This window comes from Triticum urartu, chromosome 4A, assembly GCF_056163025.1.
Source record: "Triticum urartu cultivar PI428250 chromosome 4A, HENAU_Tu73, whole genome shotgun sequence".
NCBI lineage: Eukaryota > Viridiplantae > Streptophyta > Magnoliopsida > Poales > Poaceae > Triticum > Triticum urartu.
Window position 1 is genome coordinate 68,225,088 of NC_141876.1, and position 72,089 is coordinate 68,297,176.

At 47.8% G+C, this 72,089-nt stretch overlaps 1 pseudogene; it reads left to right on the plus strand.

The window, feature by feature from the left end:
• The first annotated feature begins 28,403 nt into the window (after positions 1-28,403).
• Positions 28,404-55,306, plus strand: LOC125554608 (subtilisin-like protease SBT3.4; annotated as a pseudogene).
• Positions 55,307-72,089: the final 16,783 nt, after the last annotated feature.

Below are 72,089 nucleotides of genomic sequence, written 5' to 3' on the forward strand. Positions count from 1 at the left end.
GGGCAAAATTAACCAAACCAACTAATAATGATGTGTTTATAGATGACCTCTAAAAATAAGAACATATCGTACACGGCTTTGGTTTGGGAGCTCTGTATTTTTTAGGTATTCCAAGAATACTTTGGTTTCCAGAAATATTGAAGTATCAAATACTTTGAGATGTTTGGCTTTAGTCAAAAGTGTAGTTTTATATACTTTAATATGTAGAAAACTACACTATTTTGAAGTATATAAAAAAGAGGGCTGGACCTCTTTTTCCAATATTGAAGTATCGGTTCACTAGGCATAATAATACTGCGGTTTGCAAATACTTTGATTCTAAAATTACTTCACCACCAAACTAAGCCAGGTTGTGGGCAAGCAAAACAAAAGCACATACGGTGAAGAAAAATCAAATCAAAAAAAATGAAGGGACCCATAAAGGGAAACCAAAAAAATTCCTCAATGAAATAGAAGAGATTGGGCAATCAAATTAATGAAAAAATCAATCAGAAACAAAAAAGAAAAAAGCAATCGTTCCTAAACAAAAAAGAAACATCGCTTGTTTCTGGGCCTCATTTATCCTTTGTGGACCTATTGCAGCTTGATTCTCTTTGGGCCCGCGACTAGGTTTTTTTTCTAGCAGAACTGACGAACTTGAGGACAAAAGTTTGGCAAGTGCGAGAGAGAAGAGATGAACTTGATGTATATCCCTTGTGCTGCTCAAGTACTGCTTACTATCATCTGACGAGCTAGGGTATGATCCAACACTCGAGGTTATTAGCTAACAAAATAATCCTATCACTGAACTGGTAGCTGTCTTCTGCCGAAACTGAAAGTGTCGAAACATAACAGTAAACTGCATACATTCAGAGATCGACAGTTGCACTAAACAGAGTTGCATTTGAGATAAACAGACTTGGATTGCTAAACAGTGGCAACAACAGTAGACAAACATCTCTAACGAGAGATGGCCATCAAGTAAAAAATTCCTAGAGCAAGTATTCCTAAAGCTATCAGATTGGATTGCTTCTTCAACTCAATCAACTGCTTGAAGTTCTTGTTCATCTTCTTCAATTCCATCTTCAGTTTGACATCTACCACCATCGGGTATTCCGGACGTGCTATGCCGGAGCGGCACTGTCATGGGGCAGATTGAACTCGAGGATTGCATCCCCCCTCTAATCCAGCAAGCCAAACCCTTGAAGCCTCTGGATGTAATAATCCATCCACTCGAAATGGTGGCATTTCTTCATGATCTGAAAACGAAATCACGTAACCTAAATCCCAAATCTGACAGTTTTTTGAGAAATTAGGATGCGAGGAAAACTTAGATCTAACCTACCCCTCCGGCTTGCTCTCGCATTTGACGAACTCGCGCCCAAAGTTCCCATTCTTCTCCTCCTTCGAAGTCAACCGCTTCAGTGGCACAGTCCATGGGCAGTCAGTGCATCGAGTCATCGGCACTGGACCACACACCGGCCATGTGGAATGGGGGGCTGACGAGGAGGTCGACATATCGCCGGAGAGGAAGAAACAGAGGGATTGCTTGAGAGGAAGAAGAACGAGAAGATGGGGAAATAAACAGAGGAACTGCTCGAGATCTGCTCGATGCCTTTGTCTGTCAGATGGAGAAGAGGAGAAGGGGAATCTACATTGATGATTTGCCACATTGTATTTTGCAGTTTGAATATTTGAACCAACTCTTCACACTGACATGTGGTGGTCATGTGCAAAAAATACAATTTCATATGTAAAGTGGGGCAGATCGTAAAAACCCGAGAAGGACGGTGCAGTAGCTAATCAGGATGCAAAACCAGCGTCACGCGGATTGTGCACGCCTGCCCCCACATCTGACGGGTGGTGCTTGGCGCTTGGTAGGATCTGATGGCGGACATTCGACGCTAGGGTTTGGAGCATTTCTGTGGGGTTATGAGCCAGTCAACGGGGTTATTAGGGTTTGACCGGGTTTTCAAATGGCCATAACTAAATTAGAAAAAATCACAAAAATATAAAAAAATGTAGTTCGTCCATTTATGAGACCTAGTTACCATAAAAAATATAAACTCGGTATAGGGGCGTTTTTCTGAAAAATCATTTTTTGAAGTGATGTGTCGAAATCAAGTTCAAATGTTTTTAAAAAATTCAAAAAAACTCAAAATGTTGTAATTCTTGCGCACATAGCCGTCATATGTGACAAGGTGATGAGAAAAAAAATATAAACTTGGTGTAGGTCATTTTCATGAAAAAAGGCTTCACACAAATGAGCTATCACCTATGAACATGTTCAGAGTTCGTAGAATAGGGAGAGAGGGTTTAGGGTTTGAAAAAAAATCAAAATAATTCAAAAAAAATCAGAAAAATCTCCATAGCTTCATTTTGGAGTGAATAAGAAGGATGTGAACTTACTTTTTCATTTTCATATCTAAAACGTGTTATTTGGTGGTTTTGAATTAAAAGCATATTTTTTCAAAAAAAATGTAGTAATATGAATATTAATCAATAAATAGTGAGACTTCGTTTTTACCCTATATATATGGAACAAGTGTTAATAAAAATATACATGCCTTATTTAGACAAGGTAAAAAAACTTGATTTCAAATAGGGTTGTTTACCCTAGCTTTCGAGATCGTTTTTAGCACATTTCTCATTCGGACTGTTCACCTACGAATATTGGACTTCAAATGCTCGATCAAATACACCGCACAGAGCAATGAACCTCTAATGTTCAACTTCAACTTTGGCTTGAATCCAAATTTTGGCCCAAATTCAAATATTGATTTAAATTCAAAGTTTGATGGAAATTTGAATTCTGACTCAAATAAGAAACCAAAGTAGAAGCAACATTATTACAACTGATAAGTTTTCGCAGTAGCTCAAATCTACCAAGTTTTAAGATGCCAACATCTTAATACAAATCTACCAAGTTTTAAGTGATCGACTCGCCCTCAAATTGACAACACAAACATTTCCCAACAACTTAATTCAAATTTTTGACTTGCTCCTTGTGTTTGCAGCTGGCTTCACCGTCTTGTTCCTGGTTTCCCTAGTTAAGATGCTCTTTTCTTTCAGACTCTTGTTCCTTTTGATCTTTACTTGGGGTTTTCGCTGTGGAGTTGCTGATGGAGTAGTTCCACTCGCCGAGCACTTGACAACCATTTGACGGTCATCTATGGGTTCAGTAATCTTTAAAGCCATAATTAAAAAAATTACCGCCTCCTCTTCCTCTCTTATAGCTTCAAAACCATCAAAGGCCATGGTTTCAAAATCTTCTGCTTCTTCATCTCTTGGCCTTTTCTCCCTTGAGCTGGTAAATAAAATTATAAGCCATAGGCAAAAAAGAGAACAAATGCAAACAAAAGGGTAGCTGCATTCTACAAATGCAAACACATACCAATATGCTTCATTTGCTGCCGCATTCTCCATTGCTTCATTTGCTGCTGCATTCTCCACTGCATCTTTAGTCTCCATTGCTGCTGCATTCTCCTCTGCATCTTCAGTCTCCATTGCTGCTGCATTCTCCTCAGCATTGGCTGTTGTCCATCTTTCCTCCTCTCCAAATGATGCATCCACTGCATTGGTACAAAGCCTAGCAATATGCCCCAGAACTCCACATTTTTTGCAAGCACGCTTCTTTGGTAGACGACCCTCCTCACCTGCTCTAATCCTCTGGTTCCTTGGTCTTCCTGGTGGTCTAGTAATGACAAGAGCGTGGAGTTTGAACACTGGATCTACTATGTTCCATTGATCTTTCCAGAAGAGTGCAGGCACATTGTCATCATAAGCAGCCATAAATTTGGCAACAGAGAAATACTCAGAGCAATATTGATCAACTTCACCATCTGCACCCCCGATAACGGTCATCAGATGTAGGGCATGTATGCATGGCTTCCCATGGATCTGCCATTGCCTACAAGTACATTCTCTAGTACTTAGGTTCACATGATACCTCCATACCCTATTTTTAGTGTCAGTATAGGTAACCTCTCCCTCATATGTACCAGATCGAATACATTTCATCTTCAGTCCTCTTGCCTTCAAGTGCAATGCCTTAATCAGTGATGGGAGCATTTGATGACCAACATATTGTGTTTCTGCAATTCTTTTGTGAAGATCCATATTTATCATGACCATCTGCCTCATCTTGTCAAATGCTTTCCACAACAAGAGCCCTTTCACTGACTTGAACTTTGAATTGAAGCATTCTGCAAGGTTACTGGTCACATAATCTACTTTGCAGATTTCGTTGAATTTGCTTCTTGACCGCACCTTGCCATGATGTGCATCCATCTACTCCTTCACAAGAGGATTTTGAGCATACAACACTCTCAAATGGTGTTCATGCTTCCTTTTGTTGCATGTGTATGATGCTGGCCATAAGTTCTCATCATAAACTTTACCTTTGAACTTCTTTTTGAAATTATGCGCTAGGTGTCGCATACATTCCCTATGATTCACTCCAGGGAATACAATTTCTAATGCACTCTCTAAACCCTTGCAAGCATATGTGTGTATAGCTAAACCTGGGGGTGTGCCTATAATGTTGCGCAACTGCTGCAGAAACCAGACCCAACTTTCCTCAAACTCTGCCTCCACCACACCAAATGCAACTGGGAATAGCCAGTTGTGTCCATCAACTGCAGAAGCTGCTACTAGTTGTCCTCTCCATCTTCCAGTCAAATGTGTAGCATCTACAGCCAAATAGGCCTTGCAACCATCTAGAAACCCCTGCCAGCAAGCCTTGAAACAAACAAAAGCCCTTCTGAAGCACTCCTTCTCAAATGACTTCCCTTTTATTTTGAATGGAACTGTATGCTTGTCAATCTCTACAACACTCCCTGGACTTGCCATCTCCACTTCATCTTTGAAAGTGTAAAGCAGCTGAAAACTGTCATTCCATTGACCATTAATTCTATCAAGAGCCTTTTCCCTAGCATTGAAAATTCTCATGTAAGGAATTTCTATATTGTACTTCTCAAAAAGCTTCCCATGGAGTGTTGTTGGACCAAGTCCAGGTTCTTCTCTCAGCCAATCCAATATAGCATCTGCCACCCACCTAGTTTTTGCTAGCTTGGTTTTGGCCTTGCCCCCTCCCCCTCCAGGTGGACAGGTGTGCTTGTGTTGGTTTTTCTTTATCTGAAACAAAATAAAAGGGTAAAAACAGCTAAGAAACCTTACTCAATGATCTAAAACTAAATTACTAACTGAACTTGGATTACCTGAATATATTTGCTATTTCTCATACGAGATGCATGCAACTTCCACCTACACCTGGGATATGGATAAAAAACTATGAACATTGCTGGCTCACTCCTTTTAATCTTATAGGTGTTCTCAGATATAATGCACCATGTTGTCACTGCATTCCGACAGTCCACCATTGATTGGAAAATGGTACCTACACTAAGCTCATGTTTTTCCTTGTTCCACTCAATTGTTGGCATGTCATCACCATCGTATTCATCCTCGATTAAGCTGTCCATGTTCTCCACCTTCTCTTCATCGTCAGTGTCATCAAACCTAGCTTGGCTGATGGGCTCCTACGTATATTCATCATCCACTGCTTGCTGACTGGTTACACCGACCAGTTCAGGAAACATCATCTCGTCTTCATCATCATTTGTAGGCACTGCCTCGTCAGGTTCTGCATCTTCTTCTACACCAACTGCAGAAGGTACATGAGAAGCAGCAGCTGAATCGGAACCAGAATTGGCAACAGGCATGTTGTGGCTCCATGAACCACTTGCTTTACTTGGTGTCGACCTATAAGGAGTGCCGGGGTGCTGGCTATTAGCACAGACAGATGATGTCTGAACTCCCTTCCCCTTCGCCTATTCTGCGCGTGGCTGAAGCACATCGATTCGGAGTTTACCGAATCGGTAGCCAGCAATCCCAGCAAACAGCAACGGCATATGATCGTCGCAAGTTAGTGCGAGAAATCTTTGCTCGTCACTGCTGAAGTAATTCAGTTCAACAGCATCGGCATCACTCCAGGGATAGGTGTTTCAGAGCTCAGCTCGCAAATCTTTGAAAGATATGCTGGTTTCTACCACTTTGGGATAGAAAAATGATGAAATCAAATGCGGTTTAGTACCACGCAACACGCTAGTTTCCGTTCTAATCGCCAGCGGAAAGCCAACGCGGGATCAATCCTACAAAGGCTTCAGTTAGCCAGGTAAAATCAAGCACAAATTCGAACGATTCAAGCAAATAAAAGTCAAATACGGCCTACAATACGACTTAGAACGTCAATTCGAGAGGAAATGATGCTTACCCAGGTTTAATCCATGAATTATCTGCCACGGATTCGAACCAATCCTCTCCACGGTCAACTGCCTTCCGGGCGTCCTCACTCAACATCGCTATGTAATCCCAGATGGGGAGGTGGGCTATATCTGGCGGAGACACGGCGTCGCTGATGAATGGAATAGGGGCATAGGGTGGAGGAAACAACTGCGGTGGATGCGGCACGACGCCGGCGGTGGGGGCGGGGCGGCGCGGTGCGGTGCGGCCTGTCTAGATCTGTTTCAGATTCAGACAAGCTGCCCAATACGTGTCTCCTTGCAGTCCCACCCTTCAGCAAGCAACGGTCAGACGAAGACTCGGCCCCACTCGTCAGCAATTAATGGTCAATGGACGGTCAAGACGCCAAACGCCCGCTATGAGCATTTGTGAGAGTTTCATCTAAGGAAGAGGGGAAAAGTGAGCAAAAGTTTGGAGCGTGGGGAAAAGTGAGCACAACTAAGGAACCAGGGGCACTAATTTAAATATTCCTTTTTGAAATTACTATGTTCCCCAACAGTGGTATCAGAGCCAGGTTTATGCGTAGATGTTATATGCACTAGTAGATGACGTCTAACTTGTTTTTGCAGGGCATGTTGTGATGTGATATGGTCAAGACATGATGCTAAATTTTATTATATGAGATGATCATGTTTTGTAACACAGTTATCGGCAACTGGCAGGAGCCATATGGTTGTCGCTTTATTGTATGAAATGCAATCGCCATGTAATTGCTTTACTTTATCACTAAGCGGTAGCGATAGTAGTAGAAGCAATAGTTGGCGAGACGAAACAATGCTTTGATGGAGATCAAGGTGTCAAGCCGGTGACGATGGTGATCATGACGGTGCTTTGGAGATGGAGATCAAAGGCACAAGATGATGATGGCCATATCATATCACTTATATTGATTGCATGTGATGTTTATCCTTTATGCATCTTATTTTGCTAGTTCGGCGGTAGCATTATAAGATGATCTCTCACTAAATTTCAAGGTATAAGTGTTCTCCCTGAGTATGCACCGTTGCTACAGTTTGTCGTGCTGAGACACCACGTGATGATTGGGTGTGATAAGCTCTACGTTCACATACAACGGGTAAAGCCAGTTTTGCACATGCATAATACTCGGGTTAAACTTGACGAGCCTAGCATATGCAGATATGGCCTCAGAACACTGAGACCGAAAGGTCAAGCGTGAATCATATAGTAGATATGATCAACATAGTGATGTTCACCATTGAAAACTACTCCATCTCACGTGATGATCGGACATGGTTTAGTTGATATGGATCATGTGATCACTTAGATGATTAGAGGGATGCCTATCTAAGTGGGAGTTCTTAAGTAATATGATTAATTGAACTTAAATTTATCATGAACTTAGTCCTAATAGTATTTGCATATCTATGTTGTAGATCAATTGCTCGCATATAGCTCCCTCATTTTATTTATGATATGTTCCTAGAGAAAACTATGTTGAAAGATGATAGTAGCAATGATGCGGATTGGATCCGTGGTCTGAAGATTATCCTCGTTGCTGCACACAAGAATTATGTCCTTGATGCACCGCTAGGTGACATAACTATTGCAGGAGCAAATGCAGACGTTATGAACGTTTGACAAAGCTCGGTATGAGGACTACTTAATAGTTTAGTGCACCATGCTTTACGGCTTAGAACTGGGACATCAAAAATGTTTTTGAACGCCACAGAGCATATATATATATATAAAAGATGCTCTAAGAGTTGAAATTGATATTTCATACTCATGCCCGTGTCAAGAGGTAGGAGACCTCTGACAGTACTTTGCCTATAAGATGGAGGAGAATAGCTCAACCAGTGAGCATGTGCTCAGATTGTCTGGGTACTACAATTGCTTGAATCAAGTGGGAGTTAATCTTCCAGATAAGATAGTAATTGACAAAGTTCTCTAGTTACTATCACCAAGTTACTAGAACTTAGTGATGAACTATAATATGCAAGGGATGACGAAAGTAATTCCCAAACTCTTCGCGGCGCTGAAATCGGCGAAGGTAGAAATCAAGAAATAGCATCAAGTGTTGATGGTTAGCAAGACCACTAGTTTCAAGAAAAGGGCAAAGGGAAATAAAGAGGAACTTCGAAGAAGAATAACAAGCAAGTTGTTGCTCCCATGAAGAAGCCCAAAGCTAGACCCAAGCCTGGAACTGAGTGCTTCTACTGCAAAGGAAATGGTCACTGGAAGTGGAACTGCCCTAGGTACTTGGCGGATAAGAAGGATGGCAAAGTGAACAAAAGTATATTTGATATACATGTTATTGATGTGTACTTTACTAGTGTTTATAACAACCCCTCAGTATTTGATACTGGTTCAGTTGCTAAGAGTAGTAACTCGAAACGGGAGTTGGAAAATAAACAAAGACTAGTTAAGGGTGAGGTGATAATGTGAGCTGGAAGTGATTCCAAGGTTGATAAGATCACCATCGCACACTCCCTTTACCTTCGGGATTAGTGTTGAACCTAAAATAAATGTTATTTGGTGTTTGCATTGAGCATAATATGATTGGATCATGTTTATTGCAATACGATTATTCATTTAAGTCAAAGAATAATTGTTATTCTGTTTACATGAATAAAACCTTCTGAGGTCATACACCCAAGGTGAATGGTTTATTGAATCTCGATCGTAGTGATACACATATTCATAATATTGAAGCCAAAAGATGCAAAGTTAATAATGATAGTGCAACTTATATGTGGCACTGCCGTTTAGGTCATATTGGTGTAAAGCGCATGAAGAAACTCCATGCTGATGGGCTTTTGGAATCACTTGATTATGAATCATTTGATGCCCGCGAATCATGCCTCGTGGGCAAGATGACTAAAACTCCGTTCTCTGGAACAATGGAGCAAGCAACCAACTCATTGGAAATAATACATACTGATGTATGCAATCCGATGAGTGTTGATGCTCGTGGCAGATATCGTTATTTTCTTACCTTCATAGATGATTTGAGCAGATATGGGTATATCTACTTGATGAAACATAAGTCTGAAACATTTGAAAAGTTCAAAGAATTTTAGAGTGGAGTGGAAAATCATCATGACAAGAAAATTAAGTATCTACAATCTGATCGTGGAGGAGAATATTTGAGTTACGAGTTTGGTCTTCATTTGAAACAATGCGGAATAGTTTCACAACTCACACCACCTAGAACACCACAGCATAATGGTGTGTCCGAACGTCATAACTGTACTTTATTAGATATGGTGCGATCTATGATGTCTCTTACCGATTTATCATATCGTTTTGGGGTTATGCATTAGAGACAGCTGCATTCACGTTAAATAGGGCACCATCTAAATCCATTGAGATGACACCGTATGAACTATGGTTTGGCAAGAAACCAATGTTGTCGTTTATTCAAGTTTGAGGTTGTGATGCTTATGTGAAAAAGTTTCAAACTGATAAGCTCAAACCCAAATCGGAGAAGTGCGTCTTCATAGGATACCCAAAGGAAACTGTTGGGTACACCTCCTATCACAGATTCGAAGGCAAGATATTTGTTGCTAAGAATGGATCCTTTCTGGAGGAGTTTCTCTCGAAAGAAGTGAGTAGTAGGAAAGTAGAACTTGATGGGTTAATTGTACCTTCTCCCGAATTGGAAAGTAGTTCATCACAGAAATCAGTTCCAGTGATTCCTACACCAATTAGTGAGGAAGCTAATGATGATGATCATGAAACTTGAGACCAAGTTACTACGGAACCTCGTAGGTAAACCAGACTATGGTCCGCACCAGAGTGGTACGGTAATCCTGTTCTGGAAGCCATGTTACTAGACCATGACGAACCTACGAACTATGAGGAAGCGATGATGAGCCAAGATTCCGCGAAATGGCTTGAGGCCATGAAATCTGAGATGGGATCCATGTATTAGAACAAAGTATGGACTTTGATTGACTTGCCCGATGATCGGTGAGCCATTAAGAATAAATGGATTTTCAAGAGGAAGACGGACGCTGATAGTAGTGTTACTATCTACAAAGCTCGAATTGTCGCAAAAGGCTTTTGACAAGTTCAAGATGTTGACTACGATGAGATTTTCTCACTCGTAGCGATGCTTAAGTCTGTCCGAATCATGTTAGCAATTGCCACATTTTATGAAATCTAGCAAATGGATGTCAAAACTGCATTCCTTAATGGATTTCTTAAAGAAGAGTTGTATATGATGCAACAAGAAGGTTTTGTCAATCCTAAAGGTGCTAACAAAGTGTGCAAGCTCCAGTGATCCATCTATGGACTGGTGCAAGCATCTCGGAGTTGGAATATATGCTTTGATAAAGTGATCAAAGCATATGGTTTTATACAGACTTGCGGTGAAGCCTGTATTTACAAGAAAGTGAGTGGGAGCACTACCTCCTTTATGATAAGTATATGCGAGTGACATATTGTTGATCGGAAATGATGTAGAATTTTCTGGAAAGCATAAAGGAGTGTTTGAAAGGAGTTTTTCAAAGAAATACCTCGGTGAAGCTGCTTACACATTGAGCATCAACATCTATAGAGATAGATCAAGGCGCTTGATAAGATTTTTCAATGAGTACATACCTTGACAAGATTTTGAAGTAGTTCAAAATGGAATAGTCAAAGAAGGAGTTCTTGCCTGTGTTGCAAGGTGTGAAGTTGAGTAAAGACTCAAAACCCGACCACTATAGAAAATAGAAAGAGAATGAAAAGTTATTCCCTATGCCTCACTCATAGGTTCTATAAAGTATGCCGTGCTGTGTACCAGTCCTATTGTATACCTTAGTGTGATTTTGGCAAGGGAGTACAATAGTGATATAGTAGTAGATCACTGGACAGCGGTCAACATTATCCTTAGAGGACTAAGGAAATATTTCTCGGTTATGGACGTGATAAAAGAGTTCATCGTAAAGAGTTACGTCGATGCAAGCTTTTGACACCGATCTAGATGACTCTAAGTCTCGATCTAGATACATATTGAAAGTGGGTGCAATTAGCTAGAGTAGCTCTGTGCAGAGTATTGTAGACATAGAAATTTTCTAAATACATACGGATCTGAATGTTGCAGACCCGTAGACTAAACTTCTCTCACAGGCAAAACATGATCACTCTTTGGGTGTTAATCACATAGCAATGTGAACTACATTATTGACTCTAGTAAATCCTTTGGGTATTAGTCACATGAAGATGTGAACTAATCACATGACGATGTGAACTAGATTATTGACTCTAGTGCAAGTGGGAGACTAAAGGAAATATGCCCTAGAGGCAATAATAAAGTTGTTATTTATATTTCCTTATATCATGATAAATGTTTATCATTCATGCTAGAATTGTATTTACCGGAAACTTAGTACATGTGTGAATACATAGAAAAATAGAATGTCACTAGTATGCCTCTACTTGACTAGCTCGTTGAATCAATGATGTATATGTTTCCTAACCACAGACATGAGTTGCCATTTGATTAACGGGATCATATCATTATAGAATGATGTGATTGACTTGACCCATCCGTTAGCTTAGCACGATGATCGTTTAGTTTGTTGCTATTGCTTTCTCCATAACTTATACATGTTCCTATGACTATGAGATCATGCAACTCCCGAATACCGGAGGAACACTTTGTGTGCTACCAAACGTCACAACGTAATTGTGTGATTATAAAGGTGCTCCACAGGTGTCTCCGATGGTGTTTGTTGAGTTGGCATAGATCGAGATTAGGATTTCTCACTCCGATTGTCGGAGAGGTATCTCTGGGCCCTCTCGATAATGCACATCAATATAAGCCTTGCAAGCAATGTGACTAATGAGTTAGTTACGGGATGATGCATTACGGAACGAGTAAAGAGACTTGCCGATAACGATATTGAACTAGGTATTGAGATACCGACGATCGAATCTCGGGCAAGTAACATACCGATGACAAAGGGAACAATGTATATCGTTATGCGGTTTGACCGATAAAGATATTCGTAGAATATGTGGGAGCCAATATGAACATCCAGGTTTCGCTATTGTTTATTGACCGAAGACGTGTCTCGGTCATGTCTACATAGTTCTCGAACCCATAGGGTCCGCACGCTTAACATTCGGTGACGATCGGTATTACGAGTTTATCTGTTTTGACGTACCGAAGATAGTTAGGAGTCCCAGATGTGATCACGGACATGATGAGGAGTCTCGAATTTGTCAAGACATAAATATTGATATATTGGATGACTATATTCGGACACCGGATGAGTTCCGGAGGTCACCGGATAATTATCAGAGTGCCGGGGGTTATCGGAACCCCCGGGGGAACTAATGGGCCAGCATGGGCCTTGTGTGTGAGAGAGGAAGGGCCATAGGGCTGCCCCCACCCCTTGGGAGTCCGAATTGGACGAGGGGGGCCGGCGCCCCCTCTTTCCCTCCCTCTCTCCCTCTCTTTCCTTCCCCCTCCTTCTTCCTAGTTGGACTAGGAAAGGGGGAGTCCTACTCCTACTAGGAGGAGGACTCCTCCCTCTCCTTGGTGTGCCCCAAGGCCGGCCGGCGTCCCCACTTGCTCCTTTATATATGGGGGCAGGGGGGCACCCTAGAACACACAAGTTGATAGTTTCCAGCCGTGTGCGGTGCCCCCTCCACAATAATCCACCTCGGTCATATCATAGCGGTGCTTAGGTGAAGCCCCGTTCTGGTAGCATCATCATCACCGTCATCACGCCATCGTGTTGACGAAGCTCTCCCTCGACACTCTGCTGGGTCGTGAGTTCATGGGACATCACCGAGCTGAACGTGTGCAGATCACGGAGGTGTCGTACTTTCGGTACTAGGATCGGTCAATCATGAAGATGTACGACTACATAAACCGCGTTGTCATAATGCTTCCGCTTACGGTCTACGAGGGTACGTAGACAACACTCTCCCCTCTCGTTGCTATGCATCACCATGATCTTGCGTGTGCGTAGGCAATTTTTGAAATTACTGTGTCCCCCAACAATATCCTCTCTCATGCCTCTCCATACCCCTTCTTCTCTCGCATCGTTGTTGGTGATGGCTCTACTCTTCCCATCACTCACCACGGCGCATCCTCCCTCCCCTTACCATCATCATCTTTACCTCTTAACAATGTTCTTGTGTCTCCGTCCTTAATCAAAAATTTATGTTCCGTTCGTACTCTTACTCATGAACGTCCTATTACAGTTGAGTTTGACAAACATGGTTTTTTTGTTAAGGATGCCCACTCCCGGAAGGTTCTGCACCGATGTGATTCTCCCGGAGATCTCTATACGTGCGGCCCAATGACGAGCCGTGGTCCCGCCGCCCTTCACTCGCCGACGTCTCCCTCTGGCACGCTCGCCTCGGCCATCCCGGTGTCGACGTCCTTCATAAAGTTTTGAGGACTTTTCCGTTTTGATGTAATAAATCGGAGGCACACACTTGTCATGCCTATCGCATAGGAAAACATGTTTGTTTGCCGTTTTCTGCTTCATCATCAATTGCCACTTTTCCCTTTGATGTTATTCACTGTGATGTTTGGACATCTCCCGTGCCTAGCAACTCGGGTTTATCATATTACCTCATGATTTTGGATGATTTTTCTCATTTCACTTGGACCTTTCCGTTACGCCGCAAATCTGCCGCCGCCTTAACACATCATGCTTAAATTGCTTGGCCATTGTAAAGCAAAAAGGCCGTGGAAGAAACGCCGGTTTACAAATCACTCAGGATGACATACAAGATGTAATGATATCAACATATACTGGTACATAAGATTGCGTAAACCGGAGACTGATATAATAGTGAAGGACAAGGTCATATCAAGGATATAAGCATATTGCTAAACCAGAGTTGGCAATTCTATACCAGAATTTATTAAATAAAGGCTATAAGAGGAAGTACATTGGCGGTTCAACAAGGGGACTAATGGTGTATACCGGACTATCATTCTTGCAAAGTTAAACCGCCTATATTGGTGTGAGGAGTATAGATCTAAAAATACCTAAGTAAGGGGAAACAGATTTCACAGAGTTATATGAAAATTTCAGATCTAAAGTATGACAGAAATTGGAATATATTCAGGTTCAAGCTTCAGGTATTTAAACAGTTCAGCAGATTCAGATAAGTTGTTCTTGATATAAAGAGGGAGTCTAATGAGGAGAATGCGATTATGGCTATGGTCACACAAGGATAACAGGTCCAACCTAGCCTGGGATGCTACAGAGAAGAAAAGAGAAGAACATCACTGAGTTTTTTGATGAACTGCGACGAGCAGTGAAACCCTAAAAAACAAGATCTAGGGTGGAAGTAAAAAGGGTTACCAGTGTCACAGGAACGGCGGAGAGATGCCACAGTATTCTGGTGTGTTCAGGGTGATGCAGCGGCCAGGGTTGGAGCAGAGGCGACGGTCAACGGTGGCAGCGGAGCTCTGGAGGTTGAGCAGCGCAAGGAAGACGACGTGAAGAGGCACGAGGGGGAAAAAGTGAAAATGACCCCTCGGTCTTATTTATAAAGGCAAGGGATAGGTGTCAGGTGCAAAAATCGAGGAGCCAAAACTTGGAAGTGAGGCGGCGCTGTCGCCTCGATTGTCGGAGGCCCATTAATGAAGATGTGTCATACACAGTTTTACAGATGACGTCACGACAGTTTACCACGATCCGAGAAGATGACGTCACGGCGGTTTACCAAAGTATGAGAAGATGTGGAAGACGAAGTTTTTACTAAGGATTTACATGAAACCTGTTCAAATCAATCTGGGGCCTAATGTTGGGGATATTATTATTGGGCGTAAACTGGCCAGGAAAGGCCGGGTTAACTTCATCCGTAATGGATTATGCTTGAAGCCCATGTAAACAAAAGAGGAAAGGCCCAGGGCCCAGAAACCGGTTTAAAGCCTGTAGTCATGAACCGGAATTAGTATGTAACTTGCGTTGTAAGATAGAAAGAGTGAAGACCGAACCGGACACGTTTATGAGCCGGTTGCGGGACTCTGTAAACGGACGGGCGCCACCCATGTATATAAGGGGAGGACCCGGCAACGGTTCAAGGGACAGACAACAACTCGAGAGCCAGACAAAGCGGATTCGCTCCCTGGCCCTTGAAACCCAAGCAATACCAATCACAACTAGACGTAGGCTTTTACCTTCATCGAAGGGGCCGAACTAGTATAAACTCCCCGTGTCCCCTTGTCCGGTTTAACCCCTTTAAGCTAACCTGTTGCGATGGCTCCACGACTAAGTCCTTTCACGAGGACATCTACCGTGACAAACGCACGACAATGACGAACCTATGAACTATGAGGAAGCGATGATGAGCCCAGATTCCGCGACATGGCTTAAGGCCATGAAATCTGAGATGGGATCCATGTATGAGAACAAAGTATGGACTTTGATTGACTTGCCCGATGATCGCCGAGCCATTGAGAATAAATGGATCTTCAAGAGGAAAACGGACGCTGATAGTAGTGTTACTATCTACAAAGCTCGAATTGTCGTAAAAGGTTTTCGACAAATTCAAGGTGTTGACTACAAAGAGATTTTCTCACTCGTATCGATGCTTAAAAGTCTATCCGAATCATGTTAGCAGTTGCCGCATTTTATGAAATCTGGCAAATGGATATTGAAACTGTATTCCTAATGGATTTATAAAAGAAGAGTTGTATATGATGCAACTAGAAGGTTTTCTCAATCCTAAAGGTGCTAACAAAGTGTGCAAGCTCCATCGATCCATCTATGGACTGGTGCAAGCATCTCGGAGTTGGAATATACGCTTTGATGAGTTGATCAAAGCATATAGTTTTATACAGACTTGCGGTGAAACCTGTATTTAGAAGAAAGTCAGTGGGAGCACTACAACCTTTCTAATAGGTATATGTGAATGACATATTGCTGATCGGAAATGATGTAGAGTTTTATGGAAAGCATAAAGGAGTGTTTGAAAGGATTTTCAAAGTAAGACCTCAGTGAAGCTACTTACATATTGGGCATGAAGATCTATAAAGATAGATCAAAACGCTTGATAAGACTTTCAATGAGTACATACCTTGATAAGATTTTGAAGGAGTTCAAAATGGATCAGTCAAAGAAGGAGTTTTTGCCTGAGTTGTAAGGTATGAAGTTGAGTAAGACTCAAAACCCGACCACGGCAGAAAAATAGAAAGGGAATGAAAGTCATTCCCTATGCCTCAGCCATAGGTTCTATAAAGTATGCTATGTTGTGTACCAGACCTATTGTGTACCTTTCCATGAGTTTGGCAAAGGGGTACGATAGTGATCCATGAGTGGATCACTGAACAGCAGTCAAAGTTATCCATAGTTACCTAAGAGGACTAAGGAAATATTTCTCTGTTATGGAGGTAATAAAGAGTTCGTCATAAAGAGTTACGTCGATGCAAGCTTTTACGCCGATCCGGATGACTCTGAGTCTCAATCTGGATACATATTGAAAGTGGGAGCAATTAGCTAGAGTAGCTTCATGCAGAGCATTGTAGATATAGAAATTTTGCAAAATACATACGGCTCTAAATGTGACAGATTCGTTGACTAAACTTCTCTCACAAGCAAAACATGATCACACCTTAGTACTCTTTAGGTGTTAATCACATAGTGATGTGAACTAGATTATTGACACTAGTAAACCCTTTGGGTGTTAGTCACATGGCAATGTGAACTAATCACATAAAGATGTGAACTATTGGTGTTAAATCACATGATGATGTGAACTAGATTATTGACTCTAGTGCAAGTGGGGGACTAAGGAAATATGCCATAGAGGTAATAATAAAGTTGTTATTTATATTTTCTTACATCATGACAAGTGTCTATTATTCATGCTAGACTTGTATTAACCGAAAACTTAGTACATGTGTGAATATATAGACAAAACAGAGTGTCCCTAGTATGCCTCTACTTGACTAGCTCGTTAATCAAAGATGGTTAAGTTTCCTAACCATAATGTGTTGTCATTTGATGAACGGGATCACATCATTAGAGAACAATGTGATGGACAAGACCCATCCGTTAGCTTAGCATAATGATCGTTAAGTTTTATTGATATTGCTTTATTCATGACTTATACATATTCCTCTGACTATGAGATTATGCAACTCCCGAATACCGGAGGAACACCTTGTGTGCTATCAAACGTCACAACGTAACTGGGTGATTGTAAAGATGCTCCACAGGTGTCTCCGAAGGTGTTTGTTGGGTTGGCATAGATCGAGATTAGGATTTGTCACTCCGAGTATCGGAGAGGTATCTCTAGGCCCTCTCGGTAATGCACATTACTATAAGCCTTGGAAGCAATGTGTCTAATGAGTTACTTACGGGATGATGCATTATGGAACGAGTAAAGAGACTTGCCGGTAACGAGATTGAACCCGGTATGATGATACCGATGATTGAATCTCGGGCAAGTAACATGTTGATGACAACGGGAATGACGTATGTTGTTATGCGGTTTGACCGATAAATATCTTCGTAGAATATGTAGGAGCTAATATGAGCATACAGGTTCCGCTATTGGTTATTGACCGGAGATGTGTCTCGGTCATGTCTACATAGTTCTCGAACCCGTAGGGTCCGCACGCTTAACGTTTGATGACGATTTGTATTATGAGTTATGTGTTTTGGTGAACGAAGTTTGTTCGGAGTCCCGGATGAGATCACGGACATGACAAGGAGTCTCGAAATGGTCGAGAGGTAAATATTGATATATTGGAAGGTTATATATACAGACACTGGAATGGTTCCGATAAGGTTCGGGGAATTTTCAGAGTACCGGGAGGCTACCGGAACTCCCCGGGAAAGTTAATGGGCCTATTGGGGAATAGTGGAGAGAGGGACGCTGCCACAAGAGGTGGGGCGCTGAGGGAGTCCTGGATTAGGGGGTCTCCGGACAGATGGACTATATCCTTTGGCCGGACTATTGGACTATGAAGATACAAGATTGAAGACTTCGTCCCGTGTCCGGATGGGACTCTACTTGGCGTGGAAGGCAAGCTAGGCAATACGGATATGTATATCTCCTCCTTTGTAACCGACCTTGTGTAACCCTAGCCCCCTCCGGTATCGATATAAACCGGAGGGTTTAGTCCGTAGGACAGCAAACAATCATACCATAGGCTAGCTTCTAGGGTTTAGCCTCTCTAATCTTGTGGTAGATCAACTCTTGTAATACCCATATCATCAAGAATAAATCAAGCAGGATGTAGGGTTTTACCTCCATCAAGAGGGCCCGAACCTGGGAAAAACATCGTGTCCCCTGCCTCCTATTACCATCCGCCTTAGACGCACAGTTCGGGACCCCCTACCCGAGATCCACCGGTTTTGACACCGACATTGGTGCTTTCCTTGAGAGTTCCTCTGTGTCGTCGCCGTTAGGCTTGATGGCTCCTACGATCATCGATAGTGATGCAGTCCAGGGTGAGACTTTTCTCCTCTGACAGATCTTTGTGTTCAGCGGCTTCGCACTGCTGGCCAACTCACTTGGCCATCTGGAGCAGATGAAAGTTACGCCCCTGGCCACCAGGCCAGGTTTGGAAGCTTAAACTACACGGACAATATCTGCGGAGACTTGATCTTCGACGGATTCGAGCCTCTGCCTTGTGCGTCACACGGTCACGATGAGTACGATTTAGCTCTACCATCGGACAGTGTTCAGGAGATCGCACCGGCAGCCGCTCCGACCCTCAATTCGGAGCCAATTGCGCCGTCCATGGACGGGTGGATGGACCCCGCCACAGAGGCCTTATCCTCAGCGGCGATCGAGCCGAACATCGACCTTACCCTGCATGAGAGCCGTGTTGTCAAACTACCGAATCCTTCTTCGGCCACGAACTCCGAACCGCCTGCGCCCGTTCCTAGCGAATCCGATTGGGCGCCGATCATGGAGTTTACCTACGCGGATATTTTTCAGCACTCGCCCTTTGGCGACATACTGAACTCATTAAGGCCTCTCTCCTTGTCAGGAGGATCCTGGCCGAACTATGTCCGGCAGGATTGGGATGTGGATGACGAAGAAATTTGCTACCCACCCACCACCCACTTAGTAGCCACTGTCGACGACTTAACCGACATGCTCGAATTCGACTCCGAAGACATCGACGGTATGGACGATGATGCGGGAGACGAAGAGGAACCACTGCCCACAGGGCACTGGACAGCCACCTCATCATACGATATATACATGGTGGACACACCCAAAGAAGGCAATGGCGACGAGACATCGGAGGATGACCCCTCCAAGAAGCAACCCAAGCGTCAACGTCAGCGGCGCCGCTCTAAGTCCTGCCAAAGCAAAAGTGGTGATACCGGCACAGGAGATAATAGCACTCCGGATAGTGCCGAAGATGGCAATAATCCCCTCCAGCATGATTTAGGGCAGGAGGATGGAGAAGCCAGCCCTCCAGAAGGAGCGGCAGACGGAGAGGCGGAGGATGATAATTACATTCCTCCCTCCGAAGACGAGGCAAGCCTCGACGATGACGAATTCGTCGTGCCAGAGGATCCCGTCGAACAAGAGCGCTTCAAGCGCCGGCTTATAGCCACGACAAATAGCCTTCATAAAAAGCAGCAGCTTCAAGCTGATCAAGATCTGCTAGCTGACAGATGGACTGAAGTCCTGGCGGCCGAGGAATATAAACTCGAACGCCCCTCCAAGAGTTACCCAAAATGCAGGTTGCTACCCCGACTGGAGGAAGAAGCGTATGACGTGACTGACCGGCCACCTCGTGGCCGCGACAGAGAGGCATTCCAGCCAAAAGCTCAGCCTGCACCCCGACGCCATTCAAATAAAAAGGCATGGGGAAATACGCCAGACCTGCGAGATGTATTGGAGGACAAAGCAAAACACGCAAGATCGATCTACGGATCGCGGGGGCACGCCATTACGTGAAACGATAATCCTCATGCTGGATACAGTAAAAGTAAATCCGGCCGGGCCAAGCACAGCGGGCAAGAGTCATTGGAGCTGCATCGCGATATAGCCCAGTACAGAGGTGCCGCACACCCCTTATGCTTCACAGACGAAGTAATGGATCATCAAATCCCAGAGGGTTTCAAACCCGTAAATATAGAATCATACGACGGCACATCAGATCCTGCGGTATGGATCGAGGATTTCCTCCTGCATATCCACATGGCACGCGGTGATGATCTAAACGCCATTAAATACCTCCCACTCAAACTCAAAGGACCAGCTCGGCATTGGATCAATAGCTTGCCAGTAGAGTCCACTGGCTGTTGGGAAGATCTGGAAGCCGCATTCCTCGACAAGTTTCAGGGCACTTATGTGCGACCACCAGATGCCGATGACTTGAGCCACATAATTCAGCAGCTAGAGGAATCGGCCAGGCAATTCTGGACACGGTTCCTAACAAAGAAAAATCAAATCATCGACTGTCCGGATGCAGAGGCCCTAGCAGCTTTCAAGCACAACATCCGCGACGAGTGGCTAGCCCGGCACCTTGGTTAGGAAAAGCCGAAATCTATGGCAGCCCTCAGGACACTCATGACCCGCTTTTGTGCGGGAGAAGACAACTGGCTGGCTCGCAGTAATAACATATTAAAGAACCATGGTACTTCGGATACCAAGGACGGCAATAGCAGGTCACGTCGCAACAAACATAAGCGCCGCATTAACAGCGACAATACCGAGGATACGACAGTCAGTGCCGAATTCAAAGGCTCTAAACCCGGTCAGCGGAAAAAACCATTCAAAAGAAGCACTCCGGGCCCGTCCAGTTTGGACCGTATACTTGATCGCTAGTGTCAAATACACGGCACCCCCGACAAGCCAGCCAACCACACCAACAAGGATTGTTGGGTGTTCAAGCAGGTTGGCAAGTTAATTGCCGAAAACAAAGATAAGGGGCCACATAGCGATGACGAGGAGGAGCCTCGGCAGCCGAATATCGGAGGACAGAAGAGGTTCCCCCCACAAGTGCGGATGGTGAACATGATATACGCAACCCACATCCCCGAGAGGGAGCGGAAGCGTGCGCTCAGGGACATATATGCGTTGAAGCCAGTCGCCCCAAAGTTCAACCCATGGTCCTCCTGTCCGATCACCTTCGATCGTAGGGACCACCCCACTAGTATCCGTCATGGAGGATTCGCCGCACTGGTCCTAGACCCAATCATTGACGGATTTCACCTCACTCGAGTCCTTATGGATGGCGGCAGCAGCCCGAACCTGCTTTATCAGGACACAGTGCACAAAATGGGTATAGACCCCTCAAGGATCAAACCCACAAAAACGACCTTTAAAGGCGTCATACCAGGTGTAGAGGCCCATTGCACAGGCTCAGTCACACTGGAAGTGGTCTTCGGATCCCCGGATAACTTCCGAAGCAAAGAGTTAATCTTTGATATAGTCCCGTTCCACAGTGGTTATCATGCACTGCTCGGGCGAACCGCAGTTGCGAGATTCAATGCGGTACCGCATTATGCATACCTGAAGCTCAAGATGCCAGGACCTCGGGGGGTCATTACAGTTAATGGAAACACAGAGCGCTCTCTTCGAACGGAGGAGCACACTGCGGCCCTCGCAGCGGAAGCACAAAGCAGCCTCTTAAGGCAATCCACTAGTTGGGCGTTTAAGGACCCGGACACCTTCAAGCGGGCCCGGAGTAATCGGCAACAGGACCGCCTGGCACGTTCCGAGCTCGCATAGCAATGCGGCCCCCACCCCGGTCCCAGCCAAACGGCGAAATCCGTGCCACGCGTACATAATTATGCATTAAAAATACCATGGGCACAGGCGGGGAGGGGGCACGACGGTGGCACACCCCAAGTAGCGGCTTAAACCACACTAGGGGCTTCCCGCTTTGTTATTTTTCTCTTTCAGGACTTCAATCTCTGGAAACCCTGTCCGGCAGCGTGATTGCCGAACACATGATGCAGCATCCAAGGAGGCAGAAAGCTACGTCACACCACGGAACTCCCAGGTGGATTACGATAACGAGTGAAATATTTGCTTTACTACCATTCCTCATCTTGCCCTTGGAAGGGACATGTAGAACAGTCCTACTTTTTGCTTATCGCACTACTTGTATCATTCTGCATTAACGCACCCTTTTTGATAAAAAATACATAGCATTAAGACTATTATTGCATTCTTCTTTATATATATATATATATGTTCATTTATGACATCCAGCACCCATACACTCTGGTACGGCCAATACGCCAGGGGCTTAAGCATACCCCATAATATGGCGTGAGAAGTCCGAACACTTTCGATAGTGCGGCACCCCGAACTTATAGCATTATATGCATCAGCTCCGAATCATGTCTTGGGTCAATAGTTGAGTTTGCCCGGCTCCCATGTTTTGGTACCTTACATTCCGCTATATCGGCTAGCACTGGGAGAACTACTGCGATTGTGCCCCGGTTCTGCTGGGCTAAGCACCTCAGTAGAGAAAGCTAAAACTGACTGTCATGATAAGGCGAGAGACTGGTCGCTGTTCGAGAGGTTTCGAGTCCCTAAAGGCTTATGCCGCTTAGAGCGAGGAGTCGGCCCTGTCCGGCTTAAGGCGTGTATCGCGCCCCGAATTCGGCCTTCCGAATACTAGGAGCTTCGCCGAAATTTAAAATTATAGAATTCTATGGCTAAGTGAGAGTGATAACGCATTATAGTCTGATTGCCTTGTTCGTTGTGCTGAGCACCTCCCTCGAAGGACCCAACAATGGGAACAAGAGTGCTCAAGTTTATCCCGAACACCCCAACACTCGTGGCGTGGGGGAAGAAGCCGACGACTAGCCATCTCTCAGATTTGATAAACAGTCGAACAGAAGGTAATATTTTAAATTCAAATAAGCGTTGCATAGTGCATATGAACAAGTTTTCATAAATACAGGATTACACGAGCGAATTTACTCGAATATTATATCTTTCGTACACTCGTCCGCTACGAGACGAGCACCCTTCAGGACACCCTCATAGTACATCTCGGGGTGGCGATGCTCCTTGCCCTCCGACAGCCCTTCCTTAATCAGCTTCACGGCGTCCAGTTTGGCCCATTGCACCTTCACACGGGCGAAAGCCCGGCGTGCACCTTCGATGCAGACGGACCGCTTGATGACTTCCAGCCATGGGCAGGCATCTACAAGCTGCCTCACCAGGCCGAAGTAGCTGTTGGGAAGGGCGTCGCCAGGCCACATCTGAACTATAAAGCCCTTCATGGCCTGTTCGGCCGCCTTGTGTAGCTTGACCAGCTGCTTCAGCTGGTCGCTCAGAGGCATCGGGTGTTCGGTCCCAGTATACTGAGACCAGAACAGCTTCTCCGTTGAGCTTCCCTCCTCGGCCTGGTAAAACCGTGCGGCATCCGACACACTGCGGGGCAAATCTGCAAATGCTCCTGGAGAGCTCCGGATTCGGGTAAGTAACAGTCAATTTACTTTCACATGCTTGCTTTGCATATAGAATGCCTTACCCACTGCTATCTTCTTCATCGCATCAATCTCCTAGAGGGCCTTTTGGGCTTCGGCCTTGGCATTCTTTGCGCTCTCAAGGGCCGCGGCAAGCTCGGACTCTCGCGCCTTCAAGTCAAGCTCCAACGCCTCATGCTTCGTCATGAGAGCATGGAGCTCTTGCTACACCTCGCCCACCCGTGCCTCATGCCTTTCCCGCTCGGCGCGCTCCTTGGACGCTTTGTTTTCGGCCTCAGATAGCGCTTGCTTCAGGGTCGCCACCTCGGTCATGGCCCCTGGCAAATTTATGACGATCCTGTCATTTTGCAATCGCATTCTCTTTATACATATCCATAGACTAGGTACTACTTACCTTTGTTCTCCTCGAGCTGCCTCTTGGCAAGGCCGAGCTCGTCCTTGGACCCTTTAAGGTCCTGCTTCAGTGCGGCGACCTCCGCAGTTAGTGCGGCAGAGGCCAGTAGCGAAGCCTGCATACGCATATTGACATACTTATATTAGACTCCTGCGATATTGTTTGATCCTCCGTTCGGCTTTTCTTTGTGAACACCGAACAGAGCATCAGGGGCTACTGTCTATGCGTTAATATTTTTCCCCATATTTCAAAAACTTACCTCAAAGCCCGTTAGAAGGCTGGCACAGGCTTCAGTCAGTCCGCTCTTGGCGGACTGAACCTTCTAGACCACCGCACTCATAATAGTGCGGTGCTCTTCGTTGATGGAAGTAGTGTGAAGCGCTCCCAGCAGATTGTCCGGTGCCTCTGGATGGACAGAGGTCACCGGCACAGGCGTCTTGCCCCTTTTGGAAGGAGGCCGCCTGCCCGAGTCTGGAACCACTGGGGGTTCTGGCGCGGTGTTCGGCTGAGGGCTGAACTCGGAGCCCTCGGGAGCCATGCTCCCGGAGTCCGAAAGGTCGCCTTGAGGCGCCTCCGGGACTGTCTCCCCTCGACCCGGTGCCTCTTGAGACAATAACTCAGCGTTGTCCGTAGGGCAAGGGGAGGTGGCGGTCGGAAGTGGATCGCTATCCATATCCGACGAGCCCAGGGAGCCGTCCGACGATACGTCAATACGGGCTCGTGGCGGTCTGCATAGTCATAATTTGGTGTTAGGAGAGGCAGTGCGACAAAGGTATGCTATGAGTTACTCTAGCATCCGAATACTTACGACTTCGCCAGGGGCTTGTCCCTGAGCAGCCATTCGTCTTCGCCTTCGGCGGCGGTGGTGGAGTAGTCCGGAAGGAGATTCCTTCCCTTCTTGGACCCTTCGCCCCCCAGTTGGGGCGACCTTCCTTTTCTTGTCTCCCCCGACTGGAGGGGGAGCATCTTCATCTTCCTCCTCGTCTTCGGGGGAGGAGTGCGTTGCGGAGTTATCGGATGATGAGTCCGATAACACCTGGCGTCGGGAACTCTTTAGGGTTCCCTTGGCCTTCTTGGTCTTCTCCGGCACCTTGTAAGGAGTCGGAGTCAGCATCTCCGTCAGGAGAGCGTCCGCAGTGTCTTCGGGCAGAGGGGCCGGACAGTTAATCTGCCCCGACGTCTCCACCCAGTCCTGTCAAAGGCATGGAGGTCAGACCCCGCACATGGTTAAGCTAGGGGAAATAAATATCCTACCGGATGTATAGAACTCACCGAATGCGCTTGGCGCTTCGCGCTTAGCCCGCGGTCCTTGGTGAGGGAGGGAGGGACCTCGGCGCCCTTGAACAGCACCTTCCAGACGTTCTTGTGTGTCGTGTCAAAGAGCTCGCTCAGAGTCTGGTGCTGGGCCGGGTCGAACTCCCAAAAGTTGAAGTCCCGTTGTTGGCACGGGAGGATCCAGCGGATGAGCATGACCTGGACTATGTTGACAAGCTTGAGCTTCTTGCCGGCCATATTCCAGATACATTTCTGGAGTCCGTCCAGCTCTACTAACGAACCCCAGGACAGACCCTTCTCTTTCCAGGAGGTGGGCCGTGTGGGGATTCCGGATCGAAACTTGGGGGTAGCCACCCATTTGGCGTCGCGCGGCTCGGTGATGTAGAACCACGCCGATTGCCACCCCTTTATGGTCTCCACGAAGGAGCCTTCAAGCCATATAACATTGCGCATCTTGCCCACCACGGCTCCACCGCATTCTGCTTGTTGGCCTCCCACCACCTTCGGCTTGATATTGAAGGTCTTTAACCACATGCCGAAGTGGGGCCGGATGCGGAGGAAAGCCTCACACACGATGATGAACGCCGAAATGTTGAGGATGAAGTTCAGGGCCAGATCATGGAAGTCCAGCCCATAGTAGAACATGAGACCACGGACGAATGGATGGAGGGGAAACCCCAGTCCGCGGAGGAAGTGCTGGAGGAAGACTACCCTCTCGTGAGGTTTAGGGGTAGGAATGATCTGCCCTGCGGCGGGCAGCCGATGCGCGATGTTCGCAGCTAAGTATCCGGCTCCGCGCAGCTTCTTGATGTGTCCCCCCGTAACAGAGGAAGCCATCCATTTGCCTCCCGCTCTGGACATGATTGGAGAAAGTTGAGGGGAAGGATGTGGACTTTGGCGTTGGAGCTCGAGTGCGCAAGAATGGATGAGCAAGGAGGAAGAAGGCGAGGGTAGAAAAGGTGAGACCTTGTCCCTTTATAAGGGCGGACTAAACTATGCACCTCCACTAGCCTGGTAAAACTTTCTTATCCACCAAGCGCCGTAATTGATGGTGCGGTTGGGTTACCCACGTCCGTATTGATGAGAATCCCGCAATAAGGGGAACACGATCTCTGCTTTGACAAGACGTGTCAAGAAACTGCCTCGCGTTATGTGCGGGGCAAAGACGGTTCGAATAATCGCCGAGCCATGGCATGATGTCATGTTGCCTAAACATGTCAGCAGATTAGATTTGTGGAAATATTATTCTCTCTATGGTGGTATGTGGAACTTATTTTGTAGGGTCGAACACTATCCTTTATTTGAACTCTTCTGTGGTATATCCGGAGGAGGAACCCGCCTTGCAATGCCTAAGACAACACTGCGCGTCGGACTCGTCGTCATTGAAGCCTGGTTCAGGGGCTACTGAGGGAGTCCTGGATTAGGGGGTCTCTGGACAGCCAGACTATATCCTTTGGCCGGACTGTTGGACTATGAAGATACAAGATTGAAGACTTCGTTCCGTGTCCGGATGGGACTCTACTTGGCGTGGAAGGCAAGCTAGGCAATACGGATATGTATATCTCCTCCTTTGTAACCGACCTTGTGTAACCCTAGCCCCCTCCGGTGTCTATATAAACTGGAGGGTTTAGTCCATAGGACAGCAGACAATCATACCATAGGCTAGCTTCTAGGGTTTAGCCTCTCTGATCACGTGGTAGATCAACTCTTGTAATACCCATATCGTCAAGAATAAATCAAGCAGGACGTAGGGTTTTACCTCCATCAAGAGGGCCCGAACCTGGGTAAAACATTGTGTCCCCTTCCTCCTGTTACCATCCGCCTTAGACGCATAGTTCGGGACCCCCTACCCGAGATCCGCCGGTTTTGACACCGACAGCCCCCCAAGCCCAAACCTAATTGGACTAGGGTTGGGGGCACGACCCCCCTTTCCTTCTCCCTCTACCCCCTTTCCCTTCCCGTTAGTTGGAAGGAGGGGGCCCGAATCCTACTTGGACTAGGAGTCCAAGTAGGACTCCCCCCTTGGGGCGCCCCCCTTGGGCTGGCCACCTCCTCCTCCCCCCTTTATATATGGGGGCAGGGGGCACACCAAGATTTCTCTTAGCCATGTGCAATGCCCCCCTCCACAGTTTACCACCCCAGTCATATTGTCGTAGTGCTTAGGCGAAGCCCTGCGCGGATCCATCACGAACACCATCATCACGCTGTCGTGCTAATGAAACTCTCCCTCGCCCTTCTACTGGATCAAGAGCTCGTGGGACATCATCATGCTGAATGTGTGCGGAAGATGGAGGTGCCGTACGTTCGGTACTTGGATCGGTTGGATCGTGAAGACGTTCGACTACATCAACCGCGTTACATGACGCTTCCGCTTTCGGTCTACGAGGGTACGTGGACACACTCTCCCCTCTTGTTGCTATGCATCTCCTAGTTAGATCTTGCGTGATTGTAGGAATTTTTTTGAATTACTATGTTCCCCAACAATAATTTCTGCCATTAAGTATGTAGCTTGGTTCTTGCATGAAACACAGGATTAGCAGCTAAGTATGTAGCACCAAGATTTTCAAGAGAATATTTTATCCGTGCACATTGATGTACACTAGGAAATTAAAAAAATCCTCAGAGGGAATAGGAATTTCTAAATGGTAGGATTATGTAATAGTTATGCACTTTCCAAAGTTGGTTAACAATGGGTGTGGTCACGTCTCAATGCTAAACCAGTGTTGCCTTTAGATTATCATAGATGGTTGGTATTGTTTCTTCTACCCTGAGAATTACAGTATGCAACGCAAACCGGAGCTATGGTTGATTGAGTATGAGATGTTACTAAAGGTTTAGATATTGTACCTTGTGCACTTTAATACATGGCATGTACTATAATTTCACATGTCGTTTCCTTTAGGAGCAAGTCTTTGCAAAGATTCCTAAATTTTCTCGTGGGTTAATCCCTTCTGATGGACAACAATTTTGGGGGTTGGGAATAGGTATGGATTTTTTTGGTGTTCATTTTATTTAAAATCATAAAATGTAGGTTACAGTATCCAAAAGTAAATACATAAACATAAGTTCTAGAGAAAAAATGAAAATATTGGAGAGACACCATGACTAAGAGAGCACGAATAACTTGTGAAATGCTACGCATCCATTACTACTACACATCAGTAAACTGGTAAGACATTTGTGGGGTAGTCCAACCCAGGGTTCAGAAAACTAGACAAAACCTGTTTGACCCTTTTCAAGTAGGTACTACTAATAATCGAACCTACCACGGAGTAGTCGTGTTCCCTAAACAGTAAACATGTTAAGAAACCCTAATCCTACAATGCACAATTGCTAATTGCAGGTATGATTTATCGAAAATATATGTTGGTTAATGGTTAGTCATGCTTGTTCAAAAGTTACCTTGATGTCTATCTTAATGTAATGTTTTTCTATGGGACATTTGTCTTCTAAATAAATTTTGTAACAGCCTATTACCAAACTACATATATAAATACCAATTTCACATAACTATTTAGGGATAACGTGCATCACAAAACTACAAATTTAAAGACTAATTTCACATAAACAGATTTATGTACTATTGACTACAGGAGTGTGATGTATTTTCACAAAACCAAGTCTTACATAAGCACAATCACACAATTCTTATATAAATAGTTATGGGATATGTTTGATCAATAAACCGGTAGAGTATAGACTAATGTTCTATTCTGTGAAATTTGTTCTTCAACCTGTTATTTTGTGATACTTTGTGTTGGGAACGCAGTAATTTCAAAAAAATTCCTACGCACACGCAAGATCCATCTAGGGGATGCATTGCAACGGGAGGGGAGAGTGTAATCCACGTACCCTCATAGACCGTAAGCGGAAGTGTTATGACAACGCGGTTGATGTAGCCGTACGTCTTCACGATCCGACCGATCCTAGCACCGTAGGTACAGCACCTCCGCGGTCTACACACGTTCAGCTCGGTGACGTCCCACAAACTCTAGATCCAGATAAGGTCAAGGGAGAGTTTCATCAGCATGACGGCGTGATGACGGTGATAATGAAGTTACCGACGCAGGGCTTCGCCTAAGCACTACAACGATATGACCGAGGTGGAAATTTGTGGAGGGGGCACCGCACAAGGCTAAACAATCAACTTGTGTGTCTATGGGGTGCCCCACTCCCCTGTATATAAAGGAGTTGAGGAGGGGAGGGTCGGCCCTCTCATGGCGCACCCAAGGGGGGAATCCTAGGGGAGTAGGATTCCCCTTTCCCTAGTTGGAGTAGGAGAGGAAGGAAGGGGGAGAGAGAGGGAAGGAAAGGGGGCCGACCCCCACCCAATTCGGATTGGTCTTGGGGGGCGCGCCCTCCACCTTGGCCGCCTCCTCCTCTCTCCCACTAAGGCCCAATAAGGCCCATTGACTCCCCGGGGGGTTCCGGTAAGCCCCCGGTACTCCGGTAAATGCCCGAACTCATCTGGAACCCTTCCGATGTCCAAACATAGCCTTCCAATATATCGATCTTTATGTCTCGACCATTTCGAGACTCCTCGTCATGTCCGTGATCATATCCGGGACTCGGAACTACCTTCGGTACATCAAAACACATAAACTCATAAAACCGATCGTCATCGAACGTTAAGCGTGTGGACCCTACGGGTTCGAGAACTATGTAGACATGACCGAGACTCATCTCCGGTCAATAACCAATAGCGGAACCTGGATGCTCATATTGGTTCCTACATATTCTATGAAGATCTTTCTCGGTCAAACCGCATAACAACATACGTTGTTCCCCTTGTCATCGGTATGTTACTTGCCCGAGATTCGATCGTTGGTATCTCAATACCTAGTTCAATCTCGTTACCAGTAAGTCTCTTTACTCGTTCCGTAATGCAACATCCCGTAACTAACTCATTAGTCACATTGCTTGCAAGGCTTATAGTGATGTGCATTACCGAGAGGGCCCAGAGATACCTCTCCGATACACGGAGTGACAAATCCTAATCTCGATCTATGCCAACTCAACAAACACCATCGGACACACCTCTAGAGCATTTGTATAGTCACCAAGTTACGTTTTGACGTTTGATAGCACACTAAGTGTTCCTCCAGTATTCGGGAGTTGTATAATCTCATAGTCATAGGAACATGTATAAGTTATGAACAAAGCAATAGCAACAAACTAAACAATCATCGTGCTAAGCTAATGGATGGGTCAAGTGAATCACATCATTCTCTAATGATGTGATCCCGTTAATCAAATGACAACTCATGTCAATGGTTAGGAAACTTAACCATCTTTGATTAACGAGCTAGTCAAGTAGAGGCATACTAGTGACACTCTGTTTGTCTATGTATTCACACATGCAATAAGTTTCTGGTTAATACAATTCTAGCATGAATAATAAACATTTATCATGATATTAGGAAATATAAATAACAACTTTATTATTGCCTCTAGGGCATATTTCCTCCAGTCTCCCACTTGCACTAGAGTCAATAATCTAGATTTACACAGTAATGATTCTAGCACCCATGGAGTCTTAGTGTTGATCATGTTTTGCTCGTGAGAGAGGCTTATTCAATGGGTCTGCAACATTCAGATCCGTATGTATCTTGCAAATCTCTATGTCTCCCTCCTTGACTTGATCGCGGATGGAATTGAAGCATCTCTTGATGTGCTTGGTTCTATTGTGAAATCTGATTCCTTTGCCAAGGCAATTGCACCAGTACTGTCACAAAAGATTTTCATTGGACCCCATGCACTAGGTATGACACCTAGATTGGATATGAACTCCTTCATTTGCTGCTTCTGAAGCAGCTATGTACTCCGCTTGACATGTAGATCCCGCCATGTGGCTCTGCTTGGAACTGCACCAAATGATAGCTCCACCATTCAATAAAAATACGTATCCAGTTTGTGACTTAGAGTCATCCGGATCAATGTCAAAGCTTGCATCGATGTAACCATTTACGATGAGCTCTTTGTCACCTCCATAAACGAGAAACATATCCTTAGTCCTTTTCAGGTATTTCAGGATATTCTTGACCGCTGTCCAGTGATCCACTCCTCGATTACTTTGGTACCTCCCTGCTAAACTAATAGCAAGGCACACATCAGGTCTGGTACACAACATTGCATACATGATAGAACCTATGGCTGAAGCATAGGGAATGACTTTCATTTTCTCGCTATCTTCTGAAGTGGTCAACCATTGAGTCTGACTCAACTTCACACCTTGTAACACACGCAAGAACCCTTTCTTTGCTTGATCCATTTTGAACTTATTCAAAACTTTATCAAGGTATGTGCTTTGTGAAAGTCCAATTAAGCGTCTTGATCTATCTATATAGGTCTTTCATTGAAAAATTCTTATTCGAGTATACTTTTATGCTATTCAGAAATTCAGTATCATTTCCGATCAACAATATGTCATCAACATATAATATCAGAAATGCTACAGAGCTCCCACTCACTTTCTTGTAAATACAGGCTTCTCCAAAAGTCTGTATAAAACCATATGCTTTGATCACACTATCAAAATGCATATTCCAACTCCGAGAGGCTTGCACCAGTCCATAAATGGATCGTTGGAGCTTGCACACTTTGTTAGCACCTTTTGGATCGACAAAACCTTCTGGTTGCATCATATACAACTCTTCTTTAAGATATCCATTAAGGAATGCAGTTTTGACATCCATTTGCCAAATTTCATAATAATAAAATGCGGCAATTGCTAACATGATTCGGACGGACTTAAGCATTGCTACGGGTGAGAAGGTCTCATCGTAGTCAACTCCTTGAACTTGTTGAAAACCTTTCGCAACAAGTCGAGCTTTGTAGACAGTAATATTACCGTCAGCGTCAGTCTTCTTCTTGAAGATCCATTTATTCTCTATGACTTGCCGATCATCGGGCAAGTAACCAAAGTCCACACTTTGTTCTCATACATGGATCCCATCTCAGATTTCATGGACTCAAGCCATTTTGTGGAATCTGGGCTCATCATCACTTCCTCATAGTTCCTAGGTTCATCATGGTCAAGTAACATGACCTCCAGAACGGGATTACCGTACGACTCTGCTGCAGATCTTACTCTGGTTGACCTATGAGGTAGTAACTTGATCAGAAGTTTCATGATCATCATCATTAGCTTCCTCACTTACTGGTGTAGGAATCACTGGAACTGATTTCTGTGATGAACTACTTTCCAATAAGGGAGCAGGTACAGTTACCTCATGAAGTTCTACTTTCCTTCCACTCACTTCTTTCGAGAGAAACTCCTTCTCTAGAAAGGATCCATTCTTAGCAACGAATATCTTGCCTTTGGATCTGTGATCGAAGGTGTACCCAACAGTCTCTTTTGGGTATCCTATGAAGACACATTTCTCCGATTTGGGTTCGAGCTTATTAGGTTGAAGCTTTTTCACATAAGCATCGCAGCCCCAAACTTTAACAAGCGACAACTTGGGTTTCTTGCCAAACCACAGTTCATAAGGTGTCGTCTCAACGGATTTCGATGGTGCCCTATTTAACGTGAATGCAGCCGTCTCTAAAGCATAACCCCAAAACGATAGCGGTAAATCAGTAAGAGACATCATAGATCGCACCATATCTAATAAAGTGCGGTTACGGCGTTTGGACACACCATTACGCTGTGGTGTTCCAGGTGGCGTGAGTTGTGAAACTATTCTGCATTGTTTCAAATGAAGACCAAACTCGTAACTCAAATATTCTCCTCCACGATCAGATAGTAGAAACTTTATTTTCTTGTTATGATGATTTTCCACTTCACTCTAAAATTCTTTGAACTTTTCAAATGTTTCAGACTTATGTTTCATCAAGTAGATATACCCATATCTTCTCAAATCATCTGCGAAGGTTAGAAAATAACGATACCCGCCCGAGCATCAACACTCATCGGACCGCATACATCAATATGTATTATTTCCAATAAGTCTGTTGCTCATTCCATTGTTCCGAAGAACGGAGTCTTAGTCATCTTGCACATGAGATATGGTTCGCAAGCATCAAGTGATTCCAAAAGTCCATCAGCATGGAGTTTCTTCATGCGCTTTACACCAATATGACCTAAACGGCAGTTCCACAAATAATTTGCACTATCATTATTAAACTTTTATCTTTTGGCTTCAATACTATGAATATGTGTATCACTACTATCGAGATTTAGTAAAAATAGACCACTCATCAAGGGTGCATGACCATAAAATATATTACTCACATAAATAGAACAACCATTATTCTCTGATTTAAATGAATAACCGTCTCGCATCAAACAAGATCTAGATATAATGTTCATGCTTAACGCTGGCACCAAATAACAATTATTTAGGTCTAAGACTAATCAGAAGGTAGATGTAGAGGTAGCGTGTCGACGACGATCACATCGACTTTGGAACCATTTCCCACGCCCATCGTCACCTCGTCCTTAGCCAATCTTCGCTTAATCAGTAGCCCCTGTTTCTAGTTGCAAATATTAGCAACAGAACCAGTATAAAATACCCAGGCACTATTGCGAGCATTAGTAAGGTACACATCAATAACATGTATATCAAATATACCTTTCACTTTGCCATCCTTCTTATCCGCCAAATACTTGGGGCAGTTCCGCTTCCAGTGACCAGTCCCTTTGAAGTAGAAGCACTCAGTCTCCGGCTTAGATCCAGACTTGGGCTTCTTCACTTGAGCAGCAACTTGCTTGTTGTTCTTCTTGAAGTTCCCCTTCTTCCCTTTGCCCTTCTTCTTGAAACTGGTGGTTTTGTTGACCATCAACACTTGATGCTCCTTCTTGATTTCTACCTTCGCAACCTTTAGCATTGCGAAGATCTCGGGAATTGTCTTATCCATCCCTTGCGTATTATAGTTCATCATGAAGCTCTTGTAGCTTGGTGGCAGTGATTGAAGAACTCTGTCAATGACACTATCATCAGGAAGATTAACTCCCAACTGAGTCAAGTGGTTGTGGTACCCAGACATTCTGAGTATATGTTCACTGATAGAACTATTCTCCTCCATTTTGCAGCTATAGAACTTTTTGGAGACTTCATATCTCTCAATCTAGGCATTTGCTTGAAATATTAACTTCAACTCCTAGACCATCTCATATGCTCCATGATGTTCAAAACATCGTTGGAGTCCCGGTTCTAAGCCGTAAAGCATGGCACAATGAACTATCGAGTAGTCATCAGCTTTGCTCTGCCAGACATTCTTAATGTTGTCAACAGCATTTGCAGCAGGCTTGTCACCCAGTGGTGCTTCTAGGACGTAATTCTTCTTTGCAACAATGAGGATAATCCTCAAGTTACGGACCTAGTCCGTGTAATTGCTACCATCATCTTTCAACTTAGCTTTCTCTAGGAACGCATTAAAATTCAATGGAACAACAGCGCGGGCTATCTACAACAACATAGACATGCAAAATACTATCAGGTACTAAGTTCATGATAAATTAAAGTTCAATTAATCATATTACTTAAGAACTCCCACTTAGATAGACATCCCTATAATCATCTAAGTGATCACGTGATCCATATCAACTAAACCATGTCCAATCATCACATGAGATGGAGTAGTTTTCAATGGTGAACATCACTATGTTGATCATATCTACTATATGATTCACGCTCGACCTTTCGGTCTCAATGTTCCGAGGCCATATCTACATATGCTAGGCTCATCAAGTTTAACCCGAGTATTTTGCGTGTGCAAAACTGGCTTGCACCCGTTGTATGTGAACATAGAGCTTATCACACCCGATCATCACGTGGTGTCTCGGCACGATGAACTGTAGCAACGATGCATACTCAGGGAGAACACTTGTACCTTGAAATTTAGTGAGAGATCATCTTATAATGCTACCACCGAACTAAGCAAAATAAGATGCATAAAGGATAAACATCACATGCAATCAAATATAAGTGATACGATATGGCCATCATCATCTTGTGCCTTTGATCTCCATCTCCAAAGCACCGTCATGATCACCATCGTCACCGTCTTGAAACCTTGATCTCCATCAAAGCATCGTTGTTGTCTCGCCAACTATTGCTTCTACGACTATCGCTACCGCTTAGTGATAAAGTAAAGCAATTACATGGCGATTACATTTCATACAATAAAGCGACAACAATATGGCTCCTGCCAGTTGCCGATAACTGTGTTACAAAACATGATCATCTCATACAACCGTTTATATAATCACGTCTTGACCATATCACATCACAACATGCCTTGCAAATAGACGTCCTCTACTGTGTTGTTGTAAGTTTTATGTGGCTACTACGGGCTTCTAGCAAGAACCGTTCTTACCTATGCATCAAAAACCACAACGTAGTATAGTGATTTCTTTTTGATCTTCAGAAAGAACCATGTTCATTGAAACCGATTCAACTAAAGTTGGAGAAACAGACACCCACTAGCCACCTGTGTGTGAAGCACGTCAGTAGAACAATTCTCATGTAAGCGTACGCGTCGGTCTGAGCCGCTTCATCCAACAATATCGCTGAATCAAGAATCAACTAGTGACAGCAAGCAATATGTGTATACTCACGCCCACAACTCATTTGTGTTCTACTCGTGCATATAACATCTATGCATAGACCTGGCTCGAATGCCACTGTTGGGGAATGCAGTAATTTCAAAAATTTCCTATGCACATGCAAGATCCATCTAGGTGCATAGCAACGAGAGGGGAGAGTGTAGTCGACGTACCCTCGTAGACCATAAGCGGACAACGTGGTTGATGTATTCGTATGTCTTCATGATCCGACCGATCCTAGCACCGGAGGTACGACACCTCCGCGATCTGCACGTGTTGAGCTCGGTGACGTCCCACGAACTCTAGATCCAGCTGAGGTCGAGGAAGAGTTTCGTCAGCACGACGGTGATACGTCGCCAATGTATCTATAATTTTTGATTGTTCCATGCTATTATATTATCTGTTTTGGATGTTAATGGGCTTTATTTTACACTTTTATATTATTTTTTGGACTAACCTATTAATCGAAGGCCCGGCCCAAATTGCTGTTTTTGCCTATTTCAGTGTTTCGTAGAAAAGGAATATCAAACGGAGTCCAAACGGAATGAAACCTTCGGGAGCATGGTTTTTGGAACAAACGTGATCATGGGGACTTGGAGTGGACGTCAAGCAATCAACGAGGCGGCCACGAGGCAAGGGGGCGCCCACCCCCCTGAGCGCGCCCTCCACCCTCATGGGCCCCTTGTTGCTCCACCAACCTAGTTCTTCCTCCTATATATATTGACATACCCCGAAAACATCTAGGAGCACCACGAAACCCTATTTCCACCGCCGCAACCTTCTGTACCCAAGAGATCCCATCTTGGGGCCTTTTCCGGAGCTCCGCCGGAGGGGGCATTGATCACGAAGGGCCTCTACATCAACTCCATGGCCCCTCTGATGATGTGTGAGTAGTTTACCTCAGACCATTGGGTCCATAGCTAGTAGCTAGATAGCTTCTTCTCTCTCTTTGGATCTCAATACAAAGTTCTCCTCAATTCTCTTGGAGATCTAATCGATGTAATCTTCTTTTGTGGTGTGTTTATCGAGATCCGATGAATTGTGGGTTTATGATCAAGTTTATCTATGAACAATATTTGAATCTTCTCTGAATTCTTTTATGTATAATTGGTTTATCTTTCCAAGTCTCTTCGAATTATTAGTTTGGTTTGGCCTACTAGATTGATCTTTCTTGCAATGGGAGAAGTGCTTAGCTTTGGGTTCAATCTTGTAGTGCTCGATCCCAGTGACAGAAAGGGAAATGACACGTATTGTATTGTTGCCATCGAGGATAAAAAGATGGGGTTTATATCATATTGCATGAGTTTATCCCTCTACATCATGTCATCTTTCTTAAGGCGTTACTCTATTCTTATGAACTTAATACTCTAGATGCATGCTGTATAGCAGTCGATGTGTGGAGTAATAGTAGTAGATTCAGGCAGGAGTCGGTCTACTTGTCACGGACGTGATGCCTATATACATGATCATACCTAGATATTCTCATAATTATTCGCTTTTCTATCAATTGCTCGACAGTAATTTGTTCACCCACCGTAATACTTATGCTATATTGAGAGAAGCCACTAGTGAAACCTATGGCCCCCAGGTCTATTTTCCATCATACAAGTTTTCAATCTATTTTATTTTGCAATCTTTACTTTCAATCTATATCATAAAAATACCAAAAATATTTATCTTACTATTATCATCTCTATCAGATCTCACTCTTGCAAGTGGCAGTGAAGGGATTGACAACCCCTTTATCGCGTTGGTTGCGAGGTTCTTATTTGTTTGTGTAGGTACGAGGTGACTTGCGCGTGGTCTCCTACTCGATTGATACCTTGGTTCTCAAAAACTGAGGGAAATACTTACGCTGCTTTACTGCATCACCCTTTCATCTTCAAGGGAAAACCAACGCAGTGCTGAAGAGGTAGCAAGAAGGATTTCTGGCGTCGTTGCCGGGGAGATCTACGCCAAGTCAAGACATACCAAGTACCCATCACAACTCGTATCCTTCGCATTACATTATTTGCCATTTGCCTCTCGTTTTCCTCTCCCCCACTTCACCCTTGCCGTTTTATTCGCCCTCTTTCCGTTCGCCTCTTTTCCGCTTTCTTCGTCGTTATGGCTGTTCCTTTATCTACTCCTTTGTCTCCCGAGAATAAAGTTCTGAATTTTAAACAAAGGGAGGGAGAAAATCTAAAAGATGCTTGGTACAGAATTTGCAATGCGCAAAATAGATCTACTAGGAAGCAATCTACTTCTGTTCTTCTTCGCAATTTTTATGTAGGCATCACTCCTTGGAATAGATATATTCTTGATACCATTACCGGAGGGAATTTCTTGGGTAGCCATACTTTTGATTCTTACAATGCTATGATAGATTTGTTTGGCCCACCTCCTCTTTTGGTTAACGGAACTATCATAACTTTGGAACATGTTATGCAATGGCTTGAAATCATTGAAAATAAAGTTGCCACCATAGAGTTAATTGAAAATTTGGATAGAAAGATCCACAACCAAATTACCCAATACGGATCTAAGGTAGGAGTTGCTCTTAAAAAAAATTAAAGAAAAGGGACCTGTGGTTAATGAAAAGATAGATCAAGATTCCACTAGAATTGATAAATTTGAGGATATTATTACCAACCTTGGGTCTGCCTTTTGTTCCGTGAAAAACACTCCTCCTAATGCTAATATTTCCAAATTGATGTATGTTCCTAAAAATAAGGGTGAAACTTCTAGTAAGGAAAATGCGGACCTCAAATCCATAAGTGTTCACCCCAACTTTCTCACTATCCTTAAGGAACCCTTTGCTACAAATGATTTTCTCGATTTCGTGCCTAGGAGTTTGATAATTAATAAAAAGAAAGAAACTCCTAGGAGTTATAGGTGTCATATTGAATAATTGCCTACCAAAGATGGCAATACCTAGATCTATCTTCATTTTTATGCCTAGCTAGGGGTGTTAAACGATAGCGCTTGTTGGGAGGCAACCCACTTTTATTTTTATTCCTTGCTTTTTACTCCTGTTTAGTAATAAATAATTTATCTAGCCTCTGTTTTGGTTGTGTTTTTTGTGTTTAATTAGTGTTTGTGCCAAGTAGAACCGTTGGGAAGACTTGGGGAAAGTCTTTTTGATCTTGCTGTAAAAAACAGAAACTTTAGCGCTCACGAGAATTGCTGCCATTTTTTATTGGAGAGTGATATTTAGTTAATTATTTTTGCAGATGATTAATAGATAAATTCCTCACATCCAGCAATTTATTTTAGAATTTTTGGGGTTCCATAAGTTTGAGTTAGTTACAGATTACTACAGACTATTCTGTTTTTGACAGATTCTGTTTTTCGTGTGTTGTTTGCATTTTGATGAATCTATGGCTAGTAATAGAGTTTATAAACCATAGAGAAGTTGGAATACAGTAGGTTTAACACCAATATAAATAAATAATGAGTTCATTACAGTACCTTGTAGTGGTGTTTTGTTTTCTTTCGCTAACGGAGCTCACGAGATTTTCTGTTAAGTTTTGTGTTGTGAAGTTTTCAAGTTTTGGGTAAAGATTTGATGGATTATGGAACAAGGAGTGCCAAGAGCCTAAGCTTGGGTATGCCCAAGGCACCCCAAGGTAAAATACAAGGACACCAAAAAGGCTAAGCTTGGGGATGCCCCAGAAGGCATCCCCTCTTTCGTGTTCGTTCATCGGTAACTTTACTTGGAGCTATATTTTTATTCGCCACATGATATGTGTTTTGCTTGGAGCGTATTGTATGATTTGAGTCTTTGCTTTTTAGTTTACCAAAATCATCCTTGCTGTACACACCTTTTTAGAGAGACACACATGAATTGGAATTTATTAGAATACTCTATGTGCTTCACTTATATCTTTTGAGCTATATAGTTTTTGCTCTAGTGCTTCACTTATATCTTTTAGAGCACGGTGGTGGTTTCATTTTATAGAAATAATTGATCTCTCATGCTTCACTGATATTATTTTGAGAGTCCTTTAGAACAAAATGGCAATTTGCTTTTAGTCATAATAAGAAGCTTTCATATAAGTGCATTGAATACTAAGAGAAGTTTGATACTTGATGATTGTTTTGAGATATGGAGATAGTGATATCAAAGTTGTGCTAGTTGGGTAGTTATGAATTTGAGAAATACTTGTGTTGAAGTTTGCAAGTCCTGTAGCATGCACGTATGGTAAACGTTGTGTAACAAATTTGAAACATGAGGTGTTATTTGATTGTCTTCCTTATGAGTGGCGGTCGGGGACGAGCGATGGTCTTTTCCTACCAATCTATCCCCTAGGAGCAAGCGCGTAATACTTGGTTTTTGATGACTTGTAGATTTTTGCAATAAGTATGTGAGTTCTTTATGACTAATGTTGAGTCCATGGATTATACGCACTCTCACCCTTCCATCATTGCTAGCCTCTGTACCGTGCATTGCCCTTTCTCACCTTGAGAGTTGGTGCAAACTTCGCCGGTGCATCCAAACACCGAGATACAATACGCTCTATCACACATAAACCTCCTTATATCTTCCTCAAAACAGCCACCATACCTACCTATTATGGCATTTCCATGGCCATTCCGAGATATATTGACATGCAACTTTCCACCATTCCGTTTATTATGACATGCATCATCAATGTCATATTGCCTTGCATGATCATGTAGTTGACATCGTATTTGTGGCAAAGCCACCGTTCATAATTCTTTCATACATGTCACTCATGAGTCATTGCACATCCCGGTACACCGCCGGAAGCATTCATATAGAGTCATATCTTGTTCTAGTATCGGGTTGTAACCATTGAGTTGTAAATAAATAGAAGTGTGATGATCATCGTTAATAGAGCATTGTCCCAATAAAAAAAGAGAGAAAGGCCAAAAAAAGAAGGCCCAAAAAGGGGCAATGCTATTGTCCTTTTTCCACACTTGTGCTTCAAAGTAGCACCATGATCTTTATAATAGAGAGTCTCTTGTTTTGTCATTTTCATATACTAGTGGGAATTTTTCATTATAGAACTTGGCTTGTATATTCCAACAATGGGCCTCCTCAAGTGCCCTAGGTCTTCGTGAGCAAGCAAGTTGTATGCACACCCACTTAGTTTCTTTTGTTGAACTTTCATACATTTATAGCTCTAGTGCATCCGTTGCATGGAAATCCCTACTCCTTGCATTGACATCAATTGATGGGCATCTCCCTAGCCCATTGATTAGCCTCATCAATGTGAGACTTTATCATTTTTCTCTTCTCAACATAACCCCCTTCATTATATTCTATTCCACCCATAGTGCTATATCCATGGCTCACGCTCATGTATTGTGAGAAAGTTGAAAAAAGTTTGAGATTACTAAGTGTGAAACAATTGATTGGCTTGTCATCGGGGTTGTGCATGATGAGAGCATACTTGTGTGATGAAAATGGAGCATGACCAAACTATATGATTTGTAGGGATGAACTTTCTTTGGCCATGTTATTTTGAGAAGACATGATTGCTTAGTTAGTATGCTTGAAGTATTATTATTTTTATGTCAATATTAAACTTTTATCTTGAATCTTTCGGATCCGAACATTCATTCCATAATAAAGGAAAATTACAATGAGAAATATGTTAGGAAGAATTCCACATCAAAAATTCTGTTTTTATCATTTACCTACTCGAGGACGAGCAGGAATTAAGCTTGGGGATGTTTGATACGTCCCCAACGTATCTATAATTTTTGATTGTTCCATGCTATTATATTATCTGTTTTGGATGTTAATGGGCTTTATTTTACACTTTTATATTATTTTTTGGACTAACCTATTAACCGGAGGCCCAGCCCAAATTGTTGTTTTTGCCTATTTCAATGTTTCGTAGAAAAGGAATATCAAATGGAGTCCAAACGGAATGAAACGTTCGGGAGCGTGATTTTTGGAAAAAATGTGATCCAAGGGACTTGGAGTGGACATCAAGCAATCAATGAGGTGGCCACGAGGCAGGGGGCGCGCCCTCCACCCTCGTGGGCCCCTCGTTGCTCCACCGACCTACTTCTTCCTCCTATATATATTGACATACCCCAAAAACATCCAGGAGCACCATGAAACCCTATTTCCATCGCCGCAACCTTCTGTACCCAAGAGATCCCATCTTGGGGCCTTTTTCGGAGCTCCGGCGGAGGGGGGATTGATCACGGAGGGCCTCTACATCAACTCCATGGCCCCTCCGATGATGTGTGAGTAGTTTGCCTCAAACCTTCGGGTCCATAACTAGTAGCTAGATGACTTCTTCTCTCTCTTTGGATCTCAATACAAAGTTCTCCTCGATTCTCTTGGAGATTTATTTGATGTAATCTTCTTTTGCGGTGTGTTTGTCGAGATCCGATGAATTGTGTGTTTATGATCAAGTTTATCTATGAACAATATTTGAATCTTCTCTGAATTCTTTTATGTATGATTGGTTTATCTTTGCAAGTCTCTTCGAATTATCAGTTTGGTTTGGTCTACTAGATTAATCTTTCTTGCAATGGGAGAAGTGCTTAGCTTTGGGTTCAATATTGCGGTGCTCGATCCCAGTGATAGAAAGGGAAATGACACGTATTGTATTGTTGCCATCGAGGATAAAAAGATGGGGTTTATATCATATTGCATGAGTTTATCCCTCTACATCATGTCATCTTGCTTAAGGCGTTACTCTGTTCTTATGAACTTAATACTCTAGATGCATGCTGGATAGCGGTCGATGTGTGGAGTAATAGTAGTAGATGTAGGCAGGAGTCGGTCTACTTGTCATGGACGTCATGCCTATATACATGATCATACCTAGATATTCTCATAATTATTCGCTTTTCTATCAATTTCTCGACAGTAATTTGTTCACCCACCGTAATACTTATGCTATATTGAGAGAAGCCACTAGTGAAACCTATGGCCCCCAGGTCTATTTTCCATCATACAAGTTTTCAATCTATTTTATTTTGCAATCTTTACTTTCAATCTATATCATAAAAATACCAAAAATATTTATCTTATTATTATCATCTCTATCAGATCTCACTCTTGCAAGTGGCAGTGAAGGGATTGACAACCCCTTTATCGCGTTGGTTGCGAGGTTCTTATTTGTTTGTGTAGGTACAAGGTGACTTGCGCGTGGTCTCCTACTCGATTGATACCTTGGTTCTCAAAAACTGAGGGAAATACTTACGCTGCTTTACTGCATCACCCTTTCATCTTCAAGGGAAAACCAACGCAGTGCTGAAGAGGTAGCAAGAAGGATTTCTGGCGCCGTTGCCGGGGAGATCTACGCCAAGTCAAGACATACCAAGTACCCATCACAACTCGTATCCTTCGCATTACATTATTTGCCATTTGCCTCTTGTTTTCCTCTCCCCCACTTCACCCTTGCCGTTTTATTCGCCCTCTTTTCGTTCGCCTCTTTTCCGCTTTCTTCGTCGTTATGGCTGGTCCTTTATCTACTCCTTTGTCTCCCGAGAATAAAGTTCTTAATTTTAAACAAAGGGAGGGAGAAAATCTAAAAGATGCTTGGTACAGAATTTGCAATGCGCAAAATAGATCTACTAGGAAGCAATCTACTTCTGTTCTTCTTCGCAATTTTTATGTAGGCATCACTCCTTGGAATAGATATATTCTTGATACCATTACCGGAGGGAATTTCTTGGGTAGCCATACTTTTGATTCTTACAATGCTATGATAGATTTGTTTGGCCCACCTCCTCTTTTGGTTAACGGAACTATCATAACTTTGGAACATGTTATGCAATGGCTTGAAATCATTGAAAATAAAGTTTCCACCATAGAGTTAATTGAAAATTTGGATAGAAAGATCCACAACCAAATTACCCAATACGGATCTAAGGTAGGAGTTGCTCTTAAAAAAAATTAAAGAAAAGGGACCTATGGTTAATGAAAAGATAGATCAAGATTCCACTAGAATTGATAAATTTGAGGATATTATTACCAACCTTGGGTCTGCCTTTTGTTCCGTGAAAAACACTCCTCCTAATGCTAATATTTCCAAATTGATGTATGTTCCTAAAAATAAGGGTGAAACTTCTAGTAAGGAAAATGCGGACCTCAAATCCATAAGTGTTCACCCCAACTTTCTCACTATCCTTAAGGAACCTTTTGCTACAAATGATTTTCTCGATTTCGTGCCTAGGAGTTTGATAATTAATAAAAATAAAGAAACTCCTAGGAGTTATAGGTGTCATATTGAATAATTGCCTACCAAAGATGGCAATACCTAGATCTATCTTCATTTTTATGCCTAGCTAGGGGTGTTTGTTTGCGAGGTTCTTATTTGTTTGCGAGGTTCTTATTTGTTTGTGTAGGTATGAGGTGACTCGCACGTGGTCTCCTATTGGATTGATACCTTGGTTCTCAAAAAATGAGGGAAATACTTATGCTGCTTTACTGCATCACCCTTTCCTCTTCAAGGGAAAACCAACGCAGTGCTCAAGAGGTAGCAGATGGCATGATGATGGTGATGATGAAGTTACCGACGCAAGGCTTCGCCTAAGCACTACAACGATATGAAAGAGGTGGAAATCTATGGAGGGGGCACCGCACATGGCTAAACAATTAACTTGTGTGTCTATGGGGTGCCCCCTCCCTCGTATATAAAGGAGTGTAGGAGGGGAGGGCCGACCCTCTCAAGGCGCGCCCAAGGGGGGAGTCCTACTCCCCATGGGAGTAGGATTCCCTTTTCCCTAGTTGGAGTAGGAGAGGAAGGAAGGGGGAGAGAGAGGGAAGGAAAGGGGGGCAACCCCCCACCCAACTCAGATTGGGCTTGGGGGGCGCGCCCTCCACCTTGGCCGCCTCCTCCTCTCTCCCACTAAGGCCCGATAAGGCCCATTGACTCCCCGGGTGGTTCCGGTAACCCCCCGGTACTCCGGTAAATGCCCGAACTCATCTGGAACCTTTCCGATGTCCAAACATAGCCTTCCAATATATCGATCTATATGTCTCGACCATTTCGAGACTCCTCATCATGTCCGTGATCATATCCGGGACTCCGAACTACCTTCGGCACATCAAAAAACATAAACTCATAATACCGATCGTCATCGAATGTTAAGCGTGCGGACCCTACGGTTCGAGAACTATGTAGACATGACCGAGACTCATCTTCAGTCAATAACCAATAGTGAAACCTAGATGCTCATATTGGTTCCTACATATTATACGAAGATCTTTATCGGTCAAACCGCATAACAATATATGTTGTTCCCTTTGTCATCGGTATGTTACTTGCCCAAGATTCGATCGTCGGTATCTCAATACCCAGTTCAATCTCTGAGGGAGTCCTGGATTAGGGGGTCTCTGGACAGCCGGACTATAACCTTTGGCCAGACTATTGGACTATGAAGATACAAGATTGAAGACTTTGTCCCGTGTTCGGATGGGACTCTACTTGGCGTGGAAGGCAAGCTAGGCAATACGGATATGGATATCTCCTCCTTTGTAACCGACCTTGTGTAACCCTAGCCCCCCTCCGGTGTCTATATCAACCGGAGGGTTTTAGTCCATAGGAAAATATACAATCATACCATAGGCTAGCTTCTAGGGTTTATCCTCTTTGATCTCGTGGTAGATCAACTCTTGTAATACTCATATCATCAAGAACAATCAAGCAGGACGTAGGGTATTACCTCCATCGAGAGGGTCCGAACCTGGGTAAAACATCGTGTCCCCTGCCTCATGTTACCATCCGCCTTGGACGCACAGTTCGGGACCCCCTACCCGAGATCCACCGGTTTTGACACCGACATTGGTGCTTTCATGAGAGTTCCTCTGTGTCATCACCATAAGGCTCGATGGCTTCTTCGATCATTGCTAGCAATGCGGTCCAGGGTGAGGCTTTCCTCCCCGGACAGATCTTCATATTCGACGGCTTTGCACTGCGGGCCAATTCGCTTGGCCATCTGGAGCAGATTGAGAGCTACGCCCCTGGCCATCAGGTCAGATTTGGAAACTTGAACTACACGGCCGATGTCCACGAAGACTTGATCTTCGACGGATTCGAGCCCATGTCGGACGCGCCGCACAGTCACGACGAGCAAGACGTAACTCTACCGTCGGACAGTGTTCGGGAGATCGCATCCGCAGCTACTCCGGTTTTTAACCTGGAACAAGTCGCGCAATCCGAGAGCGGAGGGATGGACCCCGCCATGGAGGCCGCACTCTCAGCGGTGATAGAGCCGGATACTGACTTCACCCCTTACGAGAGCCGTGTTTCCGAACCACTGGATTCATCTTCGGTCACGGACTCCGAGCCGCTCGTATCCGCGCCCGTCGAGTCCGACTGGGCGCCGATCATGGAGTTCACCTCCGCGGATATCTTTCAGCACTCACCTTTTGGAGATGTCCTAAATTCATTAAGGTCTCTATCCCTGTCAGGAGAACCTTGGCCGAACTATGTACGGCTAGAATGGGATGCGGACGACGAAGAAATTCGCGCCCACTCACCACTCACTTAGTAGCCACTGTCGACGACTTAACTGACATGCTCGACTTCGGCTCCGAGGACTTCGACGGTATGGACGACGAAGCCGGAGACGAACCAGAACCACCGCCCACAGGGCACTGGACCGCTACTTCATCACATGATGTGTACATGGTGGACACCCCCAACGAAGCCAATGGCGACGAGAAAGCGGAGGATGACCCCTCCAAGAAGCAACCCAAGCGCCGACGTCAGCGGCGCCGCCCTAAGTCCCGCCATAGCAAAAACAGCGATAACAATAGTCCAGGCGACTCCGGAAAAGACGACAACTGCACCACCCCAGTGGCAGGAAACGATCAAGATGCAAACAGCAAACATAGTACGGATCCGACGTCCGAACATGATGACGCCAAAGATAAGCATCATCAATCCCCATCTAGGGAAGAAAACAGTCCGGACGATGATGCACCCATCATCCCGGAAACACACTTGGAGCAAGAGAACCTCCGCAGAAGGCTTACTGCCACAGCGAGAAGCCTGAAGAAACAGAAGCAAAGGCTCAAGGTTGCACAAGATACACTCAACAACAAGTGGAACAAAGTAAAAAAGTATGGTAGAAGCTACCACCCAAATAGCTATCCAAAGCGCAAGCTATTACCAGAATTCGACGACGAGGCCTTAGAGCCCATACAGCCAATAAGTGATACGGCCAACCGGCCGGATCCACCACCCCATGAACGCGATAGAGCGGCTAACAAAGTCACGCATAAGTCAACACACGTTCTACGTGAGAACTTGCGTCAAAAATCCGACGCGACCAGATCTATCTATGGATCTAGGAAGCACGCTACGGTACACAACCAGCACCGAATACTACAACCGTCCGAACACTATGGCGCATCCCAATACAGGGGTGCCGCACACCCACTATGTTTCACTGATGAGGTGTTGGATCACAAATTCCCAGAAGGATTCAAACCAGTGGACATAGAGGCGTATGACGGAACCGCAGACCCTGGAGTCTGGATAGAGGACTTCATCCTCCATATTCATATGGCTCGTGGAGACGATCTCCATGCCATTAAATACTTGCCCCTCAAGCTTAAAGGGCCAGCTAGGCACTGGCTGAAAAGCCTCCCCGAAAACTCAATTAGAGGTTGGGAGGAGCTCGAGGACGCTTTCCGGGCCAATTTTAAAGGGACTTATGTCCGACCTCCGGATGCAGACGTTTAAGTCACATAATCCAACAATCCGGAGAGTCCGCCCGAAAGCTTTGGAGTAGCTTTTAAACACAGCGTCCGAGACGAATGGCTCGCCAGACACCTCGGTCAAGAAAAACCGAGAACAATGGCAGCCCTAACAAGCCTCATGACCCGCTTTTGTGCGGGCAAAGACAGCTAGTTGGCCCGTAGCAGCACCAGCGACCCAAGCACATCCGAAGTAAGGGATGGCAATGGTAAACCACGACGCAACAAAAACAAGCGTCGAAATAAAGAAGGTAGCCTAGATAATACGGCGGTAAACGCCGGATTCAGGGGCTCCCGACCAGGTCAGCAGAAAAAGCCTTTCAAAGGCAGCAGAGAAGGACAATCTGGCCTAAATAAAATTCTTGACAAGCTCTGTCAAATTCACGGCACCCCAGACAAACCTGCAAATCATACCCACAGAGAATGTTGGGTCTTCAAGTAGGCCGGTAAGCTAAACGCTGAACACAAAGGGGAGGAGACACCAAGCGAAGACGAGGATTAACCTCGCCAGCAAAGCGCCGGAGGACAGAAAAAAATTCCCACCGGAGGTTAAAACAGTAAACATGATCAATGTGACAAGGAGGAGAAGCAATCACGCACTCCGATGCACACGCGCCATCGAGCCCGTCACCCCTAGGTCCAACCCCTGGTTGGCCTGCCCAATCACTTTTGATCGTAGGGATCACGATACACATATCCGGCGCGAAGGACTGGCGGCCTTGGTGTTAGACCCAATAATAAATGGGTACCATTTCACAAGGGTCCTCATGGACGGCGGCAGTGATCTCAATCTGATATATCAAGACACAGTCCGCAAAATGGGGATAGACCCGACACAAATAAGCCACAGTAATACTACCTTCAAGGGAGTAATACCAGGCCAAGAGGCCCACTGTACGGGCTCTCTACTACTAGAGGTGGTATTCGGTTCTCCTGATAACTTCCGAAGTGAAACATTAACTTTTCACATCGCTCCATTCCGAAGTGATTTTCAAGCACTACTCGGAAGGGCGGCTTTCGCTCGTTTTAACGCAATACCGCATTATGCTTTTATCAAGCTCAAGATGCCCGGTCCACGAGGCGTCATTACATTTAGCGGAAATACCAACCGTTCTTCACATACGGAAGAGGACGCGGCGGCTCTAACAACCACACACTAGACGGCCTCACCAACCAGAAAAATGGCAGGTCGTCAAGACCACGGACACGGTTAGACGAGTCCGGCGTTCCATCATACATGTATAAGATTGGTTTTCAAACCCTCATAAAGCGATACCAGGGGCTTCCCACGTGTAATCACGGCCAGCCCGGCTCAACTAGGCTTCTCTGGAATTCTGATAACTCATTCTTCTTTTCGGCACGGCAACCTTCATCTAAGTTCTTTCCTTTTTGCAGGTTACAATCGTGCTACACCCGTCCAGGACATGGCACAACGGAGACACAGGCGTAGACGTGCAGCAGGGACCCGCCAAAAGGTTTCTTTTTAGATTAAGGCCCTGCGTAAACCTTTTTTACTGTCTCTTGTTGCTCACATCCTCCGGATACTCCACACAACCGAGAAGGATGCCGGCGTTATTGGCATGTGGCCATGCCAGGATTTTGCACGTACCTGAATACATGGGGTTTCTTATAAAGGGCATTGTTTAGCCCGGTATATGTTATAAAGACCAAACACCTTAGGGAGTGTTCGGTGTCGCGATTTTGGCCCTATATGCATCAGCTCTGAATCATGTCTTTGGTCAAATGTTGGGTTTGCCCGGCTCTCACGTTTTGGTACCTTACGCTCCGTTATATCGCTAAGGTAGCACTGGGAGAACTACTGCGATTGTGCCCTGGTTCGTCCGGATGAGCACCTCAGTAGAGAAAGCCGAAAACTGACTATCATGATATAGCGAGAGACTTGTCAACCACTCGATGACTAATAGGAATCTTCGGGATTCCTCCGCATTAACGAAGGGCCGTTTCCCGGTCATGTACGTACGCGCACCGTATTCGGACGAGCGCAGAAGTACCAGGGGCTATATAGTAGCCCCACTGTCAAACTCCTATGGCTAAGTGAAAGTGTTAAAGCAATATAGTCTGATTGCCTTGTTCGCTACGCTATCACCTCCTTAACGGACCAAGACATTGGATCAAGTGTGGATATGCATATTTTGCGAACACCCCCGCATTATATGCGTGGGTGCGGAAGCCAACTACTGCAAACTTTCAGGTTATATACATATATACATAAACGGCCGCACAGGAGGCATCATAGTACTTTCGGGCAAAAGTATAAATACAGCCTTGATTAATTCAGAAAAACATTGTTTGTACAATGGGACTACATGTCACTAGAAAATAATATTCTTCGAGCACTGAGCCTCTATCGAGCGAGCGCCTTCAAGGACTTCTTCAAAGTAGTGCTCGGCAGCCACTCGGCCTATGGCCGAACCCTGTGCCGCAATAGTGGTGGCCTCCATCTCCGCCCAGTATGTTTTGACACGGGCAAGGGCCATCCGCGCACCTTCTATGCACGTTGATCTCTTTACAGCATCGATGCGTGGCACGGCCTCAAAGAATTGTTGCACTAAGCTGAAGTAGCTACTCGGCCTTGGCCCTCCCGGTCACAGGTGATCCACAACGGACCTCATGGCAAGTCCGGACAACCTATGGAGCTCGGCCCAACCGGTCAATCGCTCATTCGGCAGCAGTGGACGGACTGGAGCGTGAAACTGTGACCAGAACAGCTTCTCCACTTCGGGACCTTTCTGATCCTTGAAGTACTCGGTTGCATCAGCAGCACTTGCAATCAAATCCATGTACTCGTCCGCAGAACTGCATAGCCGATCTAGAGGAGCATACTTTGGATCTCCGAACTTAGTCCACAACAAGAAGGGCTTCCCAGACATGATATGTGCAGCTTGATTCAGCTCCTCCTTCATCGCTCTAATTTTGTAGCGGGCTTCCTTGGCAGCCACCCGGGCCTTCTCCAGGTCCGTCGCTTTCGCCCGGTCTTCTTCTTCAAGAAGTCGGTAATGGTCAGCAGCATCTTTTAATTCTACAGCCATCTTGGCTATTTTTTCCTTGCTCTTGCAATGCGCGGCCTGTTTGGCTCTTAACTCTTTGACCGCCTTTAAAGCGGCCGCATTGCTACTCCTCGCTTGCTCCTTGGCTCGGGCAAGCTCCGCTCGAAGGGTCTCCACGGTGGCAGCTCCATCTGCAGTCACAACATATTAAAGATACTGGCATCATGCTGCACTTACTATGTGACGATCACCAGAAAAAATCACTCACCCTGTGCCTCGTCAAGCCGCTTGTTGACAAGCACGATGTCGGCATCTGCCGCATCCAGCTGCCGCTTTAGTTCGGCAAACCCATCAGTCCGGCTAGCCACCGGAGCTTCAACCACCTACACATAAAGGCGGTCTGGTTATTACCTGGCACTATGATCCTCTGTTTGCCACCGTTCTCGACGACAACTAGAGTCTCAGGGGCTACTATCTGCATGGGCATACCTAACGTATGTGGTACTGTTAAAGGCATACATTATTTCACGTACCTCGAAGCCTTTTAGCAGACTCATAAAAGCTTCGTGCAAACAGCTTTCAGCGGATGAAATCCTTTCAATTACCGTACCCATTAGCGTACGATGTGCTTCCGAGACGACAGCTTGCCCCAGAAGATCCTTCAGCATGTCCGACCGCACACTGTACGGACCCTTGATGTCGCTCTCCTCAGGAGCCGGATACTGGGGATGCCGGGCAACCAAAGGGTTATCTTCCGGCGATATTGGATCCGGAGATACCCTTCGCGACGACACTTCAAGGTCGCCCGCTTCTTGAGCTGGGGAGTCTGGGGAGGCGTTTCGCTCTCCATCATCCCCGGAAGAAGATCCCCCGAAGATGAACTCTGTCGAGAAGAGCTGCGATTTGGACTACAATTTACAAGCATCGGTTATTGTCTTCACAAGCAAGGTAGGATATCTTCACTATTAAGTACTTTTTGATTACTTACAGCTCGGTAGAGAGCTGATCCCCGCGCGGACATTGTGCGGCAAGAATACCCTCCGAGGCAGGACCCTCTGGCGGAGATTTCTTCTCCCGTTTGGAAACCTTAGTTTCCGGATCTTCAGAGGTAGTCCTCTTCCTTCCCCGGGGAGGGAGAATGTTAGATTCTTCCCCTTGGTTATCCTCCCTCGCGGAGGCGCTCATTCCTTCGATTGGAATAGGTAGCGATGGAGGCCCGCTTTCGCCCTTTTTATTCCCCCCTCCATCTTCCTTTAAGGGCACTAGACGAGGTGCTGGCTCGAGCATCTTTTCCAGCACCGGATTGTCCAAGCCTTCAGGAAGGGGGGCCGAACACCGGATCATGTTCGTCTTTGCTATCCAATCCTGGTCAAAGAGCAATTCGTCAGAATGATGTCATGATAAACAAAAGGACAGTGTGTTCGGCCAGGGGATTACTTACTTGGGCAGCAGGGCGGTTGCAGCTCAGGCCCACGTCCTCGGTAGTGTCCGGAAACTCTATTTGGGCTCCGAAGAACAATTTGCACATCTCCTCGTGCGTCATGCCGAGGAAATTCTGAATAGTGCACGGTCCTTCCGGGTTGAATTCCCACATGTGGAGGGGCCGGCGTTTGCAAGGCTGGACTTGACGAACCACCATAACTTGCATTACCTTAACCAAACTGAAATCTCCCTCGAAGAGATCTCGGATACGGCTCTGCAGTATTGGCACGTCCTTGGCTGGACCCCAGCTCAGCCCCCTGTTGATCCATGACATCAGTTGTGGTGGGGGGGCCCGAGCGAAAGGTGGGGGCAGCTACCCATTTGGCACTTCGAGGAGTTGTGACGTAAAACCACTCCCGTTGCCACAATCCGGACACCTCTGGAAAGGAACCCTTTGGCCATGGAGCGTCAGCAATTTTGCTTATTAAAGCACCTCCGCACGCTTCGTACTGCCCCTCGACCATCTTCGGCTTCACATCGAAGGTCTTGAGCCACATGCCGAAGTGAGGGGTAACGCGGAGGAAGGCCTCACACACGACAATAAATGACGAGATGAGAAGAAGGGAATCTGGGGCCAGATCATGAAAATCCAGACCATAATAGAACATAAGACCCCTGACAAAGGGATCCAGAGCGAGGCCTAGTCCTCGGAGGAAGTGGGAGACGAACACAATGCTCTCGTTGGGTTCGGGAGTAGGGACGACCTGCCCTCGGGCGGGCAGCCTATGCGAAATTTCGGCGGTCAGATATCTGGCCTCCCTCAACTTCTTGATGTCCTCCTCCGTGGCGGAGGAAGGCACCCACCGGCCTTAAAGGCTGGATCCGGACATGATTGAAGGTCCGAAGCACCTGACCTGAGCTTTGGGTGTTAGAACTCGAGGCGGGGGAAGGATTCGATTGAGCACAAGAGGGAAAAACAAAAAGCCTTGTCCCTTTATAAAGGGGATGAATATCAGGCGTCCTCCTCGTGGCCGTTCGAGACTTACCTAAGATCTAGGAGTCATACCAACAAGCACGGTTGGGTTACCCACGTTTGTATTGATGAGAATCCCGTGATAAGGGGAACACGATCTCTGCTTTGACAAGACGTGTCAAGAAACCGCCTCGCGTTATGTGCGGGCTGATTAAAGAAAAACGGTTCTAATAATTAACGGGCCGTGGCGTGATGTCATGCTGCCAAAACGCGTCAACAGATTAGATTTGTGGAAATATTATTCTCTCTACGGTGGTATGTGGAACTTATTTTGTAGGGTCGGACACTATCCTTGTATTCAAACTCTTCCGTGGTGTATTCGAAGGAGGAACCCGCCTTGCAATGCCGAAGAAAACACTGCACACCGGACTCATCATCATTGAAGCCTGGTTCAGGGGCTACTGAGGGAGTCCTGGATTAGGGGGTCTCCGGACAGCCGGACTATATCCTTTGGCCGGACTATTGGACTATGAAGATACAAGATTGAAGACTTTGTCCCGTGTCCGGATGGGACTCTACTTGGCGTGGAAGGCAAGCTAGGCAATACGGATATGGATATCTCCTCCTTTGTAACCGACCTTGTGTAACCCTAGCCCCCCTCCGGTGTCTATATCAACCGGAGGGTTTTAGTCCATAGGAAAATATACAATCATACCATAGGCTAGCTTCTAGGGTTTGTCCTCTCTGATACCATATACTAAATGTTCCTCCGATATTCGGGAGTTGCATAATCTCATAGTCATAGGAACATGTATAAGTTATGAACAAAGCAATAGCAACATACTAAACGATCATCGCGCTAAGCTAACGGATGGGTCAAGCCAATCACATCATTCTCTAATGATGTGATCCTGTTAATGAAATGACAACTCATGTCAATGGTTAGGAAACTTAACCATATTTGATTAACGAGCTAGTTAAGTAGAGGCATACTAGTGACACTCAGTTTGTCTATGTTTTCACACATGTACTAAGTTTCCAGTTAATACAATTCTAGCATGAATAATAAACATTTATCATGATATAAGGAAATATAAATAGCAACTTTAGTATTGCCTCTAGGGCATATTTCCTTCACTTTGTGCATTAAAAATTGCAGTTTTGTGAAATTTACTCTTGTTATTCAGAATGTACGTGCATATTTGGTACTTTAGTTGGCCTTAAACACTTCTCCTTCTCAACAGTACCAGTCAGGATCTGGTAGCAAAGGTTTCTGTAAGTCAAACAACAAGTGGTAGTGGATTTCTTACTCCAAAGATTGCAGCTTTCTCATCAAGGGGTCCAAGCTTCGTCTATCCTGCAGTGCTCAAGGTATATACTGCAAAATTACAGTTTTTACATCATAAATTTGTTGATCTTTGTGTCGTTAACATATCACTGTTCTTAACATATGAAATGATACCTTCACACTGCATTGTAAACAGCCTGACGTTGCTCTACGGGGGGTGAATATTTTAGTAGTGGCGCCACAGGTTGGTATTTACAAGGAACTGGGGCTCTACTTCTTCGATTCAGGGACATCGATGGCTTGCCCACATGTATCCGGCATTATAGCTGTGCTCAAGTCACTCCATCCAGACTGGTAACCTGCTGCTTTCAAATCAGCACTAATGACAACCGGTAGGGATAGGCTAATTATATTATTAGGATAACAACGTCTTCCCATAGACTTCGAAGTATGTTGAACATTATATGTCCAAAAAGAAAATCATATGTTCATAATGCATTTTTTAATAGAACTAAGTTGTTTTGCAGCATACATTATAGACAACAACGGTGTCCCGTTACTAGCTGATGCAACCCCAAATAATATTGCAAATCCTTTTGATTATGGAGCTGGATTTATTAATCCGACTCATGCAAGTGGTCCTGGACTTATATACGACATCGATGCTTCAGATTACCAGAAATTGTTCAACTGCATGCTTGGGTCAGATACAAACAGTAGTTGTATAGCAACACAGAAATCTTTGTTTGACCTAAATCTCCCATCAATCGCCATCCCAAATCTCAAGTCATCGGAAACAGTATCAAGGACTGTCACCAATGTGGGCCAAGCTGATTCTGTGTATAAAGCATTTGTTGAGCCCCCTGCTGGAGTTGATATGCTGGTCAAACCTATGGTGTTGGTGTTTGGCAAGGATACAAGCTCATAGTCTTTCAAGGTGAGCTTCAAGGCAACATGAAAGATCCAAGGCGATTACTCATTTGATAATTTGGTGTGGCACGACGGAGGCAGCCATTGGGTACGAATCCCGATAGCGGTTCGTGTTGTTATCGATGATCTCTATTCAACCGTCTCCTAAACTATCGATGTGGTGGCAAAGGGTTAAGTTTGTAGTTAATGTATGCAATAAGTGATGTGCTACCTGATGTTTGAATTTGTTGTCAGTTGCGTCCATAATTTTACAAGAACAAAATGCTCACGTATCATAATATCTGAGCTTCATTTGATGGAATAAAAGCAATTTAATTGTTATTTTCAAGCATTTTTTGGGGGTTATTTTCAAGCAATTTGAAAGTCTAGCAACTATAGGTTCTCAATTGCAACATAAATGTTCTTGGAAAAACTTGTTTGTAAGTAGATGAAATATGAGTAGGCGCGATTTGTAGTGGAAACACCGAAACCAAAACAGTAGCATCAGTGTGAGTGCCATCGCTATGACTCATATTCCATCTGTTCAAACAACAATCTATCCATCGGGAGGACAACATGATTCAAACTCCCTATGTCCCATATTAGCTGTTGCCCAAACGGATTTATTTTAGCATTGAAATACGCCTAGATACATTCATTTCAGTGATAACTAATATGAGACGGAGGGAGTACTTAATTCCTATATTTATTGCAGGAAGCTGATACATCTCCATTGTATCTATATTTTTTGATTGTTCCATGCTATTATATTATCTGTTTTGGATGTTTTATATGCATTAATATGCTATTTTATATGATTTTTCGGACTAACTTATTAGCCTAGAGCCCAGTGCCAGTGCCAGTTCCTATTTTTTCCTTGTTTTAGAGTTAGGCAGAAAAGGAATACCAAACAGAGTCCAAATGGAATGAAACTTTCGCGATGATTTTTCTTGAACCAAAAGACATCTAGAGGGCTTGGAGTGCACGTCAGGAACGCCACGAGGCAGCCACAAGTTCGGGAGGCACGCCCAGGGGTAGGGCGTGCCCCCACTCTTGTAGGCCCTTCGTGACTCCACCAACCTATTTCTTTCGCCTATATATTCTCAAATATCCCAAAACCTACCAGGAGAGCCACGAAACCACTTTTTCACCGCCGCAACCTTTTGTACCTGTGAGATCCCATCTACGGGCCTTTTCTGGCATCCTGCCGGAGGGGGATTCGATCACGGAGAGCTTCTGTCGGGTGGTAGGTGCGACATATGCCAACGGGTGGCTTATCATTGTGGGAGCCAGTAAGACATCGCCGGTGCCTGGAAACGGGATAAGGCGAAGACATGCACGCCGGCGGATCTTACCCAGCTTCGGGGCTCTCCGTGGAGATAACACCCCTACTGCTGCTCTGCGGGGTCTCCACATGTTCACTAGATGAATCAAGTAGCTACACAACGCGCCTTGAGCTGTTTGGTGGGAGGAGGAAGAAGGGCACGACTAGCCTGCTTCTTCTCCTTGTGTGGTGTCTAGAACTAGCAGGGGGTCGAACCATTTGCATGGGTGCACCGGGGGGTTTATATAGGCCTACCCCCCCAGGGGTACAATGGTAATCCGCCTGGGCGCGGGGCCCAGCCGTCCGTGACTGCACTCGCCGGCTTCTGCGCCGGCTGCTGGGGCCCGCCGACTGCCGGCCCCTTGGTCGACAGGCAGGCCCCATTATCCAGGGCCCGGTCGGCGGCTGGTTACTGTGGCTTCATCTTGGTGACGTGGGCTTCGTCATGGTAGGTGCGGCTACAATGCCGCCGCCTGTCGGGCGATCGCTGTAGCCTCACCGTGTCTTGTCTCCTTAATGGGGCATCTCCTTCGAGGGAGGCAGCAAGCCGGCTACGGGGAGCCGGCTCTGTCTTGGGCCGACTGGTTGGAGGCGTGGCCGCCTTCGGGCATCTCTATGCTCAAAGGGGCCCACCATCTATGGGCCACGTTGGCGGCCCGTCGTGGGTGACACCAAAGTCAACATGGCAACAGTGCTGCGCCGGACGGGTCATGCCTACTCCGTACGGCGCATTGTGCCAGGCGTGCTCCGAGATTCGAGGGTGGCAGGCTTCACTGTAGCCACGCCCATCGCACCGCCGTTAGGTGGGTGCAAACTTTGAGGGTACGGTCTCGACCGCTTTATGGGAGCCGGCTTCTTGGAGTCGGCCTTCTCATGGCCCGCTTCTTGGAGTCGGCCTTCTCATGGCCGGCTTCTTGGAGTCGGCCTTCTCATGAGGGCTAAAGTCGGACCGCCTTCCGAAAGCCGGCCTGGGTGGCAGCCAGCAAGGGGAAGGCGGCCCCATGTCTTGGATTCTTGAGAGCCGGGCGGGCTCGTAATTTTTTCAGAAGGGCCAGGGGAAGCCGGCTAGGCTACCCATGGCTATTTATTCCGACAGTAGTCCCCGAAGCTGATCGAGCTCCGAGGCGAGCAGGGGGACGAGAAGCTTGGTCAGCTTCCCATCCTGAAGAACCGGCTTTGCGGGCGTATGCCGACTTCAGAGAGCCCCGCGTCTTGTAGGCGGGAGGAGGGGGGACCTGCGTGCTGACCACGAGCCCTCCCGCGGCCACGTGGCAGCGAGATCCTGCGAGCGCATGCGCGCGACGGGACGCCGCCGTAGGCCCGGGCCCACCACTCGCGAGCCTTGGTCCGGGCGCGGATCTTCCATGGCCCATAGGGGCCGCTCGCCTTCCCGAGGCAATTTTGTTTCGCCGTTAAGGCTCAATAATCGCGGGACGTGGGGAGAGGGCACGATCGATCCCCACGCTTCCCCACACCGCGCCTCCTCGGCTCCGCCACGCGAGCCTATAAGTAGGGGGAGGAGGGAGAGCGACAGAGGTTCGCACGCTCTCTCTCGCTCCGCCCCTCCTAATCCTCGTTTCTTCCTCTTGTTGCCGCCGCAGCCTCCCGTCTCAGCGCCGCCGCATCTCCACATCGCCTCGCTCCCATGGCGTTGTCAAGCTCGTGGGACGGCTCCAACGTCCATGAAGACCATGTGGAGTTCCTCCGCCAGACTCGGCGCCTGCCCGGCGCCAACCTCGTGCAGGTCCGCCTAGCGCCGGAGACGGAGATCTCGCCGGCGCCGGAGGAGGGCGAGCGGGTCGTCTTCCGCTCGCACTGCCTGCACGGCTTCGGCCTTCCGGCGAGCGGATTTCTGCGCTCCTTCCTCGAGTTCTACAACCTCCAGCCGCATCACCTCACGCCCAATGCGGTGATGCTGCTGTCGGCCTTCGTCTCCCTCTGCGAAGGCTTCTTGGGGCTGCTCCCCACGCTGGAGCTCTGGGGAGAGTTCTTCCAGAGCAAACTCGGCACCGTCGTCGCCGGCGTGCCCGCACCCTGCGGGGCCTTCATCGCCATGAGGAGGGCGAGCGAGAACAATCCGTTCCCGTCCATCCCCCTAATCCAGTCGGTGAAGGTCTGGCAAAAATCATACTTCTACGTGAGGAACGTCGCCGAGCAAGGAGACTACATCAACCTGCTGGCTTACGTTGCCGGCCCGCCGGCTGGGAGGCAGCCCTCGTGGGGTTTCCGGTCCCGGTCACTGTCTCCGGCCGGGAACGCCGCCGTCTCCCGGCTTCGGGTGATGATCTAGTCGGAAGGCCTGCGCGGGGCCGACTTGGTGGCCGCCTTCGTGGAGCGCCGGATTCTTCCTCTCCAAAGCCGGCCCCATATGATGTGTCAGATGAGCGGCCGCTTCGACCCAAGCCGGCTGAGCACATGGGAAATGCCCCACGCGGAGCTGGCGCTCATGGTTAATTACATCGCCAACTGCAAGCTCGCCGGGGACTGGCAATACGGCAAGGCGCCGTATTCTCGCGCCAATCCTCCGCCCGTGGTAAGCTTCTCTCTCTATCTTCTTTTTGTCGTCAGCCGGCTTCATGACGGCCGGCTTCTGACCAGTCGGTTCTTTTGAGAAGAACCCTCTTCTTCCGCCGCCGGCCGGGGCGGCAGGGATTGAACGCCAGTATGCCCCCGACCGCACGGTGGACGACGTTGACGACCCGGACTTGGGGGCGGCCGCCATGGAAGACGCCGTCGTGGGGGACAACGCCGAGCCCGGAGGCTCAAGGTTCACCGCGAGCTTCGAGGACTGGTCGGACGATGCTGAAGCCGAAGTCGCCCCGCGTCGCCAGCCGGCGGCCGACTATCAGGGCGCGGGCTCGTCCATCGCGCCGGCCGGCGGCGGCGCGCAGAAGCGCCGGGCCGCTTCAGGCCTCTTCGGCAGTCGGCCGAAGAAGTCCAATCCCTCCACCGCGGCGACAAAACGAGACGAGGCGGCCGCGAAGGCGGCCCGCTTCCGCAAGGCGATGAAGCAGCCTCAGGCAGTTTCAGCGTAAGTCGCCGATTGCCTGGTCGCATGCCCTTCATCATTCTCTTTCTCTTCGAATATTCTTCTTAACTTTTTCTCGCTTGCTGGACAGGGCGCCGCTTTCCCTTGAGCGGGGTCCGGGCGGCTCCGTCATGGGGCCGGCTGGAGGGTCTTCGAGCTCCCGCCGCGTGGACCCCCGCGCCGATCTCAGGGAGGCCACAGAGCGGAACGCCCGCGAAGCGCGGGATGAGCGCGAGGCGGTGGAGAAGGCGGCCGCCCAGGCGGCGAGGGAGCAGGCCGTTCCACTCCGAGCCGTAGCCCCCGACACCCCATTGTCCTTGGCGGAGGAGATCGTCCCAGACCCGCCGCTGATGGAGAGGGGGGAGGACCCCGTGGCCTTCGCGAGGAGAGCGCCGCCAGCAGCGCCAACCGGAGCGGGCCAAGGCGGCCAATCGTCAGCGGCGCCAGAGGGGCCGACCGGAGGTGAGCCAGAGAACAGAGCCGGCCTCGAGGTGCAGCCGGCGACGAGCCGGCGCGCAGGGGGAGGCGCCGCTCCGCCGGAGTTGCGCCGAGTCGCGGGCGTAGGCCAGTCGGCAGAAGATCTGGAGGCGGCCAGCACTGCCACGTCCAAGTGGACTCCCAGCGGGGGGACTGGCGAGCTGAATGTGGCGGCTCAAGGGGTCCGGAGCCGGCTGCAAGCTCAGGCCGTCCTGTTGCAACAGTTCACCCAGGAGTTCTTGTCGACGCGAGCCACCATCCGGGTGAGTCCTTCGTTCTTGGCTGCTTTGCTTTCTTAATTTCTTCCGTGGGGACGCGTCAGGGCACCCACTGGGTGTAGTCCCCGAGATTCGGGCCGACTGCCGCGCAGTCGGGTCGGATCTTTCTCGACGGCTACCTTACTTTGCTTTTTTCTGAACTTTCAGGAATATCACAACCTTCATGCTGCCGCCTTCAACTCCCAGGCTCGGGAGTTGAGCCGGAGGACCGACGACCTGGCCGACAGCCGAAGTAAGTGCTCGATCTTGTCTGTCTCCTGTGGGGGCGCGTCAGCGCACCCACTGGGTGTAGTCCTCGAGATTCGGGCCGACTGCTGCGCAGTCGGGTCGGATCTTTCTTGACGACTCTTTCCTTATTGGTTTTTCTTTTTCTTTGTCTTCAGGGGCCAACGCCGACTTGAGGAAGGAGCTCGGCGAAGAGAAGGCCGCCCTTCATACCAAGGAGGCCGAGTACGCCGCCTTGGTCCAGGAATGGGATCGCCTAGCCAAGAAGCTGGCCGACCAAGAGGAGAGCCACAAGGTGGCCCTGCAGGCGGCGCGGGATAGCGAAGCCGCCTTGAAGGCGGAGTATGAGACCGAGGCGGCGAGCTGGTCTGAGACCCGGCGAGCCCTGGATGAAGGCTTCGGCCGGATCGAGGATTTGATCGATGGTAAGCCGCCTTCCTCGGCCCTCCCCTGCCCCTTGCCGCCTGGGTTTTTGGCTTATCTTGAGCTGCTGCTTGTTTTTTGGTGCAGACTACTTCCCCGGCTATTCCGCCTTCGCCGCCCAAAGCATTGAGGCCCATCGCGAGGCGCGCCGTCAGGCGGGGGCCAACATCGCGCCGGATGCGAACCGGACGCTTGAGGAGCAGCTCTTGGCTGTCCATGCACGGTTGCAGCCGGCTCATCGGATGCTTCGCCGGCTCCAACGCGCCGGGGCGCAAGTGTTGGCCGCCCTCTGGCCCAGCGAGACGATCCCCCGCACCCCAAGCCGAACTGCCGACTGGCTAGAGGTCGCAGTCGGTTGCTTTGAGGCTTGGAAGGCGTCGGCGGCCCGCCTCGGAGCCGGGCGGGCGTTGGAGTTCGTTCGGGCTTGGTACCCAGGGCTGAGCCTGGACCAACTGCGCACTTGGCGGATGGAGGCCGACGCGGAGCTGGAGGAGGTGAGGCCGGCTATCGCCCAACGAGCTTCAACGATCGCCGAGTGCACTGACATCAGCATTTTCGCACCCGAAATCGATGATGACGGTGTTGCTCAGCCGGAGGAGTGGTTCGGGCTGAACCCGGCGGTGGGCGAGGACTCGGCGGAGGAGATTGCCTCCAGCGACGAGGGCGAGGATGACGAAGAGGAGGACGGCGAAGACGTCGAGCCGGCTGGTGGAACAACCGGCCGACCTCAGGCCGACCGTGCCTCCAGCAACGAGGCGCGTGGAAGCGCGCCCTCTGCGGGAGGCGGCGACCAAGCCGAAGTTCGCCAGCCGGCCGCTCCTTCAGCCGGCACGACCGTCTCCGCCAACCAATCCGGCTCGTCGGCCGCTCCGCCAGCTTGACCTGCCGTCTTTATCTTTCCTGCTTGTTGTCTTTTGAACAATCTTTGTTAAGTTTTTGCAGTTCCACCCACTGGGGGTGTATCCAAACTATGTTGAATGCTGGCCTCTCGGAGGTCTTTTTATGTAAATATTATTATGTGCATGTTTGGTTTCCATTCGCGTATGCTTTTTATCCTTAAGCATTTTCCTTTGCCGCCTTCCCTCTTTGGGGAGGCAAGTACTTGAGCTTTCTTGGATTGAAGTGAAGTGAATGGAAACCGGCCGCCGGCTACTCTGGTAGCCATTCGGCGGTGGGAGAAAAACCGGCTTTTGTTATATTAGTCCGTTAGTCCCTAGCCGTTTTTCGTGTGGGCGCCCGTTCCTGCCTTTAACTCTTGCCAGCCAGACAGCCGGTTCTTCGAACTGCGACTTTTGGCAAGAGAAAGCTTGGGAGCCGGCACACTACTTGTCTGACTGCGGGTAGGACTTCTAACATAACTCCAGTCGGCCAGTCCCCGAGCCGACTAGTCGAACTCGGTGCCGGACGGAACAAGTAAATGAAATAACAAGGTCATAAGCATGATATTTTTCATTCATAAATAAGGGATGGCAGTCCCCGAGCCCTCCTCGGGGGACCTATTGTCTTGTACTTAGTACAAAAGTTAGCGTGATACATACTGCCTTTCAACTGTAAAATCTTCGAATGAGGTTGGCGTTCCATGGTCGTTCCGACTCCTTGCCGGAGTCGTCTCTCTTGCGTGCCTTCGGCTTCTGTGCGTCGATCAGGTAGTAGGAGTCGTTGCCTAGAGCTCTGCTGATGACGAAGGGGTCTTCCCAAGGGGCCGAGAGCTTGTGCTGACCGGTTGTTCGCTGGATCAGCCGGAGCACAAGATCGCCCTCTTGGAAGGATCTTGGCCTGACCTTCCGGCTGTAGTAGCGGCGCAAACCCTGCTGGTAGATGGCAGACCGGCTGAGGGCTAACAGCCGGCTTTCTTCCAGCAGGTCTACGCCGTCTTCTCGTGCTTCCTTGGCCTCCGCTTCCGTGTACATGGTTACTCGAGGCGAGTCGAACTCGATGTCAGGTGGAATGACCGCCTCGGCACCATACACAAGGAAGAAAGGGGTGAAGCCGGTTGACTTGTTTGGTGTAGTGCGCAGACTCCAGAGGACAGCCGGCAGCTCATCGAGCCAACAGCCGGCTGGGCGCTCCAGAGGTACGACCAGTCGAGGCTTGATACCGGAGAGGATGAGGCCGTTGGCTCGCTCGACCTGGCCGTTTGACTGCGGGTGGGCGACGGATGCTAAGTCCAGTCGGATACCTTGGGCTGCGCAGAAACGTGCCAAGGCTCCTTTGGCAAAATTCGTGCCATTGTCGGTGATGATGCTGTGTGGCACGCCGTACCGAGTTGTTATGTCTGTGATGAACGTCACCGCAGTCGGCCCATTCAGCTTCTTGATCGGCTTTGCTTCAATCCACTTGGTGAATTTGTCCACGGCGACGAGCAAATGCGTCATGCCGCCGCGCGCCGTCTTGAATGGGCCCACCATGTCCAGTCCCCAAACGGCGAAAGGCCAAGTGAGGGGAATGGTCTTGAGTGCCGAAGCCGGCACGTGTTGCTTGGAGCTGAAGAGTTGGCATCCCTTGCAATGTTTGACTAATTCTTTGGCGTCGTCCAAAGCAGTTGGCCAGAAGAAACCATGGCGGAAGGCTTTAGCGACAAGTGATCTTGAGGCCGCATGGTGGCCGCATTCTCCTTGGTGAATGTCTCTGAGGATTGCAATGCCTTTCTCTTGCTCGACGCACCGTTGGAGGACTCCAGTGACACTGCGCCTGACGAGCTCTCTGTTGACGATTGTGTATGCTCCGGCTCGACGTTGGACTTGTCTTGCTTCTGTTTCGTGAGCTGGCAGGTCTTGGTTTATTAGGAAGTTGAGGATGGACTGAGCCCATGATGGACCCGTGACTTCTTCTACTGCCAATGTGGCTACTGCCACCAGGGTGGGCGGGCTGGGTGGTGAGATGCTGGAGTCGGCCGCCGGCTGTTGTGCTGGTGCAGTCCCCGGGCCGGCTACCGCAGTCCCCGAGCCGGTCGTGGCAGTCTCCGAGCCGGTTGCCGAAGTCCTCGAGCCGGGTGTGGCAGTCCCCGAGCCGATTGCCGAAGACCCCGAGCCGGCTGCGGGAGTCTCGGCTGCTTGGTTCTTCGAGCCGGACCTGGCCGCATCGGGGTCAGGCGGCACGAAGATGGAGTCGGACTCTGGAGACAGCTTGATAGATGGTTTGAGGAGGCGCTGTAGAGCGACGCCGGTTGGTATTGCTTGCCGAGTAGAGCCTATTCGAGCCAGGGCATCGGCTGGCTCGTTGTCGGCCCACGGTACGTGGAGGAACTCGCATCCTTCAAAGTATCCGCTGAGTTGTTGGACCAGGAAGCGGTAGCTCGCCATATTTGCGTCTTTGGCGTCCCAGTCGCTGGATGATTGCTGGACCACTAGGTCCGAGTCGCCATAACATAGGATCCGGCAAATGCCAAGTTCTTTGGCAAGCCGGAGCCCGTGTATGAGCGCCTCGTACTCGGCCACGTTGTTGGAGGCGGCAAAGTGGATCTGTAGCGTGTATCTGAGCTTGTCGCCTTTGGGAGAGGTAAGGACGACGCCGGCTCCCAAGCCGGTGCGCATCTTGGACCCGTCGAAGTGCATGTGCCAATGGGTGGAGTCGGGAGCCGGCGGCAGGTACTGGGTCTCGGCCCAGTCGACGAGGAAGTCGGCCAGTGCTTGGGACTTGATGGCGGTGCGGGGCTGGTAGAAGATCATGTAGGGGGCCAGCTCGATGGCCCATTTTGCCACCCGGCCGGATGCATCCCGGCTGCCTATGATCTCGGCCAGCGGGGCGGTGCATACGACCGTGATGGGGTGCTCTTGAAAGTAGGGCTTTAGCTTCTTGGCAGTGAAGTACATGCCGTAACACATCTTCTGGTAGTGCGGGTAGTTCTGCTTTGAAGCGGACAGCACCTCGCTCAAATAATACACCAGCCACTGAACCGGCTGGGCTCGGCCTTCTTCTCGGCGTTGGACTACGATGACGGTGCTGACCACCCGGCTGGTTGCGGCAATGTAAAGGAGCATGGGCTCTTTCTCAGTCGGCGCCGCCAGGACGGGCGGTGTGGCCAGCATCTTCTTCAGCTCGTGAAAAGCTTGGTCGGCCTGGTCGTTCCACTCGAAGTGAGTGCTCTTCTTCATGAGGCGGTAGAGGGGGAGAGCTTTCTCTCCGAGCCGGCTGATGAAGCGGTTCAAGGAGGCCAAGCGCCCGGTGAACTTCTGAATGTCTCGAAGCTTGGTGGGGATCGCCATTCTCTCGATGGCCTTGATCTTCACCGGGTTGCATTCGATGCCGCGTTCGGAGACCAGGAAGCCTAGGAGCTGGCCGGCTGGCACTCCGAACACGCATTTCTCGGGGTTGAGCTTGATTTGGAACCGGCGTAAGTTCTCAAACGTTTCCTTGAGGTCTCCCAGCAAGGTGCCGCGCTTCTCCGTCTTTACCATGATGTCGTCCACATAAACGTGAGCGTTTCTGCCGAGTTGCTTGAGGAGGCACTTCTGCATGCAACGCTGAAAAGTGGCACCGGCATTGCTCAAGCCGAATGTCATAGTCAGGTAGCAGAAGGCTCCAAATGGCGTGATGAAGGCGGTCTTCAGGCGGTCGTTCGGATCCAGCTTTATCTAGTGATATCCGGAGTAAGCATCCAAGAAACTCAACAGCTCGCATCCGGCTGTGGAGTCTATCACTTGGTCAATCCTTGGCAGGGCAAAGGGATCTTTGGGGCAGGACTTGTTGAGACTTGTGTAGTCTATGCACATGCGCCACTTGTTGTTCTTCTTCAGCACGAGGACCGGGTTGGCGAGCCACTCTGGAAAGAAAACTTCCATAATGAAGCTGGCTGCCAAAGGCCGGGCTATCTCCTCCCCTACAATCCTGCGTTTCTCCTCCGACAGTCGGCGAAGGGGTTGCTTGACTGGCTTTGCGTCTTCTCGAACGTGTAGTTTGTGCTCGGCGAATTTCCTCGGAACACCCGGCATGTCCTTGGGGGACCATGTGAAGATGTCCCGATTCTCATGGAGGAAATCGGCGAGCTCGCCTTCCTATTTGCTGTTCAGGTTTGCCCCGATGACGGCAAACCTCTCTGGGTGCTCGGGGTCAAGAGGTATCTTCTTCGTCTCCTTGGACGGCTGGAAAGATCCTTGAGCATCATGCTCCTTGGGGTCGGGGGACACGGCCGGCTGCTTGCCGGCTATGGCCACGACTCGGTCCAGCATCTTCTTCTCTTCGGCAATCACAAGGGACTCGGCTAACCGGCTGCTGGCTGCTGCGCACTCAGAGGACTTCTTGTAATTGCCGGCTATGGTTATGACGCCTTTGGTTCTTGGTATCTTCATCTTGAGGTATGCATAGTGGGGAACTGCCATGAATTTGGCCAAGGCAGGTCGGCCAAGCAATGCATGGTAAGGGCTCTCCAGGTCCACCACTTCAAACCAGATTGCTTCCTGGCGGAAATGCTCCTTGTCCCCAAAAAGTACATCGATCTTGATCTTGCCAATGGGGGCGCAGGATAGGCCGGGTACGATGCCATGAAACACTGTCCGAGTAGGTGTGAGCTGCTTCGTCTTGACGTTTAGCTTCTCCAGGGTGTCACGGTACAGGATGTTGATGCTGCTCCCGCCGTCTATCAACACACGGGAGAAGCGGGCGGCGCGTCTATCCGTTGCAAGGGTGGCTTCCAGGACCAAAGCGTAAGAGCCGGGAGACGGCATCACCTCTGGATGGTCGGCCCGGCTCCAGCTGATGGGCTTTTCTGACCAATGCATGTGTCCGACGGGGTTGGCAGCGACCACGCTGACTTCCTGGTGCTCTCGGCGCCTACTGCGCCGGTCTTCGGGCTGGCTGGTGAAGACGATGTAGGTTGCTTGCTCGTCGGGGAACTCGTCGTGCACGGCACCGACTGCGGGCCGAGCGGCCGGAGGCGGTGGGCTGGCAGGCGGAGGCGGCACGAGCCCCTCGCCCTTAGAGATTCGGGTGAGCCAATGGCACTTCCGGGTTGTGTGGTTGGACGGCTTTGCGCCGCTGTGGAATTTGCACGGGGCGTCGAGAGTTTGCTCGTAGGAGAAAGACGGCTGCCAAGCCGGCCTGCCGCCCTTGGGTTTCTTGGGCGCCGGACGCTCTTCAGGCGGCGCGTCTTCAACTGTGGCCACCTGCCGACTAGCAGGAGGTGGCGCGGGGCCCTTGCGCTTGTGGTTGTTCGAGTGGGGGTGTCGGCCGGAATCCCCAGCCGGCATCTTGGGCGCCGGGTTGATTACCTTTCCGGACGCGTCTACCCGAAGCTCGGTCTTCATCGAGGAGTCGGCGGTGGCGTACTTGTCCGCTATGTCCAGAAGCTCGTCGAGGGTAGTCGGCTCGTCGCAGAGGAGCTTGTGCTTGAGGAGGGTGCCTTCTCAGCATCCGGCTGTGAAGTATTCTATGGCTTGCACCTCGTGCACCCCTTCGCAAGAGTTGCGGAGCTCGGCCCAACGCGTGAGGTAGTGGACTCAGCGGGGCCTTGTACGCACAAGGAGAGCTGTCTGGGCTTGGGAGCCCTCTTGTAGGTGCTGGTGAAGTTGCGGATGAAAGCTTCGGTGAAATCTAGCCAGCTGTTGATGCTGAGAGGCTTGAGGCTGTTGAGCCAGGTCCGCGCCGTGCCTTGCAGCATGAGGGGCACGTACTTTACGGCAACGCGCCGGTTGCCGTTGGCTATGCTGACCGCCGTGGAGTAGTCGATTAGCCAATCTTCCGGCTTCACGGAGCCGTTGTACTTGGGCGTGTCTCTTGGGAGCGAGAACCCTTTGGGGAAGGGCTCGTCGCAGATGCGGGGGCCGAAACAAGGCGGGCCGACATCGTCTTCTTCTTCCAGCGCCAGGGATCGCGCCAGGCGGTCAATCCGATGGCGGGCGTCGTTCTCGCCGACTCCTTCGCGGCGACCTAGTCGGCCGCTGAGAGTCGGGTGCGCCACCGGCGGCGGGGTGGGATATCTCTCTCCACGGGGTCGAGGCGGAGGCGGGTTGCCCCGCCATTCCATAGCTCGGGGATGGCCGTCTGCGTCTCGCTCGATGGAGATTCGGGTCCGGCTACGGCTGGCAGCCGGCTCTTTCTCGCGCCGCGCGCGGGTGTTGCTCGTAGCTGGCGTCCGGGACGTTGCGCCATGATCTCGGCACGGGGGAGGGCTTCCCGCGCGGGCGTCCGCTTCGTGCCGCTGCGCGGCTGCGTCGATCAGTTGCTGGATGCGCCAGGTCATGTGGGGGAGGTCTTCGGCCTCCAAGCCGTCCAACTCGTCTACGGCCGCTTGGGCAGCACGCAAGTTCTTGAGCGGAGTGGCATAGACCGGGCGGTCGACTCCCAGCGTGTCGGCGGTGACGGCGCCGCGTTGCTTGACAAGGCCGGCCTGGCTCGGCCCGCCTGGGGCCGGCGTGCCGAAGGCGGCGCGGTCAGCTTCGCGCTGGTAGGCCTCAGTGAGGTGTCTTACGGAGGCCAGCCTCCGGCCCTCTGCGAGGAGGGCGAGGCGGCGTGCCTCCAGTGCTTCGTCATCGGCATCAGCCGGGAGGGGGGTGGACAAGTCATGGGCCGCCGCGTGCGGGGCGTCGTGGGCACTCTCGTCGGCCGGGCCGCCGTGGCCGACAACCATCACTTCGGTGGTGGCAGCGTCGCAGCCGTCGGCTCGAGGAAGCGGGTCGTTGTAGATCGTGACGTTGGTGGGGAAGGAGTCGAACGAGGCCGTGTCGGAGTCGACAGGCATCGGGTCGGTGGAGCCAACCGACTCCAGATCCACAGCGGGCTCGCTGGAGACATGGAGCTGACCGAGAAGGTTGGCGAGGTGGTCGGTGCCCGCATCGGAGGCGAGCTCGTCGAAGATGAGGGTTTCGTCGAGGAGATCGGCGAGGCTGCTCGCCGCGCAGATGCTGGTGACGCCTTGCAGCGCGTCGTGGCAAGCGCCATCGGGCGTGCCGGGCTGGCTACGCTCGCTGGGGAGGAAGAGGGTTCCCGTCCAGAACAGGTCTCCGGACGACGGTGCATCTGGCCCCACGGTGGGCGCCAAATGTCGGGTGGTAGGTGCGACATATGCCAACGGGTGGCTTATCATTGTGGGAGCCAGTAAGACATCGCCGGTGCCTGGAAACGGGATAAGGCAAAGACATGCACGCCGGCGGATCTTACCCAGCTTCGGGGCTCTCCGTGGAGATAACACCCCTACTGCTGCTCTGCGGGGTCTCCGCATGTTCACTAGATGAATCAAGTAGCTACACAACGCGCCTTGAGCTGTTTGGTGGGAGGAGGAAGAAGGGCACGGCTAGCCTGCTTCTTCTCCTTGTGTGGTGTCTAGAACTAGCAGGGGGTCGAACCATTTGCATGGGTGCCCTGGGGGGTTTATATAGGCCTACCCCCCGGGGGTACAATGGTAATCCGTCTGGGCGCGGGGCCCAGCCGTCCGTGACTGCACTCGCCGGCTTCTGCGCCGGCTGCTGGGGCCTGCCGACTGGTGGGTCCCGCCGGCTGCCGGCCCCTTGGTCGACAGGCAGGCCCCATTGTCCAGGGCCCGGTCGGCGGCTGGTTACTGTGGCTTCATCTTGGTGACGTGGGCTTCGTCGTGGTAGGTGCGGCTACAATGCTGCCGCCCGTCGGGCGATCGCTGTAGCCTCACCGCGTCTTGTCTCCTTAATGGGGCGTCTCCTTCGAGGGAAGCGGCAAGCCGACTGCGGGGAGCCGGCTCTGTCTTGGGCCGACTGGTTGGAGGCATGGCCGCCTTCGGGCATCTCTCTGCTCAAAGGGGCCCACCATCTATGGGCCACGCTGGCGGCCCGTCGTGGGTGACACCAAAGTCAACATGGCAACAGTGCTGCGCCGGACGGGTCATGCCTACTCCGTACGGCGCACTGTGCCAGGCGTGCTCCAGGATTCGGGGGTGGCAGGCTTCACTGTAGCCACGCCCCATCGCACCGCCGTTAGGTGGGTGCAAACTTTGAGGGTACGGTCTCGACCGCTTTATGGGAGCCGGCTTCTTGGAGTCGGCCTTCTCATGGCCCGCTTCTTGGAGTCGGCCTTCTCATGGCCGGCTTCTTGGAGTCGGCCTTGTCATGAGGGCTAAAGTCGGACCGCCTTCCGAAAACCGTCCTGGGTGGCAGCCAGCAAGGGGAAGGCGGCCTCATGTCTTGGATTCTTGAGAGCCGGGCGGGCTCGTAATTTTTCGGAAGGGCCAGGGGAAGCCGGCTAGGATACCCATGGCTATTTACTCCGACAGCTTCTATATCAACACCATTGCCTCTCCGATGAAGCGTGAGTAATTTACCATAGACCTACGGGTCCATAGCTAGTAGCTAGATGGCTTCTTCTCTCTCTTTGATTCTCAATACAAAGTTCTCCTCGATGTTCTTGGAGATCTATTCAATGTAATACTCTTTTGCGGTGTGTTTGCCGAGATCCGATGAATTGTGGATTTATGATCAGCTTATCTATGAATACTATTTGAATCTCCTCTGAATTCTTATATGCCTGATTTGATATCTTTGCAAGTCTCTTCGAACTACCGATTTGGTTTGGCCAACTAGATTGGTTTTTCTTTCAATGGGAGAAGTGCTTAGCTTTGGGTTCAATCTTGCGGTGCTCGATCCTAGTGACAGAAGGGGAACCGACACGTATTCTATTGTTGCCATCGAGGATAACAAGATGGGGTTTTCATCATATTGCTTAAGTTTATCCCGCTACATCATGTGGTCTTTCTTAATGTGTTACTCTGTTCTTATGAACTTAAGACTTTAGATGCAAGCAGGAGTCGGTCAATGTGTGGAGTAATAGTAGTAGAAGCAGGCAGGAGTCCGACTACTTGATACGGACGTGATGCCTATATTCATGATAATTGCCTTAGATATCGTCATAACTCTGTGCTTTTCTATCAATTGCTCGGCAGTAATTTGTTCACCCACCGTAATATTTTCTATCATGAGAGAAGCCTCTAGTGAAACCTATGCCCCCCCGGGTCTATTTTCCATCATATAAGTTTCCGATCTACAATTTCAGTTTCCTATTTACTTTCTTTGCAATCTTTTACTTTCTGTTTCATAAACCAAAAATACCAAAAATATTACTTTATTGTTTATCCATCTATATCAGATCTCACTTTGCAAATAACTATGAAGGGATTGACAACCCCTTTGTCGCGTTGGGTGCAAGTTGGTGTTTGTTTGTGCAGGTATTCGGTGGCTTGTTGCGTTGTCTCCTACTAGATTGATACCTTGGTTCTCAAAAGTTGAGGGAAATACTTACTCTACTTTGATGCATCACCCTTTCCTCTTTAAGGGAAAAACCAACACAAGCTCAAGAGGTAGCAGGAAGAATTTCTGGCGCCGTTGCCGGGGAGATCTACGCCAAGCCGAGACATACCAAGTACCCATCATAAACTCTCATCCCTCACATTACATTATTTTCCATTCGCCTCTCATTTTCCCCTCCCCCACTTCTAAAACAATTTTCGAAAAGATTCGCCTTTTCTTCGACCCTCTTCCGTTCGTCTTCTTTGCTTTATTTTTGTGTGCTCGTGTGTTGGATTGCTTGCTTTGTCACGATGGCTCAAGATAATACCAAATTGTGTGACTTTTCCAATACCAACAACAATCATTTTATTAGTACTCTGATTGATCCTGCTACTAATGCGGAATCTTGTGAAATTAATACCGCTTTGCTGAATCTTGTTATCAAAGATCAATTTTCTGGCCTTCCCAATGAAGATGTCGCATCTCATCTTAATAATTTCATTGATTTGTGTGATATGCAAAAGAAAAAAAGATGTGGATAATGATATTGTAAAATTGAAGCTATTTCCGTTCTCACTTTGAGATCGTGCTAAAACTTGGTTTTCATCTTTGCCTAAAAATAGTATTGATTCATGGAATAAGTGCAAGGATGCTTTTATCTCCAAGTATTTTCCTCCTGCTAAGAGCATCTCCCTTAGGAATGATATTATGAATTTTAAACAACTTGATCATGAACATGTTGGACAATCTTGGGAGAGGATCAAATTGATGATACGGAATTGCCCTACTCATGGTTTGAATTTGTGGATGATTATACAAATTTTTTCTGCCGGATTGAATTTTGCTTCTAGAAATCTTTTAGATTCGGCCGCGGGGGGTACTTTTATGGAAATTACTTTAGGAGAAGCTACTAAACTCCCAGATAATATTATGGTTAATTATTCTCAATGGCATACTGAAAGATCTTCCACCGGTAAAAAAAAGTGCATGAGATTGAAGAGATTAATGTTTTG